We start from the raw sequence: 70,880 nt of genomic DNA, 5'->3' as shown, positions 1-70,880 counted from the left end.
CCAAGGCTTAAATGTGTAATTACTTTAATATATATATATATATATATATATATATTGTAGGCTGTGCAATGCTTGACTCCCTTAAGCTTTCTAATTGACCCTTGTAACGAGTGTTGGGCCAGTGACTCTCAAACCAGATGGTTTTAGAGCACTAGATGTAAAAACATCCCTAAGGGCTTAATTACTCAAGTCAAAAAGGCTACAAAGTCAAACTAGCCAAACAATCAACCAACTTGAAATTCTCATCTTTTACGCAAACATTCAATCCTTAGGGAGGCAAAAGGCCCCGTTACTCAATGAGAACTCAAATTGATGATATTATTCTTATGCCATATTAATTTATTATTATTATTATTAAGACAAGGTTTCATCAACAAGTCATCCTACAAATCTCAAGACACATACTCAAATCACATTTCATACCTCACAGATCCTATGCTAAAGTGCTTGTGATAAACAATTCAAACATGTGAAGTCTCTCTAATCCAACTAATGAGTCAAAAGATTTCAGATTTTAATGACATGCAGCATTCAACATGTTAAACAAATCAATGATATGCAAACCGTAGTAAGATGTAATCATGCTTAACTAACAACAAATTTTTGTTTTTTTGTTTTTTGTTTTTTGTTTTTTGTTTTTTTTTTTTTTGTTTTTTTGAAAATGAAAGCAGTCAAATTAAAATATCAACAAAAACAATCAACAATAACAGACAGAAATGTCTACCCCACCCCCAACTAAAATGACACATTGTCCCCAATGTGACTAGAAATACAATACCAAACTGGGCGATGCAAGTTGGGCACACTGTAAGAGAATGCTCCCCCAAACTTGAACTGCAGACACTGTCATGAAAATCACAACTAAAGTGAAAGAAACAAGATCAAATGGTAAGGAAAAACAATGAGGGTTGCCTCCCACAAGCGCTAAGTTTTCAATCTTCAGCCAGACTGTCCAAAAGGGTCGTCTCAACTTCCGGGCTCTGTAACTCCAAAAATGGCTTCAGTCTTTGTCCGTTCACCTTGAAAGTATTGCCATTCTTTGGATCCTCAATCTCAATGGCCCCATGAGAAAAACTGATCGAACAATAAATGGCCTGTCCATTGAGATCAGAGCTTCCCTGGAAACAGATGCAAACGTGAATTGTAAAGAAGAACTTTTTGACCAGGTTCAAAAGATCGTCTCAATATGTTTTGGTCATGAGTCTTCTTCATCCTTGCTTTGTACCACCTTGCACAATTATATGCATCATTCCTCAGCTCTTCCAATTCATTGAGTTGAGCTTCCTCTGTGAGCCAGCCTTCGTGAGATCGAAATTCAGTCGCTTGATGGCCCAGTAGGCTCTGTGCTCCAACTCCACCGGTAGATGACATGCTTTTTCGTATACGATACAGTAGGGTGACATGCCAATCGGGGTCTTGAAAGCTGCCCAGTACGCCCACAATGCATCAGTCAAACGAAGCGACCAATCTTTCCTTGACGGGTTTACCGTCTTCTCCAAAATCCTCTTGATCTCTAGGATTGAAATCTCCACTTGACCACTCGTCTGAGGGTGATATGGAGTGGCAACCTTGTGTGTCACGCAATACTTCTTCATCAGCTGCTCGAAAATCCGGTTGCAGAAATGCTTCCCACCATCACTAATAATTGCTCGAGGAGTACCAAAACGAGCAAATATAATGTCTTTTAAAAATTGAACCACAACTCTGTGGTCATTGGTCTTGCAAGCAACGGCCTTCACCCATTTGGACACGTAGTCCACTGTAACAAGAATGTACAAATAGCCGAAGGAGTTTGGGAAAGGTCCCATGAAATCAATGCCCCACACATCAAAGATCTCAAGAATAAGAATGGGGTTGAGAGGCATCATATTTCGGCGTGAAATACTCCCTAACTTCTGACAGCGCTCACACGAGACACAATAAGTGTGAGCATCTTGGAAGATGGTCAGCCAATAAAATCCGCACTACAAAATCTTTGCAGCGGTCTTCTTTGCACTAAAATGGCCTCCACAAGCATGATCATGACAAAAGTAGATGACATTGGATTGGTCAGGCTCAATGATGCATCTCCTAATGATCTGATCAGGACAATACTTGAACAGTTAAGGATCGTCCCAGAAAAAGTACTTCACCATGGCCATAAACTTGGACTTATCCTGCCGCCCCCAATGCAAAGTCATTTGATTAGTGATAAGATAGTTTACTATATCAGCAAACCAAGGTGAATGAGTGTGAGCAATGTGCATTAACTGCTCATCAAGGAAGGTCTCAGAGATGGGGGTGGCCTCCTCAGTGAAATCCACGGTAATCCTCGAAAGATGATCGGCCACCACATTTTTAGAACCCTTTTTGTCCCGAATCTCAATGTCAAACTCTTGCAACAACAAAATCCACCGAATGAGGTGAGATTTAGCATCCTTTTTGGAGAAAAGATACTTCAATGCCTTGTGATCTGAGTAGATGATGACTTTCGATCCCACCAAGTAGGATCGAAACTTATCCAAAGCAAAAACGACTGCCAGCAACTCCTTCTCACTGGTCGAATAATTCAGTTGGGCATTGTTCAGAGTCCGACTTGCATAATAGATGACATGGGGGAGTTTATCAATGCGCTGCCCCAAAATAGCTCCAACAGCATAATCGGACGTGTCACACATGATCTCAAAAGGTGCACCCCGGTTGGGGGGCTGAATGATAGGTGTGGACGTCAAAATTGTCTTCAAGGCCCTAAATGCTTTCTTGCAATCCTCATCAAAAATAAATGGGGCCTCTTTCACCAACAACTTGCACAAGGGCCTGGCGATCTTGCTGAAATCCTGGATGAATCGCCGATAGAATCCTACATGGCCCAAAAGAGAGCGAACCTCTTTCACCGTACGTGGGGCTGGAAGGTTGGATATCAGATCCACCTTTGCCTTGTCAACCTCTATCCCCTGATGAGAAATAACGTGTCCAAGTACAATCCCTTGCTTCACTATAAACCTTGCGTCTGCAAAAGTCAGTTTTGAAAAATTTCGATCGATCGACCTCGACAAAAATTCGTTTGATCGAAATGACTTTCCAGAATTTCCTAATTCCATGTTTTTTTGCTTGAAATTTGCCATTTTTCTCTTAATATCCTACAAAACACAAAAACACAAAAACTGACCAAAACATTAGAAAATAACTAGGCCAAGGTCTAACTAGTGTAAATCAAGGGGCCCAAATATACAATATTTGGCACTCATCAAGAAGATATGAAGGAGTCCACCCCCTAGGTTTTCTCTCTGTGGAACCCCACGAGGTGAGTGTTTTAGTCTCCTGCCGATTAACCCGACTGAGAGTTTTAATCTATTTGATTTCCTTTGCTTGGCTGAACCATCATTTGAACTTCGACTTGTTCATGATGGTGGACTCTATTGAAACACTATGGAAAGATGACTCTAACGGAAGGGGAGAAGGTGGGCATCACCATCTCCGAAGATGGGCATCACCATCTCCGAAGATGAAACTTCTGATTTGCGTTTGAAGAGTGGGAGATGTCTCATTGGGCGCCTTATGTCCGATCGACGAATCCCAAAAGAAGCATTTTGGATAGTGTTGCCTTCAAAGAAATTCACGACAACTTGTGGCTTATTGAATTCTCAAATGAGAATGACAAAAATAGGGTCAAGGAAGGACGTTTGTAGCTATTCACCGTCCTTGTTCTAAAGGAGGTGGAGGATAGTATTCCCCCAACACAGATGGATTTTACCCAGTCTCTATTTTGGGTACAAGTTCATAATATGCCCGTCATCTGCATGAACTGTGAGGTGGGGCAAAGGATTAGGGCAACTATGGGGATGGTGGAGGAGGTAGACATCACCAGAGATGGGGTTGGATGGGGACGTTGCTTCTAGCTTTGGGTCAACATTGATATGACAAAACCAATCGACAGGGGCCGAGCCCTTCACTTGAACGGGAAATCCATTTGGGTGACATTCAAGTATGAAAAACTGCCACAATTTTATTATGCATGCGGTCAAATTTATCATGCGAGTACCAGTTGCAAAGGCAGCACAGGGTTCCGGCTTAATGAGGAGGTTCCAGCAAAACAATAGGGAGTTTGGTTATGGGCTGATGATCTCCGGTACCAAAAGGGTGGACCACCAACATCCAGTTTGGTACAAACAGAGTTCTCACAAGACGAAGATGCTAAAACAAATTCTGGCCAAAGCACAGGGGTCGGCCGGAACGTCCACTTGACCGGCGATACAATAAGGAAATCCTTGATCCTACAATCACGGACCTTCCCAAATCAATTACAAAGGAAGGGAAATTGACACCGGTTACAACCTTGGAGGAGTTATTAAGGAAGCTGTTAGGAGAGCCAACAGAATCATATCTGCCAAATTCTATGGATTTCAATGTGTACGGTAATTATTCCGCTACTGAAAACAAGGGGATATCCAAAAAAAAGTCAGAATGCGAGGTGGCAGCCGATACTAGGTTTTTAGTGCTCTAGATTTTAAGACATAAAATATAACGACTTAAAATAGAAATTTAAGACCTAATAATAAGACAAAAGAATATATGAATATTTATAAGAATAAATATTCATTATTAGTTGATATGAATATTTATAGGATTGAATAATCATTTATATTTGAGCCACAGTTATAGTTCTAACTGATTAAATAAACCAATTGGACCTTAAAATTATAGGAGATTAGAAATAGGATAACATGCGAGGGCGATCGATCCCCATAAATGAGCGATCGATCGACCTGGCAAACGACCCCCACGAGCCGACGCTTGATCGACACAGCGCTTGATTGCCAATTCCTTCTAATCAATCGCCATAGTTCTGTAGAAACAAAATTACACAGGTTAGTTTCCTTAAGTTAGAAATTAACTATTAGTTATCAGATATTATTGCTTGTGATGACTCACTGGACAGCTTGCTACCCACGTTGAAGCCTCTCAGCCCCTGATCTATTTTTGAGTAATCTCACCCATTCAAGGTTTCTATAAATAAGAGATGCAGCCCTTTGGTTTCACGCATCTCCTCTTCTCTCAATTCTTTCTGTTTCCCTCTCTGTTCTAGCAAGCAGAAACTCCCCAGCACTTTCTCTTGCTCTTTCTTTCTCTCTTTTAGATTACAGCTGCATAACCAAACTCTCAAACTCCCTGTCTTTATCTCAAATAGCAAGCCCTCTCCCTCTCTTGTGTTCTCTCGACAACAAGGGAGTTCTAGCAAATCATTTCCTCTCAAAACCAAAGCAAAGCTGTAGAAAATTCTTCAAAAGAATATTTTGTCTCTCCTTCAACAGTATGGGTTTTAGTTCATTTATTTCTTAAAAAGAAGAAACAAAGCAACTTGATCTTTCTTGCTCACACCCTTTGTTCTTTCACAGCCCAGCAATACGTTTAACCCACTTAATAGGAAGGAGCCGAAACTCCTCTCTGTCTCACTATCTCAGTAGAACATAAAATGAAAAAGAAAAGATCCTTTTCTCTCTTGGCCGGCCCCAGTAGATACACTTGGGATCCTCTTAAAAATATCCTAATCTTTATTTAAGTGATATTTTTGGTAAGTTGCTTGAGCCTTGATTTATATGATCTATATGTTATTCGATTATTTAATGTTTTAATATGGTGTTTAAACAAGATTTTTAAAGTGGTGTATTTGATTTATAAAACACGTCGTTATAATGCCCGAGTAAAAATGGGATATCTTACAAAAGCGTTGTTACGCTACCCAAAATTATAAAATATGTTTTTAGGCATTAGATATATTAATGTCGTTATTCTGTCCAATAAAATTATAAAGATATATATGAATATTTGTGCCGTTCATTTATTTTTAAAGTACTATGCCCACTAGTTATGTTAATGGGATCACCATGTCTGTTTTATACACATAACTATTATAACGGTTATGGCATCCGCTTTATTTGATAACAAAATGTACATAGCTATTGTAATTTTATATTCTATATAAAATATACACAAAGTTGTTATGATGCCTATTTTGCTTAAATGGTATTTAAAGCATTAATTAATAAATGTCGTAATAATGCACACATGAAATATGCGGTAATATAATTGACCTATTTTATTTGTCGTGATAATATTCAAGCGATAATAGGAAATTATATTTAGAAGTCATTGGTGGTAAAAGAGTTTAAATAAGTTTTAGTAAATTATGATGATTCATTGTTGCATGTAAATAACTATGCAGTCATCATTTTTGTGGGATCTCTCTTTGAAGTAGAAAACTGTAAGTATTAAAATACTTATTGAGAATGATATTGGATTTCATAATATGGTAATTTATGCTTTACTTAATCATATGCATATTTATTTAAAAGTATGCAAGTAAGTATTTCTAAAATACTTACTGAGAGTGATACTGGTTTTCAAAATATTGTGATTTATGCTTTATTTAATTATATGCGATTTGTTTGAAACATTGCATATTTTACTATTATGAGTTATGAATATATTAGTAAGATCGACCGAAGGTTTAACTCCCAAGGCAAAGACTGGGGGTTAGAGGCCCACGGCACCAATGAATGTTAAGACCGGAGAGGGTTAAAGGCATACGGCATTTATAAATGATAAGATCGTATTATGAGTTAGAGTCTCACGACATCTATAAATAAGATGGTGCATATGAATCTGTCAATTCATCATATTGTTGCATTATGTATTGTTAAATAAATCAGTATTTCATTATATTATTAAACGCAGTAGACTCACTTGATTACAGTATGGTATTGTGGTGATAACCACAATCACATATATGTTTATGCAGGACAGGAGAAAGGTCAAGACGATTAGGAGCTTTATACCGAACCTGATATTTATGAATGAGACTTTTAAGTATTTATTTAATATGTAATATTGTATATGTTAGTTTGTACTAGGTTAAAACAATGGTTACGTATTATTAGTGCCGCATGTGACACATATGTTAATGCTTTGTGTGTATTTATTATGTAAGAACATGTTGGTCATATTTATTTATAATGAGGTATTTCAGTAAGCTCTGATGTGTTATATTCCCAAGTCTTTGAGAAAAAATATATTTCGCTGCCAAATTTCAACAAGGTCTACGATTCCCATCAAGGGAATGATTAAAACGGTCGGTCTGGAAGAATATGATGATGGGTCGGATACAATGTCTGCCACTAACCAAAATGAAACTAGGAATGATTAATGGCCTTGATAGCCTAGAAGATTTGGAATCGGAGGAATAGACTAATTTTTGGGGGGATTGTTCTGCCCCCCAACTATTTGGTGAAAAGTACCTGAGAATCCTTGGAAGAATTCAGGAAAACCCCAAGCCCAAAGTGAGCCATTTCAACCCGACCCTTCGCTCCAGGCTACCCAATGGTCTAAGCCTCCCCCCGGTTGGGTAAAGCTAAATTGGGACGCAGTGGTGGATCGGCAGAACAGAATGATAGGTGTGGGCCTTGTCACCTGGGGTCACACCGGCTAGGTACGAGGCTCCAAATGCATCTTCCTTCTGTATGTTGCTGATCCAGTCCCGACGATCATGACAGAGGGCGATGCTCAGAAAATAGTCTCAGCCCTACGGAAGACGGAGAACAAACCCATTACATACGGGAGTATAATTGATGATGCCAGAGATCTATAAAAGTCATTCCAAGCTTTGACAATGACTCAAGTATGGCGGGAAGGTAATCATGCAGCTCACCAACTGGCAAGAATGGCTGTCTCTCAGCACCTATTTCAAACTTTGGTGGAATCTTATCCTTAGTTTATTTCTTAAACTATTCGTACTGAACAATGTATTTCCAGCTGATCTATAATATCATAAGCATTTTTCAAAAAGAAATATCAGGAAGTCTTTTTTGCACTCCTCATTCTTTTCCTTTCATATTAGATCCATTATCATATCCTTGTCCTCGTATATCATTAATATCCAGTTCAAGATTTTTAATTACATTGATAATTTCATTAACAACACATTTTCCAGTAGTATAATCAACTTTTACAAATTTTATAAGATGTTCATCTATTTTGATCGGATTTGTTGAAATATCAACACATCTTAATATGAGAGACATTTGTTCTTGATGACTTGCATCAAGGGTTCAATCAAGCATAATTGAAAAACATTTTGCATCTTTAATTTTTGTAATAATATTATTTTTAATTGCATTTGCTAACAAATGTATCAATTCATTTTGTATATTATGTCCAAGATAATGATTATAAATTTCACCATCTTTAATACGCCGAATATGTTCTTGCATTACTGGATCAAATTTTAGTATCATTTCAATTAGACTTAAAAAATTTCCATTATTTTCTTGGTAAATCTTTTCATTTTTTCCTCTAAATGCCAAATTATTTTTACCAAGATTCTATCCTACCACAATGATTCTCAAGAGAAAGTCATATTCTTCTCCCTGGTTTTCTCTTTTCGGAAAAGGGTTGAAGCTTTTCTTCATCTAGCCCCCACTGGGTCTAGAGTTTTAATCAGAATATCCCGTTTCTTTGTCTTTGAGTGTTCTCTTATCACTCGACTTCTTGTTGTTGGGATCCTGTTCCCTTTTCGTGTCTCTTTGTTTTTGCCAGTGTTTGTTTTTTTTTCTCTTCTATGGATGTTCTATCGTCCATATGGGGTAAATTCACCCTATTAGAGAGGGAAGATGTTGAAGTGCAAATAGGTGAGAGTAGTGTTGATCCTTTATCCAATAGAGGTCAATCCTGTTTAGTTGGAAAATTGTTATCTGATTGTGTGGTGCCCAAGAAGTTTATCAGGGTTCATATGCTGTGTGCATGGAAGATCCAGGGGTCGGTTTCTTTCAAGGTTTTGAGGGAAAACCTCTTTTTGTTCAAGTTTGAACATGAGTGGGATAAAATCCACCTTTTGGAAGGAAGGCCATGGTTGTTTGATGGCAACTTGGTTGCAATTGCGGAGTTTGATGGATTTACACCCCTTTCTCAGATGGAGTTTGAGAAGGCTGCTTTTTGGGTACGAATGTATAACCTACCTTTAGTCTGCATGGGTGAGGCTATAGGGTATCAAATCGGATCCACGATGGGAGTGGTGGAAGAAGTGGAAGTTAAGGATGGGGATGCAGCATGGGGGGAAATACCTCCGAGTCCGTATTGTCATCGACCTCTCTAAACCCCTAGATAGGGGACGCAAGGTCAATATCAAGAATAAATCCACATGGGTAGCTTTTAAGTACGAGACGGTCCCTAACTTTTAATACCAATGTGGTGTGGTTCGCCATGGGAGGAATGGCTGTGAAGTCCAAGGCAATGGTGACATGCAAGAGGACTCCCCTTTTGGTCCTTGGCTAAAGGTTCTCCCTGTTTACTGGAAAAGGCGAGGTGATGACGAGTTTAGGGGGACTTGGTGTGTTGGTCCAGATCAACATAAGTGGCGAGCTCGGAATGCAAGGAAATCCATGGCGGAATGAGGTGCAATGCCTGGCGATGGAGCAGGCTCATGCAGCCCAAACCCTAAGTCTCCTTTGCATGAGAAGCAGAATCCATATATGGAATGTCCTAACTTTTCGGAAACGGACACTCAGGGGCTTGAATCACGGAGACAGAAGGGCAGCGAAGGTTTTGTGACCTCTATACAAAACTCTAAGCCGTTACGTTGACTTTCATCTGATAACGGTTTTGGGGAGAATTATGTCGATGCGGATTTGGTGGAAAGTGATGGTGAATACTCAAAACTTGTTTTGGAAAGAGTCATTACGTACTAAGGAGGGGGTCGATCCTGTCTTGCAGAAACTAAGTCAGATGATTCAAAAAAAACTCCAGCTGGCGGGATGCAAGAGGTGGATGCAGATAAACAACATGCAGGTGGTTTTCCCTCACGTTATGTGGGGAGCTGGGATGCAAAGTTAGGCCAGATGAGGCGGCAAAACATAGGGGATGGGCTGCATGAGGTCCAGTTGGACTGGGATCCTAAGGCCACGACCTATTTTCCAAAAGTTTTTTCTAGAAGCTATCCTTTGCAGAACTTGTGTCCACCAGGTTTCTCACTAAACCATATCCTGAACAGTGCAAAAGGATGAGGACCACTTCGCTTTTATGCAAGAGTCTTCTTCTGAAGCTCCCAGAATCTTCACGCGGGGTGCCACTCAATCTCGTCATGGTAGGGTCATCCTCAATCGTGGTAGAAGGGGGCTCGTAGTGGACATGTTCTTGTCCAATTGGAAGAGGCAGCGGCAGCAAGCCTTCACAACTCCCTGGGACAAAATGCTTGGAAAAGGAAGATAGTTGAGGGTAGCAAGCTTCGGTGGGCAAAAAAAGGACCGGAAGAATGAGTTCTCACATACATCTAGTCGGGGAACTTCGAGGGTGGCTATGGAACAGCCTCGTCGAGCATTATGATAGCCCTCAGTTGGAACTACCAGGGGCTTGGGAACCCCTGGACAGTTCGGTCCCTTCGCGGTGTGGTGAAGAACAAGCAGCCTACTTTGGTTTTCCTCACGGAAACCAAAGTGACTTTGAATAAGGTACGGTTTTTGCCCTCAAAACTTGGTTTGGAAAATATGTTCGTTGTGGATTGTCAGGGAAAAAGTGGAGGACTGGTTCTCCTCTGGAAGTCATCTATTTGTGTTCATATTCAGAATTACAGTGCCATCATATTAATGTTGTAGTAAAAAATTCTCCTGTGGTGTCCCCTTGGAAATTTTTAGGGTTCTACGGGCATCTTGATGTTACTAAATGACCGCAAACTTGGGCTTTGCTTAGACATTTGGTTTCTTTGATCCCAGTTCCCTATCTCTGCCTAAGGGATTTTAATGAGATTCTGTCGTTAGGGAAAAAATCCAGTTGCACTTACCGTCCAAGAAGTCAGATGGAAGCATTTCAAAGAGCCCTGGATGATCGTAATTTACTGGACCTGGGTTATTCGGGACCAAAATTTACATGATGTAATGATTGTATGGGATCGGGTATTACTAGGGAACGGTTGGATCGAGCTGTTGCTAACTATGAATGGTGTTAGAGCTTTGATGTTGTCAATGTTGAGGTTCTGCCTCGAGATTGCTCAAAACACCACCTTTTCCTTGTCTCTTTTTGCCACCATAAGAAAACAGTTTGGCAAGGCAGAAGACAGTTTCGATACGAAGCCAACTGGGAAAAACGAAAGAATTATGGAGCGATGATCAAACAGGTCTGGCGGGTACGTGAGTCCCCTGAAGCAGCATGGACGAAAATGAGAAACAATCTCAAGGGGTGTCAAAGGATGCTGTAGCGATGGGTCAGGAAATGAAGGAATCTGGAGGACCAAATTAAGATAAAAGAGTTGGAACTTCAGGGCCTTCAGATGCAGGAACACGATTTTGATGTGGAGAAAGAGATTCAAGTAAAAGCCGATATTCATTCCTTCCTTGAACAAGAGGAGGTGAAGTGGAAGCAGCGTGCAAAAGGAAAATTGGATGAAGTTTGGACCAAATTTTTTCATGCCAATGCAAATCAAAAAAACAGCCGTCATCGCATTGATAATATCCTAGACCAGGAGGGGAGGGAATGTTCCTATTAAGAGGAGATTGAAGGGGCCTTCATCAATTATTTTCAATCTTTGTTCAAGGCAGGGGACAATCTGAAGGCAGATACCAGTATGGGTGCTATTCAAAGAAAGGTCACGCAGGCTATGAACTCTAAATTGTTGGCAGAATTCGTTGTGGAAGACATTGGCACAGCTTTAGCTCAAATGGCTGCCCTCAAGGCTCCGGGACCTGATGGATTCACTGCAAGCTTATACCAACAGAATTGGGCCACCATTCATAAGGAGGTTTGCAATGCTATTTTATATTTTTTTCAACAAGGGTATCCGGGATCCTAAGATTAATATGAATAATATTGTTTTGATTCCTAAGCACACTTCCCCTAATAGTGTCACAGATTTTAGGCCTATTAGTTTATGTAATGTCATCTATAAACTTATTTCTAAAGTATTGGCTAATTGGCTCAATGAAGTGTTGCCAAGAATTATTTCACCTTCGTAAAGTGCTTTTATCCCCTGGCGATTGATCACTGATAATGTCATAGTTGCTTTTGAGACTATGCATACTATGCAGACCCGGATGTGGAGCAAGGTTGGGTACATGGGGCTGAAGCTCGATATGAGCAAAGCCAACGACTGGGTGGAATGGGCCTTTTTGGAAGTTGTTATGAGGAGATTAGGCTTTGATGATTGATGGATACACCTGGTGATGGTTTGTGTCCGAACTGTTTCATATTCAGTGGTGGTCAATGGCTATCCGGTGGGCAGCTTTCAACCTTTTAGGGGGATTCGACACGGGGACCCAATCTCCCCCTACCTTTTTTTTGATTTGTGCTTAAGCCCTTAGCTCCTTGATCACTCATGCAGTTGATTCGGGAGTTATCATTGGGGATCCTACTTCCCCAAGGGGTCCTAGGCTCAGTCACCTGTTTTTTGCCAATGATAGTTTGCTTTTTTGCAAAGCAAACTCGGTTGAATGGAGATGGTTAATGAGGATTCTAGGAGTCTATGAAGTTGGGTCGGGACAACAATTGAATCTCCAAAAGACATCCATTTTTTTCAGCCGCAACACAAGTGCAGCCAAAAAATTGGAGATTCTGAACTTATCGGGTTTTACAGAAGTTCAATGAATAGACAATTATTTTGGTTTGCCCTCTTACATCGGCAAATCCAAAGTACAGTCTTTCAACAGCATCAAAGAACGGGTCCAGCAGCATCTAAATAATTGGAAAGCCAAATTCCACTCACAGACTGGAATCGAAGTCTTACTCAAGGTTGTTGTGGAAGCAATTCCAACATACAGTATGAGTGTCTTTCTACTTCCTGTTTCTTTGTGTAGAGAGTTGCAGGGTATAATGCAGCGTTTCTAGTGGGGGCATATGGCTAAGGAGACTAATGTACACTAGATAAGTTGGGAGAAGATGTGAAGGTCAAAAGTCATAGGGGGCTCGGGTTTCGGGACCTAATTATGTTCAATAAAGCCCTACTAACCAAGCAAGGGTGGAGGTTGTTACAGAACCAGAATTCCCTTACTAATAAGATTCTCAAAGCCAAGTATTTCCAACAGGGTTCTTTTTTGTCTGCTAAGTTAGGGTCTCGTCCTTCCTTTGTGTGGAGAAGTTTACTGTCGGCCAGAGACTTATTACAAGAACAAGAAGGTTTGATGTGGAGAGTAGGAGATGGGACAAGTATTCAAATATGGAAGGATAGGTGGCTGCCTACACTTACTTCTTATTCCGTGCAATCCCTGCCTAGGGTGATACCTGATGACTCTACAGTGTCTATGCTTATTGATCCCGATCTGCAGGGTTGGAGTTCCAATCTTATCCATTCTATTTTCAATAGAGAAGAAGGTGAGGTTATTGTAGCTGTTCCCTTGAGCCCCACCTTTCCTCTGGATCGGCTTGCATGGAATGGCACATCAAATGGGATCTTCTCTGTCCAAAGTGCCTATCACATGGGAATGGAAATTCAAGAGTGCAGTCAAGGAAGAACATCCCAGGAAGGTAGTGGTCATAGAGTTTAGTCCTTCATCTGGAGTCTAGAGGTCCCAAATCCAGCCAAGCTTTTTATGTGGCGTGCATGCAATGACTTACTCCCCACAAGGAGTAATCTGGCCTGACGGAAAATTGTGGAAGACAGTGTTTGCCCTTGCTATTTGAGAGATGTAGAATCGGGTCTGCATGCAATATGAAGTTGTCCAGCTGCTCAAGATGTTTGGGGAGGAGGTTCGGTGCTATTTCAAAAATGTGAGTTTATGGGAGACAGTTTCTTGCAGGTGGTGGATTACTGCATGGACTAGTTCACAAAGGAAGATATGGGGCTCATGACTGTTATTTCTCGTCGTATATGGTTGAGAAGGAATAAATTCATCTTTGAGAATAATTTTACTCATCCTCAAGTGGTTTATAAGGAAGCCATGGATTCACTTGTTGAGTTTCGCAAGTACAATTCAAAGGAGGAGGAGAGTGTGAATAGCAATGAGGTGTCCCTTATCCATAGACCGACAATAGGATGGAAACCACCACCTATTGGTGTTGTTAAGGTCATTTGGGATGCATCATTGAACGTAAGGGAGCATTACATAGGCATTGGGATAGTGGCCAGGGATCATTATGGGAATGTTTTGGGTGCACGGGCAGTCACAAAAATTGCAGTGTGTGCACCTAAAGTTGCTGAAGCTATGGCAGCCCTTGAAGCAGTGATGTTTTGTAAGGAAGTAGGCTTTTTTTAAGTGCTCCTAGAAGGGGATGCTAAGCAAGTAGTAATTGAAGTAAATGCTGCAGGCCCAAATCTGTCAGCAGCTGGGCAATTTGTTACAGGGATTCAAGAAGAATTACAAGGCTTAAGGCATGCTACAATGGTTTATGTGGGTAGAGAGTCTAATAATGTAGCCCATGTTTTATTCAAGGAGGCCTCTTCCAAGGTAATAGATATGGTATGGCTGGAAGATATACCTAGCTTTATATTGCAAGATGTACTTAGGGACCGTTTGTGTCCCTAGATCCTTTTTTGGGATCAATTTTTCTCTCAATGAAAGAATTTCCACGTTGTTCAAAAAAAAAAATCTCAATAATACTATTTTTCAATGATCTTTCTCTTTGTTCATTTGTTCTTGGACATTTTTATCAATTGTTTAATTTTTTGATAATCACATTTCTAAATCAACCCAAGAATTCATGTTAGTAATATGTTCATTGGTCGTTTCATGACTTTTAAGCTTAGCACTAAGATTTTTCCAGTCATATTAGTTCATTCATTAGCTAGTTGACTTATACTTTGAATTAAACAACTAACAACAAAAACAAAACATTTTATCTAAATCTTTTGAATAGACTAGCAATTTTCTATCATGCTTCTCCCCATTTGATAATTTTCGTATATAAAATGTACTAGAAAAATGTCTAGAGTTCTCAACTTTAGGAAAATTTATATGGTTGTCTCTTATTGAACCATTTTCTATTAATAAATCTCTTGATTTTGCATCAATATAGTTCCACTGATCTGAATCATAAATATTTGTAACAATAGAATCAAATACATCATTAATGTTTTTATTTTCTTCTAAATTTTCCTAACTTCTTAATCAATAATTGGTGTATTACATATTTGAACATCATTATCATTATTTATACTATCATCTTTTTGTTGTATTATTTCATTATCTTCTAACTCTTTTTTATGAATTTCTTTTTCATTTATGTCTTTTGAACTAAATTATCATTTATATTGTGTTTATTGCTAAAAATTTAGAGCTCCTTTTTGAGATTCCATTAATAGCATTTGAAAAACACATGCTTTAAGAACACATGTCACTTTATTAGACTGGTTTATGTCTGAATAGAACACATGCGTTGTGTATATATTGAAGCAACGCATGTAAGAGAGAAAAAAAAAACCCCCATATCTTATGCAATGACATTAATGCATTTCTTAATACTTTTTTATTATAATTTGAGGTCTTAATTAAAGAATATTGACGGTAATTAAGGCCTTAATGTTTCTTAATTGGGGGCCTTAGGAGGCCGCCTAATATGCATAAGGCTCCAACCAGCCCTAAGTGTAGATCACTAGTAATACCATATATTATTATCATAATGCATCACCAAGCTTTTCTACATTAATTGATATCCTGATAAGGACCATTTTACATAATGTTGCATGTGATTTTTAAATTTTTTATAAAGTACTACTCACCACTTGATGACATTTTTCCTGTGTATTTTACTCATTAAGTTGATGATCTTGGATGCCCTTGCTAGGATAGTCGTTGAGGAGTTGGATCTTGGGTTGTTGAATTACTTGTGATTCGACCATTCCGATGATTTTAGTGATAAGTTCATAGGGAGTTTGTGGGTGTGGTACAATGTGTTTTGTCGCACCAACCATTGACGACTTAGTTATCCTTTTTATTTTGATGTTCCCATGACTGCTAGATTTGGGTTTTAATATTTTAATATTTGACTTAGTAATCGGCCTTTGACCGAAATAATCGATGATTTTTCTATGTTAAGTTATGTTATGATACTTTATTTTTTGCTCTGTTTATTATGTGATGTGGTGTAGAAATAACTCTTGTAATATATGTGATGTGGTGTAGAAAGATTGGCAAATTCTGACTTGGGCAGTAGGTGACAAATGCTGACGGATCCACTTTCTTTTTTTCTTCTACTTCTTCTTTTATTTTTTATTTTTTATTTTTTTTTAAAAAAAAAAGGGGCCAACAATAGGCCAAAAAAAAAAAAAAAAAAAAAGAGGTCAACTATGGACAATGAACAAAAAAGAAGAAAAAATTGATGATTCCACTTAGGTTGTATTCGGTAGGCGCTATGGCCAAGAAGAAGAAGAAGAAGAAGAAAAAAAAAAAGAAAAAGATGAGCTCAATGAGGCAGGTATCGGTAGGCCCTGTGTGCCAAAAACCGACTAGGAGCCGACTAAAGGCCAAGTAAAAAACATGAGCGCACTTGGGCGGTTATCAAGTCGACTTACTTGAAACTAACACACGTGTAGCGTGTGAGTTGGCCCAATTGGGCGGTTAAAGGATTGGCTGATTTGAATCCGCCTCAAGCAAGGCTGACTGAGGCCAAGTATTAAAAATGGGCCGACTGCGAGCCAAGAACCAAAAAGGGCCGATTGTGGGCCTAACTGAAAACAAAATGAGTGAGCCCCACTTGGACTATTATCAAGTTAGCACACCGAACCAGACTTGTGCAGGGCGCGCATGACGTGATCAGCTCTTTTTTTTTTTTTTTTCCTTCTTTCTTCTTTTTTTTTTTTCTTTCTTTTTTGGAACCCGTTAGATGGGTTCCATTCTTGTGCATGCAGGAGCACTCTAAGCTTGTGAGCTTGGCTGAAGGATATGATCTAGTGTGGGTCAGTATATCAATACATCAAAAAGAGAGTAGGACCTCAAGACTGTGATCCAGTGCGGGAGGACCGTGGAGCTGCGGGCTGTGATCAAGTGTGACGCACGTGGAAAGAAATCCTAGGGTGCGATCTGGGCAGTTGGATGACGCTTGGCTGAACGGGCAGACGGTGAGCTGGATCTGGGTTCGGTGCGGCTGGAGGCGGCGACTGTCAGGCCAAAGCCGGTGCTGAGCAACTGGCCGTGAGCAGCGGCGGCGTAGAAGCCGGAGAACGGCGACGGGATGGAAGGCATGCTGGCCGTGGACTGATCGGCATGGATTGGATGGCTTGGCCAAGCTCACAAGCTTAGCGTGCTCCGTGGTGGTGGCCGGTGGCTCGGGTGCGAGTGGTGCAATGGTGCAAGGCTGGATCTGTTGGCTTCCGGTGTGGGCTCCTTGCAATCGGTGGCCGATGGGTGCTTTTCTCTCTCTCTCTTTTTTTTTTTCACAAAAGAATTAACCCAGAAATAGATTGGGGTTGAAAACAGACAAACACTGGAATCCACAGGAAAAACTGTGAAAAACTGCATGCATAGGAAAAATAAAATAAAAGAAAACACCGGAGTCTAACAAAAAGTGGTTTCCGATACGGTGTTTAAATTTTTGTATAAATCTAAAATAGAATAAAACTAAAAGTAAGAGAGAGAAAAGAGATAGAATTTATGTGGGTCGATGTTCACAAGAAAAGCCAAAATGATTATATTGTGCTTAGGGATGTAATCGAGTCGAGCTGAGTCGAGTTTAAAGATTTCAAGATTGGCTCGTTTATGAGTCGAGCTTAAATAGTCGAACTCGAATTCGAGCCAAGCTATAAATTGCATGTTTAAGCTTGGTTCATTTAAAACTCGAGCGAACTCAAGCTCAAGTTCAAGTTCGTTGAAAATGACATTCGAGCCAAGCCAGGTTACTCGATAAGCTCGGCTCAACTAAAGCTCGAAGTAGACTATTAAATTTTTCAATGAGTGATCAAAGCAGAATTCAAGCCCAAGTTTATGAACACCCTCTATGCATTTATTAATAATATAAATATATAATATGTAACTATATAAGGCATATTATAAAAAATAGTACATAACTATAATTTATAAGTAACAAATTAACAATATGTTATTATATATAACTAGATAGTATAAATTATGGTATATGTATAATGTGAACAAATAGTAAGTTTAATATATTCTGTGTGTGTGTGTGCGCGCACGCGCCCGCGCGCGTGCTAACTATTTAATATTGTTATATACTAATTAATAACTTAATATGTTAATTTAACATACTAAATATTGTTATCAAAGTATTATAATTAATATGTAATACTACATATTATACTATATTTACTATTTTTACTAATATATATACGTGAAAGATATGAACGAGCTAACAAGTCGGGCAAGCGATCCGTCGATCTTTAAACGAGCTGAGCTTGCGAGCCCCTATCGAGTTTTGTCAAGCGAGTCTGGTATGTATCACTTATTAATCGAGTGGGTTTCTATAGTAATGATCGAGTTTCTACAGTATCGAACTCGAGTTTGGATCGGGCTTAACCAACCAGGTATCAAACGAATTGTCGAACGGACTGGTTTATTTACATCCCTAATTGTGCTCAATAATTTGATTGTTTACGATACATAAGTCTCTAATTATAGTTGAATAAGTCGACCTATACAAGTAAACCTAAATTGACTTAGAAAAGAAAACACAAATCAACCTAAACTAAGAAATATAAATCAATAATATTATATTCAGAATATATTCTAACAAGTATTTTGGGTTGAAAAACGTACGTAAAAGTGTCTAATTTAACACGCGGTGGTAGTATAGGGTCCCGGATGTCACTTTTTAAAGTTTAGATATGTAAATAAAAATGTGGTGGTAATGCAGGAGGGTAAAGTATATTTTTTCTAGAAAAATAGAGTTATTTGTCTGCATATATATATATACTCTACGTAAGAGGAGAAATGGCACTAAGCTGAATAGATGATAATGATTTATAAGCAGGTTGTCCCACATTGGCCAAGGAGCGAAAGATGGATGAGTTTACAAGCACCGTACCACGGGTCCTCTTCTAATGGTTCTGTAATTGCATGCATGGATGAGTTATCTTTGGAGGTCTTTCTTATAAACCATTTCTCATAATTAGCACTAGTATCAATTTTCCCCTTTACCCAATTCCCTTGCTATTGCATAGGGACAATAAGAAAAGAAAGTTCTTAGAATGTCTGAATTACACTCCTTCGCAATTGGGCTAATTTAATTACATGCAACAAGATAGAAGACGAAATGATGTGGAAAGCTTCCAATTGCTGGAACTCTGGACGCTGTCGCTGTTGGAAATTTAAATCATGATCATTCCAATATTGGAGGGTGAGAATTGAGAAAAGTTCAAAAGGCCCCAAATTTCAAGGGCTGATCATGTTTTTTTTTTTTTTTCCTGGCTCATGTTTTTCCGAGTCTTGTTTTGGAATTAATATCGATCTGTTTACTCGTTGCGTACAAACACGTAAATCAAGTCACAACTAATCATGTGCTCAAAGTCAATTAATTGGAAGATATAAAACTTCCTCGTAGCTTCTTGGTGTGTGTTAATTTGGTATAAACTTTAACCCAAGAAGCATGGAAAAGTACAGAGAAAGGAAAATTTAAAGAGAAATGAAGGGAAAAAAAAAATATATATTAATAATAATTGTAGTGGTTAATCTAAAAATAGTAAATGAGTGCAATTATATCCCTCTCTAACCAGCTTCGTATTAACTAATTAACTAGATGATTATGATTTCAACTAATCCATATTCACAGGAATATATATTACTGAATATTGGCCAATTATAGTTATTTTCATAGGCCAAGTCCATTAATAAAGGGAAAGTCAAGCCATATTGAAAAGTAGAAAGTCCACCTCCATTGTACAAAATGGACCGGCAGCCACGCTTCGTCGTAGCATCTAAACGGTGCCTGGTCGCGCCTTCGGTTCACCGTCAAGGACGACGCGTCTAATTAATTGGTTCTAGAGGAGCTGTTGCTCATCATTTTTGCCTGATCACTCTATATATATTCTGTGTGGAAACCTTCACATTGTCATCAAAGGCATATATACAATACAACACGCAGAGGCATACAATTACTAAAATTGAGAGAATGGACAAGTTCATCATCAGTGTTGTGATTGTTTTGTCTGCAATGCTTTTACAATGCTCGGAAGCACAAACAGTGCATGTGGTGGGAGATGGCATGGGTTGGACTGTTCCACAAGCTGGTGCTGCGGCATATCAGACTTGGGCTAACAACAACAAGTTCCTGGTTGGTGATATTTTAAGTAAGATTTCTCTCTCCCTCTTTTCCTTCTATATATTAAGAAAATCATCATTAATTATATATCCTCGATCCTCATTCATATATATATATATATATGCTGATATGCATGTATTAATTTGATGTTAACATATATAACTCCTGTCTTTCAGCGTTCAACTTCGCCACAGGGGAGCACGACGTCCTCCAAGTACCAAAAGAATCCTTCGACTCCTGCAGCTCAGCCAATCCTATTGGTGACACCATCACCACTGGCCCTGTTAACATTACTCTTTCTAACGCTGGCAACCACTACTACATCTGCACCGTCGGGCAGCACTGCCAGTTTGGCCAGAAGTTAGCCATTACCGTCTCCGGCTCTCCTACGCCCACTACCTCACCCTCCCCTCAAACTATTCCTCCCTCCCCTCAAACTACTACTCCTACCACGCCTTCTCCCTCCTCAGGGACCCCTGCTCCTTGCACTCCAACTCCTACTTCGTCCCCCGCTGCATCTCCCAAGGCCGGTGGACCCACTGGTCAGACGCCGACCCCGCCCGACTCTTCATCATCTGGTGTCTTTGCTAGTTTCTTCGTCTCCTTGTTGCCCATTGCCGCGGCTTTCCTTTTCTAAAGAATTAAGAACGCTACTCGAGAGATTTTATACATTTTGGGTAATGCCATATATAGGGGTTTTTTTTTTTTTTGTTGGTCGAATTTACTTCTGTACCAAGACTGTGATGTATTATTTTATTTGAGCATATGATCAATAAAGGGATTCCAACTTCTTCTTCTCTTTATTTTTTTTTTTTTCATTTTCTTTTTATATATATATAACGAATAAGAATTTTATATGCATGTCCACATACAGATAAATTCCGAATGCTTGAATAGTGGAAATCAAACTAAGAAAGGAAAAGAGTGTTTATATATCACAACAGGAAAAATGGTCTTTAGCGACGACTATTTTTTTGTTTTTTTTCATGGACAAATACAAAGGCAGAGAAAAGGCGAGGTGTTATGATTACTAATTTGATTTAGTACACAAAGAACGGAGAAAAATGGAAATACTTCCCATATTGAGATGGGAGACAACCCATCAAATTAAGTTGCATGTGAAAACATTGGCATTATGGTGGATCTTGTAGACTATCCAAGAAGAAATCTTACTAATCAATCGGTGAGCATCTCTAATAATTTATTAGGATATATCTACCACCATTAAGAATCAAGTTAGCCCGCCCCTGATAACTGAGGGGGCCCATATGAGCCCAATATGAACCCTAGTAAACCGGACGCACTGTCACATTCCCCTTCGCAACACCGTTTGAACGCCTTAGCAAATAGTACGTTCTGCATATCCTCTGGAACGTTCCGTTCAAACAAATAAACTCTCGTTTGAACGCCAACTCATTTTCTAAGTGTTTTAACTTAACTACTAGATTATTAAGTGGCCTAATTATTTCTGGGTGTTACATAAACTGCCCAGATCTTCGACTTTCCTGGTTTATCGCATGATCGCTTCAAATTCTCACACCAAGTGAATGTGCGACCCTTTTGCTTGATGAAGACAATCTTCACCTCCATACGATTTGGAACCTCTTTATAATCAAATATTCATTCCACTTCGTGCAACCAATCAATCCTTCGGCTTGCCCAGTTCCAGAAAATTCTGGAAGCTCAACTCTGAAGCATAAGTCTCCATATCACCCATCCCAACCACATTATTCCCGACCCAGAACAAGCTTGTGATATGAGTTCGACAATAGTGCCAAAAAATACTAATGACAGTAGTGTAGAGTCAACTTGCAGTAGAGTTACGCTAACAAATGTAGATGAGAGTTGCATTTTTAAGTAGAAGACAAGGTATTCCTGAGAATATCACCTATGAAGGGGGTGATCAAGTTTGAAAAGGATTGGAATTTCATCATTCGATGCGTAGGACCCGTCGATGTAAAGACCAAGAAAATAAATAAGGAGTTTAACAATTAATAAATGGTGTTTATAAATAGATGGGATTAATAATTAGATTCTAAGTGATATTGATATTGTTTAAATTAAATAAGTCGAGGATGAATAATAGAAATAGAATAATAAAGGATCCTAGGGAACAATTAAATATAGGATTGAATATTGATTGATAAAAGATAGAACAAAAATTAGATGGGGGCAAAATTACAATTTTGAAAATATAGTGGGTAGGATTGGGTAAGACCAAGGTTTGGTCTTATCCACAGCCACGTGTGTGGCTGTGGATTATTTGGGAGAAAGATTTCAAGCCCCACGCATCAGCCCCCTTCGTTTCTTTCTTCATTTCTCTTCTATTCTTTCTTCTTCCTTGTTCTTCTATTCGAACGAGGTAGAGACATTGAGAGTGAGAGAGACTGAGAGATGATGAGAGAGTGAGTTGAGAGCTGAGAGATGAAACCGAGAGATTGAGGGAGATCGGAGGAAGGAGAGACCCGATCGTGGAGGACCCGACCAGTGGGTCGACGGCGGCGGTTCCAGTGGTGATTCCGGCGAAGCAAAGCCGAAATCCGACGGCTTGAAGGCCGATTCCTGGCGGGCCATGTGTTTTCTGGCCAAACCTCGAAGACCCATGACCCATAACCGTGCTACCCGTAACCCGAGAGGACCCGAACCCCCATCTTCGGTGGCTGGTCCTTCATGCACGATTTTCCGGTGACTTTTCCGGCGGCCTAGGATGCTGTTCTGGTGGTTTTTAAACTCAAAAGCTATAGGTATTTCCTAGAGATTTTTACAGGAGTTATATCTAATTGTTGGTTTATTATTGAATAAGAAAATAGGAATTGAATGTTTTGTTTTGGTGATTTTAGAACATCCTGGTTACTGATTTTAGGTTGAGATAATTGTTGTGGTTTGATCTTGGCCGGTTGACTGTGTAGACGTGTGGGTTGTGTGTTGGCAGTGGCCATTTGGGTGTTGGTGTTCTTGATCGGCCAGTGTGTGGTGTGTGTGTGGAGATGGAGTATGGGATTTTTATGTGTGATGTGTGCTGGCCGTGTAGTGTTTTGAGCAGTGTTTTAGATTGATGTTGGTTGATTGAAGCTATATGTTGATTTTGGTTTGTGATGATTTTGGAAGCTAGAATTATTTTAGATTGGTATGTGTTAAGTGTAATGACCTTGGGTTGAGTATTGAGACCAAATCTATGATGTTAGCCATGAGGTGTTGTTGGCCTTGATTGGGTATTTGAATATTTGTCTCTGTGATGTTCACTGTACGGGTATACTAGTTGTGTGTGTATTGTGATGTGGTAGCCATATTTTTGGGCCAGGTGTTTATGTTGGTCGAAAGCTTGGAGAAGATTTTATGGTTTAATGTTAAGGTTCATTTTTGTGGGTTCGGTTATGTAGATCTTTAGATATGAAATTCTGTAATTTTAGGTATTGGCTGAAAGGTTAAAGGGCTATGCTTTTGGGAATTAAAATAAGAAATGTAAAGCATATTTACTAGGTTGAGTGTTATTTCCTTTTGGAGTCTTTGGATTTTGGTTAAGTTGTGTTTTAAGAGCTTGGTGTTTTAATTGAAAGGGTATTGAGTTTGGTCGGAAGTTTAGGTTTTTGTTGAACCCATTGGTTGTAGGTCTTCTATTTTTGGGGTGTTGTCATTATGGCCAAGCATAGCTATTTGGGAGTAATTGTGGTATTCTTTCAGTAAACAAGGTTGGATATTATGGATAATGAATTCTATAATGATAATTATTATAATGATCTTTAAAAGATAATGATATCTAATTATATAAATAGAATTAGGATTTGTGATTGACGATATTAACACTTTGTGTATATGTATATATTTATTGCAGATGATGAGTTGAGAGATTGTACAAAAAGGACTGTGAGTATTTCTTACTCACTGAGGATGATACGTGTGGTTTAGTCTTTAATGACTAGTGATCTCTGCTTTATTTGATTGTATGCTATTTGATGTTTGACATTTATTATGTGTAACATGTTTTGGTTGGTTATGTATATGATGTTGTTGGCATGATTATATGATGGTGTGATGTGAGTCTGTTAATAAAAAGACTGAGGTTTATGTACCAAGGCATCAAATTATTGATAAGACTGACGGATGAACCAAAGGTTGAAGGATAAATAGAGAAAAACAGTTATAGAGGTAAAGCCCAGTATTAGCGAAGAAGATAGCGCTAATGATATGTTAACAAGAGATATGGTTTTGAGTATGTGAATAGTTAATGTAAAGGGATAAGCATAATTGTAGGTGGAAATGATTGTGTATGTGAATATATATGTCATCATTTGAGTGCATCGTATATGGTTATATAAATCAGTGTGTCACTATGGTTGAGGACCGTTGACTCACTCGACTACAGCATGAGATTGTGGTGTTAACCACAATCGCATGCGAGTTTTGCAGGAACGAAGATAGGAGCTGCTAGGTTGATTAAGGACGAGACCTTTAGTTTGTAAATTTTATATACAATGATTCCGTAATGTTCGTGCCGCATGTGGTACGCTTATTATTATTTAAATGTATTTTATTATATTAGATCAAATGGTTATTATTTTATATATTGAGTTTACTCAGTCAGCTCTGATGTATTATTGTAAAAGAAAGATATATTCCGTTGTTAATTTATACTCTGATGACGTTGTTGTGGATGTCGTAAAGATACGTGAAAACCGAAATTTTCACTTACGTTTTTTTTTTAAAAACGGGTCGTTACAGTCGAGATCACCAAAAGAGAAGGCCCAGTGGCATATCAAATTGTCTTGTCGTCGAATCTAGCAGGGATGCACGATATATTCCATATATTGATGCTAGGGAAATACATTGCCAACCCGGACCACGTCATGTGTATATCTTTTAAGGTCCACATGACGTTAGGGTACTTCCCTGTAGATTCAAGAGGTTTGTCCTATAAGGAAGTACCCTAACGTCATGTAGACCTTAAAGGGTAGGTGTTGCGCATGAAAAGGATTCAGATAGTGGCAGAACTATGGAGTTAAGGAAGCCTTTTGGAAGGCAAAGCAAGGCTTGTAGAGAGGATACCAACATACAGTTATTTGAATAAACATATGATCAGGGCCAAGATACCCACAAACCCCGACTACGAATGGAACTCTCTTTTCTTCAAGTGGATGAGGTTATGGGTTGAGTACGATGATGATTGGTATAGCATGGCTAACATTGACTACGAAGTCCTAGACGATCTACCTGACAACCGTCCACACTTTTATGCGGATGCAGGCCTAGAACAGCTGGAAGATTAATCCTTGGACATATTTTTCCAGATGCACGAAGACGATGGAGTTGTGATATGAATGCTAAAAAATGGATTGATGATGAGTTATTCTTACTTCCCCTTTCTATGGATTTTGAGATTTGAAATTTTGAAGACGAAATTTTTTTAAGGGGAAGAAATTAAATACCCCGATCTAAATTAGGGTTAAGAAATCCTTAATTATGACTTAAAATTTAATAAGGAGTAAGATTTTGCATGAAAAATAGGAAAAATGGGCATAATTCGATACTTGGACCATTTTTGGGCCTGAGTGATTGATCACCAACATGAGGCGATCGATCAGCCTAAGATGATCGATCACCCCAATAGTAGTGATCAATCTGTGTCAACTAGTCTGCGATTTGAATATGTCCAAGACTTGCAAATGCGATGGTTAGGCTCTTAAACACCCTTAGGCCAACCCTTGCAACCATTTTGTTGGCTAGGATTCCCAAAGTGCTAAGCACAAAGAGAGAGAGAGAGAGAGAGAGAGAGAGAGAGAGAGTAGAAGAGGTGACTTTGTGGTGTTTTTTGGGAGGTCAAGGTCCCATTTTGTCTTTCCCATAGTTGGTTGTCTGTGAATAAATTTTGTTTTTAAGTGTTTTAAGCATGGTTTGAAAAGAACGGTTTAAGCTTTTTATTGAAAAAACTTCAATTTAGGTTGATTGTTGTTTTAATATAACTTAATAATTTTTAACTCGAGTGTAGGCTCTATGAGAGGTGGGTAAGGATTGTCCATCGAAGCTTTTGAATGGTTGTTAATCGAATTGTCCATCAAAACTTTTTGGATTTGATGCAGATATAAAGGTTACGGATTTAGGTGTTTAAAGGAGTTATGAGAGTTAAAGGGGTGATCTTTTTAAGTCTTAAGGCCTTTAGAAGCCTCTCCAGAGATAAGAATGAGTTTTATCGGAGGTTTAAAATGATGAATAATGTCCTAATCAATCATTGTTCATCAGGAACAAGCAACGAATAGTGCTGATCAATCACTACTCGAGCAGTGATTGATTGATGCTCAGTGGCCGATCATCCTAATAGGGGCGATTTGTTATTAAAATAGAATTCTACAACAGCGAAAAGACATTGGCATGATTCACAAGCACATATCCAATGAAACTCTTAAAATTATCTTTGTTGTAGCTTATCTTAGAGTAGTCGTAGTTTAATTAAATAAGTGAAAAATAGATGACTTCTAATTTAACCGTGTGGGTGTGCAACATGTAACAAAATAATGTAAATGCGGAATTTAAATAACACAATTATTTTGTTAACGAAGTGAAAACTCAATTAAGAGAAAACCCACTCCGTGGCAGTCAAACCTGAGAAATCCACTATCAGAAGACAAAGTTAGTACATAAATAGTAACACTCACATACCCGATGCAGCGATCGTATCTAGTACTCTGACATGTAACCCAACGTGAACGCCTTTCAACCAAGTCTCCTACTTGAAGGGCTCTTCTATGGATTCCTTTACTGTAAGGCTCCTCCCTAAGATAGACTTCAATTGACGAGCAGAGGAACAACACAACTGCAACGGCTTGAGAGCAAGCGGATCAGCACAACATCTCTTAAAATATAATCTCTAAGCACTAAAGAATTCAATACCAAATTTTGTAAATAATGCATGCCTAGGTGCCTCTATTTATAGGTTGTAGAAGACCTAAATCGACTCTAATTCAGTTTTCTCTAGGCGGCAAGCTGAGGTTGTCCGGACGGTGAATTGTGCAACCGACTTTCCATAAAGCGTTGAAATTCTTTCCAGAATAAGGCTACATTCGGACGGTGTTGCCCTAGAATCCGAACTGTTGCACTTCAGCTGCACACAATTTTCATAATAAGGACTGGCGTCCGAACAGTGTTGCCTTGACGTCCGGATGGTTGTTATTCTTCTTCACGTTTTGCCTTATCAAGGATATCGTTTAGACAGTTGCAGCTGTCTTCCCATATCTGTGTCTTCGAAGGAAATCCTTTTACTTGTCAAACACTGACTGGTGTCCAGACGATATTGCCATGTCATTCAAACGGATGCACTTGAACGTTGGATTCTTTTGGAACTCTGAAGACCGTCCGGATGTGTTGCTGAGACGTCCGGACGGATATAAGCTTGAACAGTAGACACTGATGGGCGTCCGGACACATGACTAGGCCATCCAGACGGAAGCTTGGGATCCAATTTTTCTAACTTGGAAACTGCACAGAATCTTCTTTGAACTTTGAGAAGCACATTTCTAAAACGAAGACTCTGAATATAAACGATATCCTTGATCAAATGGCAACATTACATAAAAGTGATTTTGTTTACCAGAATGCAGCCAATCAAAAACTAACAATAAGGATAGTTATAGTTATCCTTCTCAATTAGAGTGTTTTAGTTATTTGTAGCACTATGGTGCAAAAATAATTTAGTGGTAGGTTTATCTCCAAGTTAGAGTAGAAGTTTATGTCCAAGTCTTTTAGTTTTATTCAGTTTGATTCATGTAATCCCATATTTAAATGGTGATAAATTAATAAAGAGAAATCAGAATTAATAAAAATCTTGTTGGATGAAGTCTCATGCCCTCAGCATTCACAAATAGTGTCACTCCAATCCATACCATCACCGCTGGAAAACCAAGCAACCAAAACCAAAAGGCTTCAAACAGCACCGCTTGACACCAATGGAGCACAACTTTCCATGACCAAAACGACGCAAATCCAGCTACCCCAATATGATGTGCTACCACTTTGGGCTATTTTTTTATGCAAGGAACCGACGAATCCATCATCATGGAGCCACATCGATTGTGAAGCAACTCGGGTTATAGATCCTTTAACCTAGCAACCACCATGTACCACTTCCTACATAGATGCCACTGGTGGAGGAGAGGTATAATCCACCGAGTGAATGCCCGCCTAGGAATCGAATGAAAGACAATTTTCAGATTTTGTCCTTGAGAACAATGACACTTCCAGGGATGAATGAATGTTATGAAAATAGAATTCTACAGCAGCTAAAAGACGTTGACATGACTCACAAGCACATATCCAATGACACTCAAAGTTATCTTTATTGTAGCTTATCTTAGAGTAGTCATGGTTTAATTAAATAAGGATAGTTATAGTTATCCTTCTCAGTCAAAGTGTTTTAGTTATTTGTAGCACTATGGTCCATAAATTATTTAGTGTTAGGATCTATAATACCCCGAATAATTAATAACTTTTTTATGAAAGAATAAAATGACCTTACCCCAATTTTTATTGGTTTCAAATATTGCAAATTCCCTAATAAGTAAAATGCTATTCAAAAATAAAAAGAATGTGTTGGTACAGTTTCCGGTATGGTGTGAATCTGCACGTTCATTTGATGTTCTTCACGCTTCTAAATAACTCTGCAAAACAACAAAACCTAGGGACCCTTCCGGGGGTCCCGCTCCGATGCCTAAATTAGCTTATGTAAGAAAAATAATACTCTATGCATAAAAACTGAGTCCCTGTTTATACCTGGGGTATGGGCCTATTTATAGGCATAGAGGTGGAGTCAAACCTGGATTAGGACTCCTGCTCCTTGTTGATCTAGAACTGCTGTCCGAGTTCTAATTGGACTTCAATCCTTTACTAGACTTCTAATTGGATATCTTCTTAGACTTCCAATCTGATATCTTCTTAGACTTCTGATCTGATATCTTCTTAGACTTCTGATCTGATATCCTCTTAGACTTCTGATATGATCATTATTCTTATCTGTTTGGACCTATTTGACTTTTGAATGTCCTCTTTGGATCGGGTTGAGTGGGATTTATCCCCAACAGTTACCCCCCAATTCCATTATCCGAAGCTTGCTTGAATAATGGGAATTCCATGTCTAAGGAAACCCGATCTTTGTCTCCTTCTGAAAACCTGCTAACCTGCAAAACCTGAGGGTTAAATCTTACCCCCCATTACTTTCTTGTTTTTCCTTAGGGTTTTCTCCCTGTCTCTTGGAATGGCTAACTCCTGAAAAACCTGCAAAAACCGAGGGTTAAATCCGACCCCCCTTTCTTCTTGGTCTCGGCTAAGACTGATCCGAGACTCTCGGCTAGGACTGATCCGAGAGTTTTCTTCTTGGTCTCGGCTAGGACTGATCCGAGACTCTCGGCTAGGACTGATCCGAGAGTTTTCTTCTTGCTCTCGGCTAGGACTGATCCGAGAGGCTCCTTCTCGGCTAGGACTGGTCCGAGAAGTTTCTTCTTGCTCTCGGCTAGGACTAATCCGAGAGGCTCCTTCTCGGCTAGGACTGGTCCAAGAAGTTTCTTCTTGCTCTCGGCTAGGACTGATCCGAGAGGCTCCTTCTCGGCTAGGACTGGTCCGAGAAGTTTCTTCTTGCTCTCGGCTAGGACTGATCCGAGAGGCTCCTTCTCGGCTAGGACTGATCCGAGAAGTTTCTTCTTGCTCTCGGCTAGGACTGATCCGAGAGGCTCCTTCTCGGCTAGGACTGATCCGAGAAGTTTCTTCTTGCTCTTGGCTAAGACTGATCCGAGAGGCTCCTTCTCGGCTAGGACTGATCCGAGAAGTTTCTTCTTGCTCTCGGCTAGGATTGATTCGAGAGGCTCCTTCTCGGCTAGGACTGATCCGAGAAGTTTCTTCTTGCACTCGGCTAGGACTGATCCGAGCGGCTTTACCTACAAAATAAGCTATATCGACGGGTTCCCGGTCCCTAGACCGGGAACACTCCGATGCTTAAGTCAGCTTTATTCATTTATTCTGAAAATACTTATTCCCAAAATCTGGGGAATTTTTCTGTCCAGTCTGAATTAAAAATAAAAGTCTATTTCTTTGCAAATATAAATGCTGAAAAATAAAAGCAAGCCCGAAATTCCCGAGAGTCCTTTTTATGGGATCACGGGCAGATACTGTTGTTGCCTCGGCTCTCTATGCTGTGGGCTTCTGCTTCTTCGGTCCTCTCTTCTTTCTATGTCATCTCGGGGATCATTCTCTTGATGCCTCTCGCCTAGTTGAGGACGGTCTCGGGGATAGTAATCCTGTGGCTGCTGATCTCGGGGCTGATAGTCCTGATGATTCCGAGGCCTGTTATTTCCTTGCTGGTTCCGTTTTTTTCCCAAGAACGGAACTAGCTTGCCATTCTTTATGAATTCTTCTATTAACAACCTTAGGGTTACGCACCCCTCGGTGTAATGACCTGCTTGTTTATGGAAATCACAATACTTCCCTGCATTCCTATAAGGAGGATTACCTGGTATCTTTTGCGGTTCCCGAAACGCCGGATCTCTCTTGATCTCCATGAGGACTTCTGATATCTCGGCGTTGAGAGGTGTAAAGTTGTAATCTTTGAACTTCTTTACCTGCCTCTGCTCTTCCCCGTTAGCTTTTCTGAATTCTTTCCTTTTCTTTTCTGGGGCTGTCTCTCGGGGTAGTCTAGAACTGGCCATAGACTTCAGCGTCTCTTCCTGGTTAATGAATTCTTCTACCTTATCCATGAGGCCCTGCAAGGTATTCGGTTGCTTCCGGATCAACTTTTTCATCAAAGGCTCCTCGGGTGAAATTCCCTGATAAATGGCAGCAAAGATCATATCCTCGGTCGGATCTTCGACCGTAGCCTTCTCTCGGTTGAACCGAGCCATAAACTCCTTAAGACTCTCATTGCCCTGCTGGTGCAATGATAGCAAATATCCCAAAGGCTTCTTCCTTGTCCGGAAAGCCAAGAACTCCGTTAGGAATATCTTGGACAATTCCTTGAACTGATTAACGGAATTCGGGGGCAGCTTCCTGAACCAATCTCGGGCATTTCCCGAAAGAGTAAGAGGGAAGGCCCGACATGCTACTTCATCGAGTGTCCCGTGAAGGTCTAGATGAGCTTCGAAATTCTCTAGGTGATCCAAGGGATCTCTGTCTCCTGCATAACTTAGAATTTGGGGTATCTTAAACTTATTGGGAAGCTGATAGTCTGCCACCCGTCTGGTGAAGGGTGAGTCTGTACCCATTAGGAGCTTGTCCACCATTACGGATCTGCTTTTGTCCTTTCTTTCCATCTCCATGTACGTGCACCTTCTCTCCAGCTCAGCAATAACTCTGCTCAGATCTCCTTGGCGGTCATCCTCCCTCAGAGGATTAGTGTTGCTATTGTGATCTTCTTCCTCTCACTCATCCCTGTTCATCTTGGGATTGGGCTGTTCCGGCCTCCTGCGCAGCAACTCGGCATTCCGCTGTGTTAAGGATTCAATCTGGCTTCCAACGCTGCTATGCGATCTTGATCTCCACCCCCCGGGGGAGGGTTCGGTGGAGGCTGCTGATTATTCTGAATACCTGGCTCCATTCGGACTATGGGCTCTCGGTTGGTCTGGCTTCCGGAACGTGTGTTCATCACCATGCTGGATCTTATTTTTCTTTTATGAGGAACGAATAATCGTTTCCCACAGACGGCGCCAAACTGTTGGTACAGTTTCCGGTATGGTGTGAATCTGCACGTTCCTTTGATGTTCTTCACGCTTCTAAATAACTCTGTAAAACAACAAAACCTAGGGACCCTTCCGGGGGTCCCGCTCCGATGCCTAAATTAGCTTATGTAAGAAAAATAATACTCTATGCATAAAAACTGAGTCCCTGTTTATACTTGGGGTATGGGCCTATTTATAGGCATAGAGGTGGAGTCAAACCTGGATTAGGACTCCTGCTCCTTGTTGATCTAGAACTGCTGTCCGAGTTCTAATTGGACTTCAATCCTTTACTAGACTTCTAATTGGATATCTTCTTAGACTTCCAATCTGATATCTTCTTAGACTTCTGATCTGATATCTTCTTAGACTTCTGATCTGATATCCTCTTAGACTTCTGATATGATCATTATTCTTATCTGATCATTATTCTTATCTATTTGGACCTATTTGACTTTTGAATCTTCTCTTTAGATCGGGTTGAGTGGGATTTATCCCCAACAGAATGTATGTCATTATTTTAAAACGTGCAACACATGATCGTTCAAAGTTTCCTTGGAACAATCACTAGAGGATATTCGAAGTACACTTAGAATGATCGCTAGAGAACGTTTTAAAGATATAAAACTTCGTCGTAGCTTCTTGGTGTGTGTTAATTTCGTATAAACTTTAACCCAAGAAGCATGGAAAAGTACAGATAAAGGGAAATTTAAAGAGAAATGAAGGAAATAAAATATATATTAATAATAATTCTAGAGGATAGTCTAAAAATAGTGAATGAGTGCAATCATATCCCTGTCTGACCAACTTCGTATTAACTAACTAAATGATTATGCTTTCAACTAATCTATATTCACAAGAATATTATTGGCCAACCAGCAAAGAAATTTGTGCTTTTATCCTGCAAGTTAATAAATAAATAATATAAAATAAAAAAAAAATAATAAAAAAAAAAAAACTACATGCAGCACATGATTTTATAGTTATTTTAATAGACCAAGTCCATTAATAAAGGGAAAGTCAAGCCCGATTGAAAAGTAGGAAGTCCACCTCCATTGTACAAAATGGACCGGCACCCACCCACGCGGCCAGGCTACGTCGTAGCATCTAAACGGTGCCTGGTCGCGTCTTCCGTTCACCGTCAAGGACGCGTCTAATTAATTGGTTCTAGAGGAGCTGTGGCTCATCATTTTTGCCTGATCACTCTATATATATTCTGTGTGGAAACCTTCACATTGTCATCAAAGGCATATATACAATACAACGTAACACGCAGAGGCGCCATACAATTACTACAATTGAGAGAATGGACAAGTTCATCATCAGTGTTGTGATTGTTTTGTCTGCAATGCTTTTACAATGCTCAGAAGCACAAACAGTGCATGTGGTGGGAGATGGCATGGGTTGGACTGTTCCACAAGCTGGTGCTGCGGCATATCAGACTTGGGCTAACAACAACAAGTTCCTGGTTGGTGATATTTTAAGTAAGATTTCTCTCTCCCTCTTTTCCTTCTATATATTAAGAAAATCATCATTAATTATATATCCTCGATCCTCATTCATATATATATATATATATGCTGATATGCATGTATTAATTTGATGTTAACATATATAACTCCTGTCTTTCAGCGTTCAACTTCGCCACAGGGGAGCACGACGTCCTCCAAGTACCAAAAGAATCCTTCGACTCCTGCAGCTCAGCCAATCCTATTGGTGACACCATCACCACTGGCCCTGTTAACATTACTCTTTCTAACGCTGGCAACCACTACTACATCTGCACCGTCGGCCAGCACTGCCAGTTTGGCCAGAAGTTAGCCATTACCGTCTCCGGCTCTCCTACGCCCACTACCTCACCCTCCCCTCAAACTACTACCCCTACCACGCCTTCTCCCTCCTCAGGGACCCCTGCTCCTTGCACTCCAACTCCTACTTCGTCCCCCGCTGCATCTCCCAAGGCCGGCGGACCCACTGGTCAGACGCCGACCCCGCCCGACTCTTCATCATCTGGTGTCTTTGCTAGTTTCTTCGTCTCCTTGTTGCCCATTGCCGCGGCTTTCCTTTTCTAAAGAATTAAGAACGCTACTCGAGAGAGTTTATACATTTTGGGTAATGCCATATATAAGGGGTTTTTTTTTTTTGTTGGTCGAATTTACTTCTGTACCAAGACTGTGATGTATTATTTTATTTGAGCATATGATCAATAAAGGGATTCCAACTTCTTTATTTATTTTTTTATTTTTTTATTTTTAATATATATATATATATATATATATATATAACGAATAAGAATTCTATATGCTTGTCCACATACAGATAAATTCCAAATGCTTGAATCATGCAAAAATACAAAGATGGAATCAGAAAATATTTTGGGTAAGGGTCAAGCCCCGAAGATATGAATTACAAATATACTTTACTTAAAAAAAAAAAAATAATTAATTAGTTAAATGAAAGATGATTTCATGTTGCTCATGTTGTGAAGATACTATTCACGGAGATTGAAACCCAAGTACTCCAATAGTAAAGTGCACGACTCAGCCAATAGCTCTTCGTCTTTATCTTCTTCTTCTTCTTCTAATTCTTTTTCTTCTTCCTTTTTGTCTATGCCCCTCTCTCCTTCTCTCTCCCTCATTTCCACGCAGTTGATATGATGTTTGCGTTTTGTTGTCCATAAGTTAATTGGTTGAGCTATGGCAATAAGAGTGAAAATTTTGTTGAATTTGTAATTGAAAAAATTTACTCTTTGTTGGTCATTGAAATGGGATTGCAAATGGAAATGTGAACGGAAAAGCTTTTGCAATTCTTGGGAGGATCCTGATTGCAAATGGTTCACTTACAGTTTCTTTTCTGATTCCTTTTATTTCATCCAGTGGCGGAGACAAGGGGGGGCGAGAGGGGGCACTCGCCCCCCCTCAACTCTCAAGTGCCCCATCACCTTCTAAAAGTTTTCCTTATCCCTTGCAAAATTAATTTTTCTGCAAGTGTCTGTGCCCCCCCCCCCCCCCCCCCCCCCCGGTCTTCAACAACTCTTTTAGTTATAAAGCATTCGTGTACATGGAAACTGTATGGAGAGAGAGTATGTAGATACTACGAATAAAGACAAAAAGAAAGATGGGTTTTGCAGAAAACACTTTGTCAAACCCAGCCAAAAATAAGAAATGAACACTACCATTACCCAGGGCCGGCTTGACCACTAGGCCACTTAGGCAACCGCCTAAGGCCCCGCTGAAAAAAAAAAAAAAAGGCCCCCAAAATAAGCCCCCAGTGAAAAAAGCCCCCAAAATATGAAAAAATTAAGACAAATTTGTTGAAAAAAAAAAATCCAATTATAGTACACGATAATTTTGCTAAAGAAAGGAAAAAAAAAAAATGCATTAATTCTTCTTTGAGAATTGAGAGACTCTAAACCTCATGGGAAAGTCAACTGTAATCCCATAAACACAAGATTTTGTCATAGAAAAACCAACCGTCAAATGCCTAGGAACACAAAAATTTTGTAAAAAAAAAAAAGAAAAAAGAAGCAAAAATAAAAATAAAACATTGTATTATCCCTCCAGTTGAGACTATAAAACTCCCGTATAGAAAAATCAATAGAAGAAGCAAATATGACTTTCTATTCGTTTTGGAAAAAAAAAAATACAAAACAATCTCTCTCAGCAAATTACCAAAAATTTCCTCCGGCAGCCGAGAAGTAGGAGCTAGGAGGCATAGGACCACTGCTCCATTCGGCAATCTCGCACCCAGTTAAAGTGAGGTATTGAACACCATTGAGCTCTGCTGTTTTTTTTTTTTTAACATCTCTTCACTTTGTTTTCGATCCTGTGAAGAGCTTGATTTTTTTGATAGTGGGTTGTTTCATTTCAAACAAAATGTGTGGACGTCGTGTCATGGTCAGAGATAAGGTGAAAAAGTGTGGCTGTTTCATAACCACATCTTTTATTTGTTTTTCAAGGAGACTTCAGTAAATTTTTTTTTAAACGAAAAAGGAAAAGCCGGAAAGGAGTTAGTTTAATTACAATTGTATTTTTCAACAAAAACTTATATTAATAAACTAATGTTAGGCATATGGAACTATGAAATATGCTAGTTTGTTATTTTGTCTGTATAAATTAATTACTAATTATTAAAAAAATGTCTTATGTAGGTTAAAAGTATTGCATAATTTTATTATAGAGTAAAACGTCTTTGATAAACTAGGTTCTATTTTATTATTCTTTTATGTCATCTTTTTATTTTTAATATTTTTAATCATAAATGTATGCTAGAAATATGCATTAGTTATGAAAAGCTTTAAATATACCAGGTTCTATTTTTATTTGTTTTTTTAATTTCGCCCCTCCTAAACTCAAATTCTGGCTCCGCCACTGATTTCGTCCATTTATATATTTTATATTAATTTCCCGGTGTACTGTAAGTGACTTGTCTTTATCAAGTCCTTACTGTGGGCCCTCAGCTTTTGACTTATTTTTTCTTTGCACACTCGTTTGTCCTTGAGTTGGAAAGCTTCTTCAAAAAGTTAGCTTCCTCTAGAAGCTCTGTTAAAACAAAGGAGGCTTTTGTTGGTAAAAAAGAATAGGACATTTCGAACACGACGGACAATGTGGTGCTGGTGTGCAAAAGAAGACATATCCGATCTTGAAGAGCAGAGTACGAACAAGGCAGTTTCAGCCTTGAAGAAGAGAGACCCAACAGCAGTTTCGGCAGCACCCATTGGGAGAGAGATAAGGGTGTGTTGGGCTGTTTGCTTCATCTCCTTATTTTCAGAGATAGCTTACCAATTATGGTTACGGTACATTTGTAGTCCAACTTACCAAAACGAGAAATCCTTTGTTCTTGATGTTTTCATTTGAATTCTATATCGTAACATTTTTTAGCCATTTTGTTTCTTTATTTCTCTATATTGTGCTGGTGGAAGCAATCGATCAAAACCCGTGTTGAAGCATTCCTTATAGATTTTTTTTTTAAGAAATTTGGGGGGGCCATGGCCCATACCTCCCCCGCCCCCCCTCCCTTTGTCCCTGTATAGGATTTGCTTTTACACAGATTACATAACGTGTGGCATAAAATATGGGGTGTTTATTACACAGATGGCATAACGTATGTGATTGCTTTATTGCATAACGGTGCTGCTTTGCTTTATTGCTTTGTTTTTCCTCTTATGTTGAGCCATTCGATTATGTGGCTCTAGAGTAGGATCGATGAAGACAGCATTACTGTCATCAATAACATCCACCAGCAAGCTAATGGGGGAGGGCTCAACCATTAGCTTGGATTTGAGTAGCTGAAACCGAGCCATGGATACGCCTTTGTTAAAGATATTTGGAAGTTAATCGTTGGTTGAGATGAATTTGATTAGGATGTAACGATTAAGACCTTTTTCCCTAACAAAGTGATAGTCAAGCTCAATGTGTATGGTTCTTGCATGATAGACTGGATTGGAAGCAAGTGGTAGAACACTAATGTTGTCACACCAGAGCATGAGGGCACAAGAGAGAACAATGCCCAATTCTTTGAATAACATTCTCAACCAGAAGATTTTTGCAGTGGCAATGGCCATAGCTCGATATTCAAATTCAATGGAGGAACGTGAGACGACTGCTTACTTTTTGGCACTCCCAAGCAGTTTCTAGGATAAATGTCAAAACCTTATGTGGATCGACGGTCAACAAGATTGCCAGCCCAATCCAAGTTACAAAATGCTTGAAGATGTAAGGAACTCAAAAGAGCAGCAGGGTAGATCAAACCATGATCAAGGGTAGCTTTAAAATAGCGAAGGACTCCTTTGGCTAGTGTCTGGTGAGTAGTAGTAGGATCTTGCATGTGTTGACACAATTGATTCACAGAGGAGGATATCTCAGGTCTTGTCAATGTACAATATAGAAGAGCACCCACTACATTGTAATACTCGCATGGATCAAAAAGAGAATCTCCATCAAGGTGGGATAACTGGGTACCAGTAGGAAATGGAGATGGAGCTGGCTTGGCTCCTAACATTCTTACTCGGTGAAGAAGATTAGTGATGTATTTAGTTTGACTGAGATGCCAGCTGAGGACCTGTGAACCTTTATGCCTAAAACGTAACTCAGGGTGCCAAGATCTTTAAGTGGAAATTGCTGCTGCAACTTGTGAATGAGAGAGTCATTAACTAAAATGTGAGAATCTGTCATAATTATGTCATCAACATAAATAAGAAGAAAAATGGTGACTCTCTTATGTTCATAAAATAAAGAGTGAGGTGTCCACTAAGAAGGCAATAAAGCCTAATTCGAGTAAGGAAGTGGAGAGACAGTGAAACCATTGTCGAGGAGTTTGTTTAAGACCATAAATTGCTTTGTGGAGCTTGCATACATAGTCTGGATGTGCTGCATCTTGGAAACCCTGATGTTACTCCATGTAAACTGTTTCCATCAATGAGCCATGGAGAAAAGCATTGGACACATCCAATTGCTTAAGTGGCCACTGGTAGTGGACTGCCAATGCAAGGACAATCCAAACTGTGGATTGTTTTATAACAAGGCTGAAAGTATCAGTATAATCAATACCATATTGTTGCTCAAAGCCTTTAGCTACCAATCTAGCCTTGAATCTGTCGAGGGAGCCATCTGCTTTCCTTTTGATATTGAAAACCCATTTATTAAGGATTATATTATGGTGTGCTAGTCTGGGACACAATGCCCAAGTTCTATTAGAGATGAGTGTTGAAAATTCTTGAGTAATAGCATCTAGCCACTGAGGATCTGTTGCTACCTTAGTGTAGCTAGATGGTTCTTGCAGATTTAGGGAAAATGGAAAGATGGATGGTGGGTGTTTGGAAGTATAATAAAGGTGAAAATCAGGAAATTGTTTGGGATGTAAAGAACCTGTGTAGGAACGAGTGGACATAGGATGAGATGGAGGGGGTACTGAGGTGGTGGATATGATTTCTGAAGTGGTGGCATCAGGTTCTATTCCAATTTCTGTATGTAAAACAGGGGAATGGGTAGTGGAAGAATGAGATGGAAATGGTAGAGGTGAAGTATGACTTTCGGGTTCATGTGCAGTGTTGTTGGAGGCAGTAGTAATACTTTAGGTATGTGTGGCAACATCATGATCATTAATAAAAGGAACAGTGAGGCTTACCGGTATGATGAAAGGGACATCATTCGAGGCATTGATTCTAGTAGGCAAGTGTAAAATTGCATCATCCTTTGTTGGGAAAGATCTTTTATCAAAGACCATATGTCTAGATAGAAACACTTTGCCAAATTGTGGTTCTATGGATCGATATTCTGCATGGCTCTAACCTAAGAAAATATAATGGTTAGATCTATATTCAAGTTTGTTAGCAGTATAGGGATGAAGAAAAGGGAAACATTTGCATCCAAAAACTCTTAGAATAGTATAATCATGGGGTTTATCAAAAAGCTTTTCAGAATGTGACTTTTGGTTGAGCACCAAAGTGGCAAGTCTATTAACTATATAAACAGCTGTGAAGAAAGTATCAACCCACTAATGATTTGATAACCTAGAGTGAGCAAGCATAGTCATACCAATCTCAAGAATATGTCAAAGTTTTCTCTTTGCCACACCATTTTATTGAGATGTGTGTGGGCAAGATTTCTATGAAGAATTCCGTGTTGAGAAAGGAAAGATTAAAATTGAAATGAAGTGAATTCCCCACCCCCATCAGATTGTAATTTCTTAATGTGAAAAGAGAATTGATTTTCAACGAGTTTTTTGAACTTCACAAAGGTGGCAAATGTAGGAGATAAAACCAAGTGTAACATGAGAAATCGTCTATAAATATGACATAGTATTTGCACCCACTAAGATATGGGACAGGAGATGTCCAAAGATCACTGTGGATTAGTTCTAATGGTTGAGAATTGTTTCGATTAGAGGTATTAAAAGGCAATCTTTTCCTCTTACTCAATTGACAAGAATCACAGAAAAACTCTTTATTAGAATGATCAATTAAGAGGTAGATGAAAGTTTATGAGTAAAAGAGATACAATTACAGGAGAAGTGTGTCCCAATCGAAAATGCCAAGTGGATGGAGTAGTTCTTAACCCTAAACCAGCAATAAAACTACATTTATTTTTTCTTAATCCTAGACCAAGATGTAAACTCCTTTTATTTAAGGAAAGGAAAGTCTTCTGAAACTGTATTGGATATAGTTCATTTTCACTCCTGCCTGCTAGAAGAATGGCTCAGGTCTTGATGTCCTTCACAAAGAAATGAGTGGAGGTTAGCTTAAAGTAGTAGTAATTATTAAGATAGAATTTTTGGATAAATAGAAGATTGGCAAATACTTTTGGACATGTTGATCCACCCAAGAAGGAACTGATCTTTTCTATCCCAAATGGCAAAATCAGGATTGACAATTTGTTTTCCCTCCTCATCAGTGATAATGGATGGTGGGCATGGTTTTGAACCATCTGCAATTCCCAACATTTCATGGATTTTTAAGATAGGAATCACAGTAGAAAGCCAAGGGAGATATGTGGTGGTACTGTCAAGTTTGAGAAAATTAAATTGTGCCAAGTTAGGCAGTTAAGACATAGTGTTAGAGAATGCTATTTCGATCAAGGAATAAATTAAACAAGTCTTTGGAACTAGAAAGGAACAATTTTTTGGAACCTAGAAATGAAGAAGGTCCTTGGAACCAGAAAATAAACAATTCTTTGAAACTAGGAAATGAAGAAGGCGATGGCCTAATAAAGCTCTGATACCATAAAAATACAGAGGAATATTTGAATATTTTCTTCAATACATTCAGCTGAAATGCCAAGGGCATTATATATAGTTTTTCTTTACATAACATATAGGATTTGCTTTTACACAAATTACATAACATGTGGCATAACATATGGGGTGTTTATTACACAGATGGCATAACGTATAAGATTGCTTTATTGCATAACGGTGTTGCTTTGCTTTATTGCTTTGTTTTTCCTATTATGCTAAGCTGTAGGATTTTGTGGCTCTAGAGTAGGATCTGTGATGACAGCATTACTGTCATCACTAACATAATGGAATTCAAACTAATAAATAAAAAGAGTGTTTATATATCACTACAGGAAAAAGGTCTTTAGCAGCGATTATGTTTTTTGTCTTTTTCCTGGACAAATACAAAGGCAGAAAAAGGGCGAGGTGTTGTGATTCCTAATCGGATTTGGCACACAGAGAAGGGAGAAAAATGGAAATACTTTCTGTATTAAGATAGGAGACAGCCCATCTAATTAAATTGCTTGTGAAAGCGTTGACATTAGGGTGGATCTTGTGGACTATCCACGAAGAAATCTTACTAATCAATCGGTGAGCATCTCTAATAATTTATTAGGATATATTTGCCACCTCCAAAAGGCCGACCAACGTCTCTCCCTACCATTAAGAATCAAGTCAGCCCGCCCATGATAACTGAGGGGGCCCATATCGGCCCAATATGAAGCCTAGCGAGCGGGACACTCTGTCACATTCCCCTTCTCAACACTGTTCAAATGCCTTAGCGAATGTTACATTCTACATCTCTTCTGGAACGTTCCATTCAAACATATAAAATCTTGTTTGAACACCAACTCATTTTCTAAGTTTTTTAACTTAACTGCTAGATTATTAGGCACCCTAATTATTTCTAGGTGTTATATAAACTGCCCAAGTACTACGCCACGAACTACTCGATCTTGGACAAGTCGTTCCGAGCAACCAACTGGTAGAACTCTTCAGTTAAATCATCAATAGATCTCGCACCTAGTCTTAGCATATGAAGCCATTGAAAAAATGTCTGTGTGTATCCAAAGGGTAAAAAGTGCCCTTTCATCTTCTTCCAGTAGCAGATCTGCAGCTTTCCTTGTTTATTGCGTGATCGCTTCAAATTCTCCCACCAAGCAAATGCGCGACCCTTTTGCTTGATGAAGACAATCTTCACCGCCATACCTGGAACCTCCTTATAATCAAATACTCACTCCACTTCATGCAACCAATCAATCCTTCAGCTTGCACAATTCCAGAAAATTCTGGAGGCTCAACTCTAAAGCCTAAGTCTCCATATCGCTCATCCCAACCACGTTGTTCCTAACCCAGAACAAGCTTGTGATATGAGTTCGACAATAGTGCCAGAAAATACTGATGACAGCAGTGCAGAGTCAACAATAGAGTTACGCCGACAAGCGCAGATGAGAGTTGCATTTTTAAGTAAGAGACAAGGTAACCCTGAGAATATCACCTATGAAGGGGGTGATCAAGTTTGAAAAGGATGGCAAGTTCAGCATTCGATGCGTAGGACCCGTCAAGATCACCAAGAGAGTAGGTCAAGTGGCATATCAAGTTGTCTTGCCACCGAATCTAGCAGGGATGCACGATATATTCCACATATCGATGCTAGGGAAGTACATTGCCAACCCAGACCACATCATCAAATATGAACCTCTGTAGATTCAAGAGGTTTGTCTTATAAGGAAGTACCCTAACGTAATGTGGACCACAAGAGATAGGTGTTATGCATGAAAAGGATTCTGATAATGGCAGAACTATGGACTTGAGGAAGCCTTTTGGAAGGCAGAGCAAGTCTTGCGGAGAGGATACCTATGTACAGTTATTGAATAAACATATGATCAGGGACAAGATACCCATAGATCCCAACTACGAATGGAACTATCTTTTCTTGAAGTGGATGATGTTATGGGTCGAGTACGACGATGATTGGTATACCATGGCTAACATTGACTATGAAGTCCTAGTCGACTCCTAGACGATCTACCTGACGACCTTTGACACTTTTATGCGAACGGAGACCTAAAACAAGCTGGAAGGTGAATCCTTGGTCATATTTTTGCAGATGTACGAAGACCACAAAGTTGTAGTATGAATACTAAAAAATGGATTGGAAGAGATTACCCAAGAGTTAATTGAGCACGGACCTTAAGGCACACCTAATGATGAGGTATTCTTACTTCCCCTTTTTATGAATTTGGAGATCTGAAATTTCGATGACTGAATTTTTTTAAAAGGAAGAAATGAAATACCGTGATCTAAATTAGGGTTAAGAAATCCTTAATCATGACTTAAAATTTAATATGGAGCAAGATTTGGCATTAAAAAAAAGAAAAATTTGCCTAATTCGACACTTGGGCCATTTTTTTGGCCTGAGTGATTGATCACCAATATGAGGTGATTTATCAGCCTAGGATGATCAAACACCCCAACAGTAGTGATCAATCATCCCTTTTTTAATGATCGATCGGTGTCAACTAGTCTGTAATTTGAATATGTCCAAGACTTGCAGATCTGATGGTTAGGCTCTATAAACACCCTTAGGCCAACCCTTGCAACCATTTTTGTCAGCTAGGATTTCCAGAGTGCTAAGCAGAGAGAGAGAGAGAGAGAGTAAAATAGGTGACTTTGTGGTGGTTTTTGGGAGATCAAGGTCCCACGAGGTAAGAATCCTTGTTCTAGCCATCTCTTGTTATTACTGTCTTTCCCGTAGTTGGATGTGTGTGTATAAAGTTTGTTTTAAGTGTTTTAAGCAAGGTTTGAGAAGAAAGGTTTAAGCATTTTATTGAAAAAACTTCAATTTAGGTTGATTGTTGTTTTAATACGACTAAATAAGTTTTAATCCAACTATAAGCTCTATGAGAGGTGAATAAGGATTGTCCATCAAAGCTTTTGAATGGTTGTTAATCGGACTGTCCACCAAAACTTTTTGGATTTGATGCATATATAAAGGTTACTGATTTCGGTATTTAAAGGTGTTATGAGAGTTAAAGGGGTGATCTTTTTTAGTCTTAAGGCCTCTAGAAGCCTCACCAGAGCTAAAAATGAGTTTTATTGAAGATTTAAAATGATGAACAATGTCATGATCAATCACTGTTCATCAGGAACAAACACCGAATAGTGTTGATCAATCACTACTTGAGCAGTGATTGATCGATGCTTTAGTGATCGATCATCCTAATAGGGGTGATCTATTATGAAAAAAGAATTCTACAACAGCCAAAAGACGTTGGCATAACTCACAAGCACGTATCCAATGAAACTCATAAAGTTATCTTTATTGTAGCTTATCTTAGAGTAATCGTAATTTAATTAAATAAGGATAGTTATAGTTATCATTCTCAGTCAGGGACCCCTACTCCTTGTGCTCCAACTCCTGCATTGTCCCCTGCTGCATCTCCCAAGCCCAAGGGACCCACCAGCCAGACGGCGTCGCCGACCAACTCTTCATCATCTGGTGTCTTTGCTAGTTTCTTCGTCTCCTTGTTGCCCACTGCCATAACTTTCCTTTTCTAAGGAATTAAGAAGACTACTCGAGGGATTTTATATATAGTCTATACATTTTGTGTACTAATTAAGACTGTGATGTATTATACTGTTTGAACATATGATCGATCAATAAAGGCATTCAAACTTTTTTGGGTACTAATCCAGTCAAAGTTTTAAGCTTGAAAAGTCATCATAGACTTTAAAAGGGTTAAAACTTGATCAAAAAGTTCCTAAATTTCTGGAACATCTTTAAAACACCTATAAAAGCTTAATGATAATTTTTTCTCAACATTATCAATGAGTTCTATAAATGAATTTAAGAGATGTAAATTCCCGAGTGTTATACACAGTCTCATTCATAGTCTCGTACAAACAAGGAATGGAAGAATCAATTATAATTTGGTAGTGCTACTCTTTCACAATGTAGTTTGCAGTATGGTACAAATTAAACAATCTAAGTTAAAAAAGAATTGAAGATGGATAATATTGCTCGTCTGCAGACTTGTTCGCTAGGAGGTTCAAACGAATGCCTTACAAATTGTCTAATTCCATTGCTCGTATGCATCACATACGAACAAGAGGTACCTTAAAGAGATTTAAAGGTTGGTAATGTTGCTCGCCGGCCTTCAAGCTCATTCGCAGAGAGGTTCAAACGAGATACGTTTTGAAGATCAAGTATATTTGCAATGCTGGTCATTTGCAATCTCGTTTGCAGTGGCTTTTGCAATCACATACGGACAAGTACTTATAGAACTACTCATCTACAAGCTTGTCTACAGTCCTGTTCAAGGGCGGTGCTGCACTAGTAAACTGGTTTTTCACTTAAAAATTGATGTAACCCTAAGCTCATATTAACAAGGTATGACTAGGTCCGAACGCCAACTTGAAATTTGGATTAAATTTATTTCCATCTTGGAGCTCAAGACTTTGAAGTCTATTTAAGGTATATTGATGCACGATTTTTAGAAGATCAAGATGCCATAGTGCATTGTGCTAAGAGATGATTTCTTTGTTCATGAGCATTCATGATCAACCTCTCTTAAATTTTGTGTAATTTAATCTTTGTTTCTAAGCATTAATGATAAACCTCTCTTAAAGTTTCTTTGGTTAAACCACAAAAAGCCTTCAGCCTTCAGCGTTTCAGGATTGCAAAAGGAAGCTCGGTAGAAGACTTGCCTAGACGTTTTGGAGCTAGTGCGGTGGGAGAAAGCCGATCGTTTTCTTGATACAAGGGAGTGTCTGTTAAAAAGGTTTTGTAAGTGTGAACTTCTTGTATTTAGTTGTTCTATCTATTTAGCAGATGAGTTTCCTGGGTCTGGCTGCCATCGAGTGCTTTTACTTTTGAAGAGTTTTTAATGAGTGCAAAATATTGCATATTTAAACCCTCTTAATTTACATTAGTTAATTCTTTAGCTATGTCTTAATTTAATGTTTTCTGTTAGATTTGTGTTATTAATGTTTTGTAGGTTGCTAAAGGAAAACAACAGCTTTAGGGTAAAAAATGCAAAGTCTAGAAGAAAGCACACTTTGAGAAGACCTAGTTGTTGTGGTTATGGTTAACCAAATCAATGAGGCTTAAATCGGAATTTCTCTAATTGGAGTCAAAATCAGATTAAATTAAATTTCAGATTTTGTACATGTCTTAGTATTTTGATCATAACTTTCAACTCACGTATCAAATTAAGATGAAACTAGCCGCTTTGGAAAGCTAACTCAAACTACTAATAATCATTGTGAAATAGAATTTTCCTAATACGGACGTTTGTTATGTCAAAAGTGTCCCGCAATATAAGAACTCAAATCTGGACGAATCCTATTCTGATTTGTACTAAGATTGCTTCATAATTTGACTAGGAGATTGAAGTACGATTTTTCTGGGATCTCTAAGGCTTCTAGGGTTTGTTTGCCTCCTATAAATAGACCCCTAAGTTTCAAGAAAGAGGAAAAGACTACAGAGTACAAAATTTCAGAGGAGAAAGAAGAGAGTTTAGGATTTTCCTAACTTTTGGATCTCAAATTTGGAGTTTTCAATTTGTAAGCATCTCAATTTCCATGGTTTCAATTATTATTGTTTTATCTTTAAATTCCATGAGAGGCTAAACCCTCAACTGAGATTGAGGATGAAACCTCACTTATGATTAGCAACATTGTTCTCATGTGATGTAATATTTTCTAATTTAATGATTTGATTTTCCAATTGTTTTATTTCAACTCAATTTTGTAAAATGATTATTAGATATTTTTTGTGATTCAATGATACATTTGATAATTTACGATAATTTCATAAAATTGATTATGTTTGATTTTCTTTGTTTAAAAAATTGGATATCCCTTGTGATTTATTCGACGGATACAATTGATGTTTTGATTTAAATTGGATATTTTACTGTGAGTTACGGATACACTTGATGATTTAATTTAAATTGAATTTCTTTTGTGATTTGTGTAAAGAATTAATACATGGGATTGTTTTGATTAATTATTTGAAGCAAAAGTTAAAACATACTTAAGATTTTATTGTGAGAACTTTGAGAAATATTATTGATCATGGGAATATGTTGCTATGAATTTGTGAGTGCAGATTCCGACACCTTAGCGCTTCTTTACTTGATTAAATTCACTTTAAATTTGTTTATGCTTTTGATCTTTTTATTCACAAAAATAATCTCTCAATTTTTGGAATTAGGTTAGGATTTGATTAATTTAGACATAAATTTTGTTTACAAAAACACAATTCCTGTGGGATCGACCTCGCACTTGCAATCCTTTAACTACAAACGATTCGTGTATTTGTAAATACAATTAAAATTTACAACAGTTTTTCAAAAAGTTTCCATTTCGTCACCAAATTCTTGTGTTGATTGTGTTTATGGCTTTCATATTATTTAGTGATTTTTTGTGTGATGAATGACTTTAAAATTAGCTATATCATGCATTAATTTTGTAAACATCTATTGAACCTCCCTTCTAGATGTTGTTATAAGTCATGGGGCTAATTTTCAAAACATAATGGATTAGTAGAAGTTGTGGTTGCTATTCAATCAATCCATGGTGCCCGATCGATAGACCGGTTGACCACCAGTACGACCGATGGCGGCTTGGGTTTATTCTATGCATGGGAGGTTTTTTTTTTTTTTTTTTTTTGGCTTGTTTTGAAGACTATTTTAATCATTTTATGTTTTCAGCCTAGGGTTGTGTGTTTAGCCTATTTAACTAAAGGCATATTTTGGCTTTGTTTAGGCTTATACTTTGTTGTTTGAAATTAAGATTTAATAAAAATTCCTAGAGTGGTTTTCATCATACCCAAACCTTGAGTATTCTCTAGAATCAATCTAGTATTGATAGCTTTATTCCTGGTATTCTAAGTTAATCAACAAGTTTTTTTTTATTTACAAGATCTAATTTTCCGTCACGCCTCCCTCCATCAGTTGGTATCAATGCTATCTATCTATCTATCACGCTTTCTTTGATCAATTGTGCTTTGCTCAAATATGAAAAATGGCACCAGCAATTTTCGGTAAACAACTATTTCATGAGGAATTAGTGTTAATACAAGAAGAGAATGAATTGGCTATACATACAACAACACTGTTACAACAATTTGAATGAATTCAAGAACATGAAGTTCCCCCTGCTGCTTGAGCATCAAAAGGAATAACGGGAATGATTTTACAAATTCAGTAGCAGAGCTGCAGCACAGCTCGTTAAAACCAGTATGTATGATGATCCAATTTCCTGTAAAGCCAAAATATTATCAAATGAAGTGACAGAAACTTAACCAAAACAAAGAACAATGAGGGAAACAAACTCTGATTCATTGCACGCGATAACAGAAACACGACAATTGGTGCAAATGCACTAGTGAAACAAAACTACGAACTCATTTGATAATGCTTTTTAGGACAGCTCTTTGCTTTTTAGCAAATTAGCTTAAAACACAAAACACTAAAAACTACTTTTACCTTTATATCACGTCATCTCGTCCTTGATTGATCATTAATGCAGGAAATTATCTTATTTTACTTTTCAATTTATGTGTGATATGGCCCTAGAGTCCTAGACAGAATGGAATGATCAAAGAAGATTCATATTGCTGAGGTTAATTAGTCTTCCTGAATTAAATTTGATCCCATGTCACATATTGTCAAAGAAAGAATTTCAGCAGACTAATCAAGCAAATTAGAGTGATAACATCATGAGGAGGAAATCCATACCTTGAAAGAGAGAAGAGATGAGAAAGCTGAAGAAGGCACAAGCCCAGTGAATCCAATATCATATGCAATGCTTCCATCAGCTTTAAACAATCCAAAGTTCCTCTCTGAGGTTGGTCCAAACTTCAAATTCTCATTGAACAAAGCAAAAATATAAGCCTTCACAGAAATCTTTGGCCTAAAAGGGGTCCCCTTCTTTTTTGCCAGCCGTTTGCGCAGATTATAATTGTAAGTCCTTGCATTCTTCAAGTTGGCACCAGCCTCATTGTCATCTCCCTTGGAAGCCCAGCCAGTTTCAGAAACTATGACCTCCATCTTGCTAAACCCTGCCTTTTCCAGAGCAGCATAAGCCGCATCAACCTGTGCATCAAACATGTTGTCGTAGTGTAATTTAGTCTTTGCATCATAGATTCCAGGGTTTGATTGGAAGAGCGCATATCTGATGTCAATATGATCAGGATCACTCTTGTATGCCAGGAATGGATAAGCATTTATGTGAAATGGAGACCCAATCTGCGAAAAGAACTGAAGAAGTGGCTTCATGAATGGAAGAACATCATCCCTGAAAGTACAGGAAGATGGTGGGAAGGAGGTGGCAAACACAGCCTCTGAATGAGGGCTTTGGACCTGAATAACGCGCGTCAAATCCAACCTATCAAGGGCGCTGTAAATGTTCTTTGCTGCAGGCAGCAACACCTCCCAGAAATCCACACCAAGAATCCCCAACACCTCATTCCCAATTGAAATCCCACGTATAGAAGTTCCAGGGAGGAATGGCTGAACATTGTCTTTTATCCAATTCATGGCACGATCCTCGCCTAAACTAATATCTTTCAGAATTTCATTGGGAATGCAAACTACTATCTCAATACCAGATTTGTTGAAGGCTTTGAGGACTTCTACATTAGTATCATAGATTCTAACGTTTTTTATCTTTGCAGCTTTCAAAAGCGTCACCACACTTTCAGGTGGAGGTAAGTTGTCTGCTACTCTTCCGTAGTTTACTCCATATGTCCCCGTGAATGCTTCCGCAGTCAAAGCCGCTGAACACAAGGGTACATATATATGTTAGAATATAAATTAAATGATTAAATTCATCCATTTCTATATGCTTAAACTTTTGTAAATAAATTGTGATTTAACAATATGAAGTGCCATTAGCCATTGTTTCACCATGATAATAGAATAACGTTACATATAAACAGGAACAGAGCAATTTGTTAATAGTTCAAGAAATACATACTTATTCCTTGATAAGCCAATAGAATTCATCCTATATATAGCTCATTGGGCATTTCGTGCAACTTTAAACTTGCCATAGTATTGAACAGAAAGTTGAAAGCTTATAAAAGAGAGAGAGATATATGCATACCGTTGAGAGAGACTATAAAGAAGAGAAGAAAGCAGAGAAATGAACGAGGGAAATCCATGCGCTTGGTGGAGATATTAACAACGAAAGAGCATTCCATTTGTAGAAATGATGTGGGTATGGCGTTGCATTTTGTAATTCAAAGACGTTAACCTCAAGGATAAAGACACCATAAATTATACAGTGGATGATTCAATGCTTTTCCTTCAGGCATGCCATAGAAGAAAGATTCCAAAAGGTACGAAAGAAAATGAGAGAAGAAGATTCTTAGCCTTGGTCTAAAGATGATGAAAAAATATATGCATGGCATGTCTTTGGATGGGATTAGAATAGATTCTTCCTTTACTCTCACTTTTTTTAGTTATCTCTTTCTCAAAGCACACCTTTTTCACTTTCTATATATTCCCCGTTCCTTGTGGCTGTATATCTTGGGTTTTGGAGGCAGAGTAAGTTAATATACCTTTCGTGGTTAAAGAGGGGTTTGAAACTTGTGGAGATGGTGGTGGCAGGCAGAGGAAACCACCACCTTACGCTGCTTGGGCTGTGGGCAACTGCTGTCCAATGTTCAAACTCCAAAAAGTCATGTTGGAAAAACATGTTTTGGACATTCTAGCAAACTGACAAAATCGTGAATTCAAAAAACTATTTCAATTGAATCTATGGAAATTTTCTAAATAAGTTTACAATTATGATACTATTAAAATAAACTATCAAAAAAAATTTACAAAAGCCCTATTAATCTAGCCTATATATATATATATATACATCAACATAGAAATTACAACAAGAAATAACAAAAGGTTGGGCAACCCAACAAAAAGCAACAAAATAATCTCTTCAGGTAAACAAAAAATAAAAGGAAATGCATCAAATGAATTACGCAATCCTATAAATTCTTGTCACGAATAACAAGAAAATTGCCGGCCAATTAAAACGGTTTGACAAGGCGCACCAGAAGTGACACAATCAAAAGGCACAAACCTAGAAAGGTCCAATAACCCATATCGTAACCCAACAAAGAAAGGGAAATGCTAAAGATGAGTCTCTCATCCTCCCTTCATCACCCTCTTTTCCTTAAAAAAATTGATTTTAAGGAAAAAGTTGTCTCTGATGTGACATCAGAGACAACTTTTTAATAAAAATTAATTTTTTTATTATCAAAGGGGGATGAAGGGAGGATGAGAGACTCATGTGTAAAAGGACTCACAAAGAAACAACTATAGCAATACACCCAAAGGGAAACCACCACAACAAAGAAAACTAATCATTTTGAGTACGATGTATACATAACCTACACTTTGTAGTAGTTACTAATTATTCGAAACGTTAGGAGTGTATAAAGAATAATGATGCTCTTCACACTTATTTATTATACCAGCTGGCATAACGTATTTTAAATGAATTTTCAAATCAATCACTTAAAACACGACACGTCAATCAGTCTAAAATGTGATGTGGGCCAATTTTACCAGTTTTTTGTTAGACCCGTTTTATTTTAAAAAATTATATCTTCTGATTCCGACATCGAATTGAGACCAACTTGATGGCGTTGGAAAGCTTATTCAGAGGGATACAATTTTATATTTCATTAAAACTTCTTAATTCCAACATTTACTAGGCAAAAATTGTCATATTGTATTATTCATACTGAAATGTGTTTTCATTTCATTTTTTTTTTTTTTTTTTTTTTAAGGGTTTCAAATTTAGGCTTTATATAAGCCTATTGAGATGACTTTAACCTCCATCTTATGTATTTTGATCAGCTTATCAATATGAAACACTTGATGAGTGATTTTTTATCTTTTTTGCCTCAATTTCTTGATAAAATCTCGGTTTAAGAAGAGTTATTATTCTATTGTTATTTGCTATTACAAACCTACTCCGCCACCTTACATTAAAATGCGTATGATAAATTAGTTTAAAGAATAGAATTACTCACAGGAAATGTGAGCATCTTTTCCTACTGGTTTCGTTCGTTTGCTGTTCACGTTTATCTTGATCAGACTATAATGCAAATTAGATCTCTCCCCAAACACCAGTAATAGGGCCTTCTTACCACAAGATTCACGCAGCCCCAAGCATACAAAGTTAAAACCACTAACCATAAAGGTCAAGGAACATGTCTTACAGTCTATAATGCAACATATAATCCAAGTTCCTCCAGATCGTACCAAAAGCTGCAGAATCTAAGGCCTATTCTAACATCATACAGCTCCATTCCACTACATACAATAATCAACTCTAGCATCAACAACACTAAAATTACAGTCATCCGAGGGATCCCAATTTTCCGAAGACAGAAAGAAAAGAAAAAAGGAGGATGGGAGTGTAACAAAAGGACTAACGGGCAAGCTAGGAAGGTAGTACAGTACATTCAGCAGCTCACAGGGGCGGGTGACGGTTGCTGGGGGGTATCAGCTGGCCCCACTTGGTTAACCTTACCATTTTCCGTCACTTCCCCGTCATTTTTCTTGACTTTCTCCTCAGCATCAACATTAGATTTTCCATCCTTCTCTGATAAAACTTGTTTATCTTTGATCTCTCCCTTGGATGCTGCTGCGAGTCCATTGGGATTTTCTTGCTTTGCTTTCCCATTTGCTTCTCCAGCAAGCTTTTCACTTTTAGTTGCCTCAGTAGCCACAGCTCCTTCAGCTAGCTTTTCATCTGCTGCTACTGCAACATCCTGCTGTTTAACATGTTCCTCAATTTGGGTTTTATCAGCATCCGGAGCTTCTGCAGAAGCATTAGTACTCTTGTTTTCCTCGGCATCACTCTGGTTTTTCTCATCTTTACTAACATCTGCACTCTTTTGGTCAGTTTCTTCCTGTTTTTTATCTCCATTCTCGACCGGAGTTTCCTTGGAAACATCTTTCTCCTTCCCAGCTTCCGCATCTTCTTTCCCAGCTACCTCAGCATCTTGCATTTGAATTTCCTTGGTACCTTCAGCTTCTTCAGGAGCAGCTTCCTCTTCTTTGTTGTCCTTCTTTGTCCCCAGCGATTTTCGGCTACGTTTCTTCAGAGGCTCATTCTCTGATGGTGGAGTCGCCTTGACCTTCTCACTGATTCTTGCAGATCTCCTAGGAGTCTCACCAGTACCCCAATCAAACTCTGATATTGCAGGATTACCAGGGTTTGATTTTAGGTACTGCTCCAATTGTCTTTTGTTATTAATCTCCTCCCCAGTGGGAGCAATGAACATGACCTCATTCTTCCTAGGTGTTCCTCCTTTCTTGGGGAAGAACTGCAGAGAAACAGAAAGCAGGCTTATGTCAAGTGTTATACAACAAGAATTATGAGTTATAAACGTAATAAATTGAACTTCTCCTCATACATCCAATCATAAAAATGGCATTGTACAATAGGATTCAAGAAGCGTGTCTTACTTTAGATTGAAACATAGATATTTAAGAGAGAGAGAAAATATGGGCGGGGGGACAAAAAGTATATTGCAACACAATAAATGAATTCTCAGCTATCTTTGTGTAGAGTAATTTTAATGTCTTCACCGCTATCCCTGCATACCTCTATTGTACTATCAGGATCAGTCTTTTGTCAATTTTTCTTTCAGTCATTACATGAAATTGTCTAGAGATGCCATCAGTCAATAATTTATCAACTATATGAATTTGGCTGTCTTGGGATGAAACCAGATAATGCAATGGCATAATGTAGTAAGATTCAAACATGAATAATAAAAAGAACAATAAAGACATCATAATTAAAACATCTGATGCTTCTAGGGAGCAAAGAAACCCCATCAGTACCAACTTAACTCGAACATTGTAATCAACTAAAGACAGCATGACCTAACATCTTAACCAGAATAGTCATGAATTGATTGGATATTACAACAATACATGCACAAAATAAACTGCTTGTTCTTTTAGACATGTTTGGCTTTATGAATTATTGTTTAATTTTAACTAATCAAAATTCAAAAACGTAAGTAGCAAACGATGAAAATGTTTGACATGGGAGTTTTAATTAAAGAGTCAATGTATTAGTACTGTGACACCCCAGAAAGTTTGTTATGGATTGCCAACATTGAGTGGGTTGATCATAAAGGTTCTCATGGGTGCTAAGTGCTAAGTCCCACATTAGTTCCTTACTAAATGAGACTGGGGTTTATAAATGATTCTAAGGAGCTCCAATTGCAACTTGACTAGTCCTTTTGGAGTAGTAGCACAAATGTGGCTAATACTTTTCCTAGATTGCTACAAATGGTATAAGAGTAACCCAGTAACACCATATGGCGTTGGGCACTGCATGACATGGACATTAACTCTCACATCATGGATTTGAGTGGAGAATATTGTGACACCCCAGAAAGTTAATCCCACATTAGGAAGATTAATTGCTCACATTGAATGGGTAAATTATAAAGGTACTCATAGGTGCTAAGTGCTAAGTCTCACATAAGTGAGACTGGGTTTTATAAGTGATTCTAGGAAGTTTCAATTGTAATCTGGCTAGTCTTTTTGGTGATACAAAGATGTGGCTAGTGCTTTCCTTAGATCCTACAAGTACCCACTTTTCAAGCAAAACAACCAAGGCCCTATGTTATTGTCAGACCCTAACTTCTTGAAGCTTAACTAAATAAACCTAGAAAATATCTAACTTGTTCAAGACCATGCAACATTCTCCTGGGTTAAAACTACAAAATCACATGGTAAGACTACCATCATTTCTAGAGGAAAACGTGCAAGTTATGAAACTTTTCTAACCCACAAAGAAAGATTAACCGTTGGACTGAATAAACTTGGTTTGTTAAACCATAACTTTTTTATGGAATACTTGCCAATATTAACTTTAGAGGTTCTCCATCTACTGAAATACAAATTTGACAAGAGTGAAAGACTTCCCAGTTCAATATAATTAACTTTTATAGTCAGACAAAAGGAATTCTCCTGAATAGACATCTCTAAGATTTGTTTCTGATCTCCTGAATACACTTATTCTTTTCTCTCTCGATCCGAAACAAACCTTGGCTTGACCATCTGAGACCAGGTAAAGATTTAGTTACACATATTTTAGATAAGACACTAACTTATTCTTTCACCATGGCCACCATCTCTGCATTCTAAATATTCCACACTGTATGTGGGACAACTTTGTTCATATAGAATTCCAAAGGGAGTTCTGAAACCAACTAGTGGAGTGTCTGTACTATTAAGATAAATTAAATTAAGAATTAAATCTTGATGATCATTTATAATGCAGTGAAAAAAGGCATAAATGACGGCAAAGTCATTTGATACAGAACTTATGTTTATACAAAGTTTCCCTTTAGATTCTAAGAAATTAATTTTGCATATGCATCCAGTTCAATGACTCTACACACCAAGCAGGAGAAAAACATTTCTAAGGCAGAGTAAACTGAAAAGAAAAAAATCAACAATAAGAACATCATCCATAAAAATGAGTCTACTCTTTTAAGTACCAAAAAAAAAAACAGCTTGACAATGTAAGAGAATCAATATTCCTTTGCAAACTAGACAAAAAGAGAGCAACAAGCTCTCAACTAGTGCAGCTGAAGGATGAATAGTTCATTTAAATCCCTGAGCATTAAATTTCCACCACTCTGGGCATCTCTTCATTTCCCATGACTAATGTTATGGTGTTCCCCAAACCCCACCCCACAACGAAGAAAATAAATAAAACAAAAAATAAAAACTCTCATAAACCAAAGCCCAGCAGTATTAGTTCCCTAGATAAAGCCTGATTTGCCAGTAAACTCTATTAAGGGCCAAACCATACCAAAAACTAGAGGCAAACATGTCTCTTTGCATCATCCAACTTAATATAATTATGGTGTCGTCCTCATTCTAAAGCTAACATGCTCGAGAAACAAGAGAAATTGAGATACAAACTAGTTACTGGGAACAATATCAACCTCTGTAAAGGGCACTGCTGTCATCAAACAACATCATGCACCACCACTAGGAACAATGCTAGCAACTGGGGAACAATGTCAACGTTCTATAAATGCAAAAAGCAACTATAAGTTGTCCCTACAAAGTGAACATGCTAGGAAAACACCAAAAACATGGGAAAATAATTGAGAACAAATTAGAAAAGAACCATAACACATCAAAGTTACCAGTAACATTTAATGCTCCGCCAAAAGAATATTTTCATTTAGTTTCGTGCCCTTGCGTAAAAAAGACAATTTTCTAACCAATATATTGCACAGGCTTCTCTCTATCACTGTAGATACTAAAGTTGCGCATGGAAACCAAAACCTATTTGGCATAAGTAATTCAAAAAAGATCTCAAGCAAAAGGTCAAAGAATTATAAGAACCAGCAGCACTGGAAAACATATAAATTGAAATCCATATATCACAAGGCATTAAGGCAAGCAGACCAAAGCCTATTTTGGCTTTGGGGAAAAATAAAAGTTCTCAATATTTGGTTTTCAACTAAGACATCACAAAGTATAAGATCAAATCTAGGTATATGCTTCTGACTCCAGATTATTGTACTTGAATGAGTTTAAAACCTGTTTACTAATAAGAACCCCAAGTTCAATATTTGAGGAAAATATAGTGATGACCAGCATTTGATTACAGCAAATCCTACTGAGCAGCATACAATAATTTCTTCTGAGTAGATCCCCCTTTCATATAAGGTAGTACATCTCAGTAATACCATTCGACCACCAGTTTACACAGACCCAAATTGAGCTTTACAGTATATAAATAGGAGCATCACCCATTGCTCTTAGTCCAAAATTCCTAAGAAGCAATTAGGATCATATGGACCATAGCTAGGTCAGCATTGGTTTCAAGTTAGAGCAACCTAAAGTCCAAAAGACTAAAACTTAGTCCACTAATGATGGTCCCTGCATCCGGATCCTATAGAGAAAAGGGAATCTTAGAAACAGGCAAGTTACTCAGGTATCCTCTTTAATCCTGTGTTCCCTTGTATTGTCACTTCAGTGCCCCTCAAAGGGTCAATGAGAATTGAACATATAGGCATCTATAATTCAAAAACACAAGAAATGTCTCCATCAATAAAGAGAAAATTATGTGTGTATAAGAAAGGGAAATGATAGCCCTTTTGAATTTCCACTCAAATGATTTAGCTGCCAATTTGACAAATTTCCCAAAGATATTTACTGAAACTAATTAAAAATGAACATTAAGTTTCTTTAATGTTTGTAAAAATCAATTGGAGCAGAGAATTGAACATTTTAGAGAGTTTGCATGTAGTCAAACTACCTAATTAATAAGATTTAAAACTAGAATACAGAAATAGGTTGACTCCAACGGATTTACCAAAACATAAAAAGTAAAGAGTTAATGAAGCCAAAAATCATAACGATCATAAACAAAAGGAGAAACCCAAATTGAACAAAATCCTGGGCAATTTAGTACATGTATGAACTTTCATAAATGCATGCAGCAACATTACCAGAGGCAATGAAACTTTCAGCCTTCCTATTTTAAGTTAAAGAAAGCAAAAAAAAAAAAAAAATTCAGATCCCCAAAAAACCAAACAACTTTTCATGCTTGTACTATATTTGCTGCATTTTAAGAAGTATATCACAGCCTGTCCTTCCAAAAAATTACTAGTCACCAAATTCAATTTCAGTTTTCCTCACTAAGGCTAAGAAATCCTTTTGTTTTTTTCCTGAGCCTCTCAAAGCTGATTACTACATAGAAACACAAGTATCAGCAACCACAAAAAGCAGCATAGTACACAAAGTCTATAAGTCAAAGCATACCAAGATTAGACCAACAAAGACATCACTTAAGCCAAAAGGTGAGACTCACGAAACAAAGCCCGGCACAAACTTAGCTAATTCAATTTCTAAATGATGGAGGCAGAAATTAAGCAAACAAAGACAAAATTCTCTGCTCAGACATTTTCTGGAAGGGAATAGAAATTTCAAATGAACTCCTTCTAACATTTTCTTCTGCTCTGAAACCCAATTTTTCAGTCCAAAAATTGTTTTTTTACACTATTACAAACCAAATAAATTACTAGTCAGCCAGAGAAAGGAGCAACATTTAAAATCTTTTTTCAAAAAAAAAAAAAGAAAAGAACAAAAATCGACAATTTTGCCAGAAAACCCTAAACACAAAATCATTCCCACGACACAAAATTCATCCAAAAACCCTAGCTTACCTAAAAAAGAAAAGGCTACTCAACCTACCAAATTCCACCACATAATTTTACCAAAAAGCAAAATTCCACCCCCTAAAACAGGACACTAGCCTAAAATTAGCAAATTCCAGATACCAAACATAAAATTTCAAGAAAGCTCAAAACTGAAACAACAAAGTACAAGTATTTCTATCTCTAGAGAGAGAGAGAGAGAGACCAGTTTCTTCCAAGCAGAGGGAGCTGGAAGCTCCACTGAAAGAACTTCCTCCTGGGCTCCACTTTGTGCTTCCTTCTCCATTTTCACCTGCAACACAAAACCCTCTCACGAACAATACCAAAGCTCCTCTCTCTCTCTTTGTGTGTGTGTGTGTGTGGTAAGAAGAGAGTCACAAAAACCGTTGGGAGTGTGTTAGATAGCTCCTCTCTCTCTCTCTCTCTTTCTCAAACCGTCACGTTAGTACAACGACAGAACTGATAAACTCACCCAGAAGGTACCAACACTTTTGGTAGATTTTTCTATGATGGAACAAGATTTAAACGCGACCGACCAATCAAAAGGTTGGTATTGGTCCGTTAAAGCTGATTTTCGCCTCGTACTAACCAACTTTTGTTTCAAATGCCCTATTTTTTTATTGTGCAACGTGTCCAAATCGTAGAGTGGAATTAAAGATTTTCATAAATCCCCCAATTGCACCCTATGGTCCACGATGCCCAATGTCCACTCTTGATTTGGGGAATTAATCCACGCCCATACGCGGCGCGTGAAGTCAACCATTAATGTTCTTAAAAATCTTTTCATTCTTTTTTTTTTTTTTTTCTCTTTCTTTTTACATGTGAAAAATATTTTGTACAATAATTTGCTAAAAATCGGTTACATGTAAGAAGGATTGAAGAGGAGTTCACACGATGCACTTTCATAATAAAATATATATATTTTTTGGACCGCCTTATTTTGTCAAAGAAGCGTAATAATATAGACAAAAATTTCTTAAAAACTTAATGATAAGAAACTCTTACAAATTAGTATTTAAAAGTAATATGAGTCTTTTAGGTATGCAAGTACATAATTTCTTGATAATGCTATTAAAACAAGACAGAAATTTCTTACAAATCAACCTCTAAAAGTGGCGTGTTTTTTATTATGTGAGAATAACTTTTTTTAACAGCATGTACTTTTCGCATATATTTTTAATAGCTTAAAAGATCGGTTTGTAAGAACTTTTTGCAAAACAATTTATACAAAATTTATGTAAAAAAAAATGAATTTGAGAATATATTTTTCACATATCAAGAAATAGATGTAATTTATAGAGGTTAGAATTTATGCCCTAATAATATTGGAAAATAATAGAAAAAAAAAATTTGGGAAAATCGAAATTTTGACTGTGCACGCGCTTACGTAGAAGAGAGGGGGCAGTGGCAGTCCATGGATGACGCTCGCTCACGTGGTAAAGGAGGGCCACCTGTCGCACGTACGTGAAAGGTTTCGGATAACGCATTTGTTAAGTGGATTGGAACATGGAGTTGAGGTCCGAAACGAGACCGTCTTCACCGCAGTTATGTTAACGGTTAATTTACTTGTAGTGTCCATCCATATCCCTAGCAACCTAGGTCGCTTGGTATCTATTCGAGTAAATGAGTAATACTCGACATCATCACCTTTTTAAAGTAAAATTAAGTTAAATACCTTTTTACTTCATGTAATTTTAAAATTTTTTTTTTGTTCTTTCAGTTTTTTTTTTTTATAATGAATGGTATTTATGCTAGGAGAAAAAATTAAGATCGTACCTCCGTTTATTTTTCGGTCCAAAACTGACAGATTTCTACGTCAGAGACATGTGGCACCATTAAAATTGCGACACGTGTCTACCATATTTTTTTTATATTTTTTTAATTTTGAGGCTTTTAAAAAAAAAAAAAAAAAAATGTAGGGGTGGCTTAGCTACTTCTTTTGGCCACATGGGAGTGGTTCAGCCACCAGTAAAGGCCAAAATGGGGTGGCCGAAACCACTTACATTTGGCTTGTGGTGGCTATTTGGCATGGGGTGGTTCCGACCCCCAAGAGCCAAAATATATATATATATTTTTTTTTTCACTTTGGACCTTAAGGGTGGCCGAACCAACCCAGGCCAAATGGGGATGGCCGAGCCACCCCCATTTTAGTCCTTAGAGGTGGCTGAACCACTCTCATTGCCCTTGAGGGTGTTTCGGCCACCCTCATGTGGCCCAAAGCCACCCCTAAATTTTTTTTTTTTATTTTTTAGAAAAAAAAAAAAAAAAAAAAAAAAAAAAAAAGAAAAGAGGGGGGGCTTCAAAATTTATTTTTTAAAAAAAAAAAATTAAATCTACGTGTCGCAATTTTAATGGTGTCACATGTCACTGATGTGAAAATTCGTCAATTTTAAACGGAAAAATGAATACAAGTATCATCTCCGTCTTTTCCCATAGCACAGGTACCTATGAAGAAAATAAAAACTAATGGTGCAAAAATAAAGGTTTTAAATCACAAGGGGTGTAAGGTATTTTTTTTTTTTTTTTAATTGAGGCGAAGGTAAAGGTGTAAGGTATTTAACCCTAAATCTTAATCATTATTTTCAAATCTAATGATTTAGATTTTGTCATATTCAGCATTTATTGGTTTTAAAAACATGAAGAAAAAAAATGCTAAATATTGATGTGATAAATATGATAAATACTGAGTTGTTAAAAGTGATACAGATATGAAAATAATAGTTGAAAAAAAAAAAAAAAAAAAAAAAAAAAAAAAAAAAAACACCCCTACTCATGACAATACCTTATAAACTTTATAAAGTGGTAGTAAAAATTAGTTATTGAGTTTTTATTATTATTATTTTACAAGTGCGGATGTAATTGTTAATTTTTATTCTTAATGGTTGTAAAAAATTATTGGAGAGAATTACCTTCATTTAATATATTTAAATACTTTTAGAAAAAAAAAAAAATTGATTGTTTGTTTTATTAGAATGAAATCTCGGCATTAAAAAAATTCTCTGTTTCTCTAAAAGTTGTTCCTTCCTTTTCCCTACACCTGATAAAAAGGGCAAAAATGAGAATATAATATATAAATAGAAGTGGGTAATAATATTTAAAGCTATGCGCGCCCACATTAACAAGAGGACGCCGTGATCTAACAACGATTGCAACTCATATAATCACACAGTAGGTCCCATTATAGAGAATATACTTTGTGTTCATAGAATCTCTTTTGAGTTTTAAGAAATTATATAATACTCTTTAATTTCTTTTTTTTTTTTTTTTTTTTTTTTGAACACTGAATGAACTTCATTAACTGAAAGAACCATTACAACTTAGAGACCAAGCAGTCTCTAAGAGAAGCAGACGAGATGAACAAAGGCAAAACCTCAATCCAACAACAGGAAAAACACATAGAGGCAGCCTTTCTAGCTAACAAATAGGCAACTACATTAGCTTCTCTACAATAGTGAGACCAATTACAAACAGAGAAACAAGAAACTTTTTGTTTAATTTCCAACAGAAAATGCCCAACACGATCTTGCTGTCCATCTTCATTGCAAATCCCTTTAATGACCCGTAGGGAGTCCCCTTCACAAACAATATTAGCAAGGCCTAATTCAAGGCAAAAATCAAGAGCAAAGAGAGCAGCCATGGCCTCTGCTAATCTGCTAATAAAGAGTCTGCCAGCATTTTCTGAGCACTACATTTAGCCCCCATAACAATACCTTCCTCATTCCTTATCACACAACCCAGGCCAATCACCCCCTCCTTTATATTTACTGAAGCATCCCAATTCACCTTCCAAAAACCCATATCAGGAAGTTTCCACACTTTTCCTCCAGTTAAGTCTTGACCAACAAGGGTCCTTAACACAGATTCCTTCCTGTTAAAAGTGCTAAAATCATCAATCAATCTAGAGGCTTCCTTAAATACCACCATAGGAGCAGAGAACTGCTCCTCAAATATAAGTCGGTTTCTTCTCAGCCAAATTTTATGAAACACAGCCACTGCAAGGCTCAACAAGTCATCATTAAGTTTATCAAATAAATATGAAACAAGTTCAAACATATCAGAAAAAACAGAAGGGCACTTCTAAAATAAAATAGGGCCATAACTCCATACATCTTGAGCCCCAGGACAGTTCCATAAAGCATGGACAATAGACTCTTCTACTAAATTACAACAAGGGCAAAGAGAGTTATCAACCACACTTTTTTTCAATAAAGTCTGCCTGGAAGGTAAACAATTTTGACAAGCTCTCCACATAAAAATTTTCAAATAATTTGGAGCTTTAATAGCCCAGAGACACTTCCAGAAGACATTTCTATTAGAATTGTATGAGCATTCCCCTTTTTTACTTTGCAACAAATCCCAACCCAAGTGATAAGCACTCCTAACTGAAAACACACTATTTGAAGTACCATCCCAAATAATTTTATCTGGAGGCAAAGAAGGGCACAAAGGGATATTCTTAATCCTATTGGCAATATAAGCAGGAAAAGAATTGTCAATAAGAGAACCCTTCCACCCCTTAGTAGAAATATCAATAAGATCCGAGACCTTTGCATCAGGAGATAAAACAGAGCCAAAAGAATAACACATCGGACCCATTTTTGGCAACCATCTATCACCCCATATTTTAATAGAATTACCATCCCCAATTCTCCAAGTAATACCATGGGAAATAAGGTCTCTTGCAGCTAAAAAACTTCTCCATATAAAAGAAGGTCTTTTTCCAAGAGCAGAGGCTAGAAAAGGATGAATTTGGGAAGTATTTGGCTTCAATAATCTGTGAAATCAGAGAATTCGGGTGTTGCATCAACCTCCAACACTGTTTTGTCAAAAGGGCTTTATTAAACATCAACAAATCCCTAAAGCCAAGCCCTCCAGCAGATTTCGCTCTTCCCATCCTAACCCAACTCATCCAATGGATTTTTGAACCATTATTAAAGTGCCCCCACCAAAAGGACTGCATTAACTGATTCAACTCCTTACAAAGACTGGCAGGAAAAAGGAAAACACTCATAGCATAAGAGGGAGTAGCCTGCACCACAGCCTTTAACAAAACTTCCTTACCCGCCAAAGTTAGTAACTTAGACTTCCAATTATTCAATTTCCTAATAACCTTTTCTTTGATCTCCTTAAAAGCCAGATTCCTATTTTTACCCACCAAAGTAGGCAGACCCAAGTAAGAGTCATAGCTGTTAGCCTCCCCAAGGCCGAAAGAAGCCTTAATCTCTTCTCTTCTAGACTGACAAGTGTTTCTACTGAAAAAAACAGTAGTCTTGGCCAAATTAATTCTCTGGCCAGAACTAATTCTCTGGCCAGAACCTCTTTCATAAGTCTCTATGAGATTCAACAGCCTTCTCCATTCAACTTTATTAGCCTTACAAAAAACAAGGCTGTCATCAGCAAAAAACAAATGAGTAATCTTAGGGCCCTTTTTAGAAGTGGGAACACCCGAAATACAACCTCTCATCTGTACATTATGAAGGAGAGTACTAAAGACTTCAGCACAAATGATAAAGAGATAAGGAGAGATAGGATCTCCTTGTCTCAAACCCCTTGAAGGAAAGATTTTTCCCACCACATTTCCATTAACTACCACCGAATAATTAACAGTTGTAACACAAGCCATAATCATCCTAACCCAAACAGGAGCAAAACCCAACTTAAACATAACAGCCTCCAAAAACGACCACTCAACCCTATCATAAGCTTTACTCATATCAAGCTTCACCCCCATATACCCAGATCTGCCCCACAGTCTAGTTTGCATAGTATGCAGAGTCTCATAGGCAGCAATGATATTATCAGAGATTAACCTACCCGAAATAAAAGCACTTTGTGAACCAGAGATAATACAGGGCAGAATTCTTTTCAGCCTATTAGCAAGAATCTTGGACAAGATTTTGTAAGTTACATTACAAAGGCTAATAGGCCGAAAGTCATTAACCGAAATGGGGTTTTTAGTTTTTGGAACAAGGGCAATAACAGTAGCATTTATAGAGGCATTCAAATTACAATTGTCAAAAAAATACGAAATAGCATCACATACCTCTTGGTGCAAAATTTCCCAATTTTGCTGAAAGAAACAAGCAGGAAAACCGTCTGGTCCTGGAGCTTTAAGAGGATCCATTTGATTAAGGGCAGTTTGAATTTCCTCCAAGGTCACTGGAGCAAGTTGATAAGCGTTGAATGTTTACATTCAAAGCCCCTTAATTTACATATGTTAAACCCTAGTTTGTGTTGTTAAATAACGTGTTAGTATGTTTTAGTGTTTCATCTCTTTTTTAGGTCTTAATTGAAAAACAAGAAAAAATCAACAAGTTAAGCCTAATGAAGATATGTGAAGTTCAAGTGTTTCTGCCTAGAAGAGAAAAAATCGATCAAGTATATTCGATCGATCGACATTTCCTTGAGAAAATAAATCGATCGATCTACATTCGATCTATCGAAATCTCCGAGGCAAAATAAGTCGATCGATCGACTTCGGATATTTCAGAAAGATCTACAGATGTCGGCAGCTTTTTGTGTGGCTCAAATTCATCCTCAAGTTGTGCGGTTCTAATCAAAAGTTGTCACCATCATTTTGTGCGGCTGAGAGTGATTGTTTGAGTTTGGTTTTTCGTACCAAATCCTCCATAAATAGAGGATGGACGTGTGGGTTAAAAGATAGTTAGTTTTAGTTGATAAATTTTATTTGGAGCTTTTGTGCATTCAAGTGATGCACTCTTTTCTTCATGTTTTCCAGAGAGCTAGTTTCAAGGTATGTTTATGCTGTAATTTAGTCTAAACTCGTTTTTATAGTAAAGTGAAGTTGGAGTTTGAGTTATTCAAGTGTTCTTTATAATTTCCTTATATTTCCAGCACTTCTTTCTTCTTCTTCCTTTTACTTTTGTGTTATTTTATGTTGAAAACAATTCTGGAATCCTTAGATTCCAGAGCCCATAGCTTGTTCTTTAATGTTCTACTTAGAATTTCTTTTCTTTAAAGCTTGTTTTTGAGTATCTTTTTAGTTGTTAAAGTAGATTCAATAATTAAAGTTAGTAGTTTTTACATCTTATTAGTGTGGGTTGTAGTTTTTATATCCTCTAGAGTAATGGGTTCTTCTTCTTCTATAAGAGAATTCCATAACTCCATGAGTAGCTAATTTAGTTGTAGGGTGTTGATGAACTCTCTCTAAGGGCCATGGGGTAGATTGTGTTGTTCTTGAATTTCTATACAAGTGTAATGATTACATAACCTAAGGATGGTTGTGTAATGGTGCTTATGACATAATTTATGTGAATTTGATAAACTCATGCTAGGGAACACATATCTCTCCACACTCTTTCTAGTTTAATTATTGCTTAAATGTTTTTCCATTCTAGTGTAAGTTTAGGTGGAGATTATGTGTTGAACTAAGATGATTTATGCTTTTTCCATGAATGTGTATGCTTATTAATAGACCTTATAATCCATACTAGGGAGCATGAATCATTCAATCCTAGATATAGGTTGAATGACTTTTGTATGAATAGATGGTTTATCATTGTCTTTAACTAAAGTAATTTCATATTGAGGTCGTCGTGTGATTGACAATCATTACGCGCTCGTATTGCATTTGTGAAAGAAATCCGAGAGGAATACAATATACCATGTGCTTAAGGATTGAGTGAAATCAATGCCCTACACTTTCCTTATTCTTAGACTTTTCATTATTACTTGTTTAGCTTAGTGTTAGAACAAAACAAATCATCTTTTTCATAATTAAATTAGGTAACGTTTTAGGTACTTCATAACTTGAACAACCTTCCAATCCTTGTGGTACGATACCCTCCTTAGTACTATACTACAAAGTCCCGTACTATTGCGAGTGGTTAAAAATATTAAAATCCACGTAGTTGTGAAAACCGATTAAGTGTAAAACCAAATTCCTATTTTTAAATCATCGGTTGGATCGCTACCACAAGTAGACTTTGATTCATTTCAGAAGAGACTTTTGGAGTAATTGCATTGATACAAGGGCCAATCTCCTCAACTGCTTCCGCCTTATACAACCATTGAAAATATCTAACAAAAGCTCCTTCAATACCTTCTTGGGAATACCATCTCTTCCCATCCAAGTCAACAATCTCTTTCACCGAATTTCTACATTTCTTTTGAGATGCACATGCATGAAAATACTTGGTATTTCTATCCCCAAACTTTAGCCAATTTTCCTTGGCCCTTTGCCTCCATTTAAGCTCTTGAACTTCCAATAATCGGTCCAGATTTTCCTTTAACAAATTTTCCTTCTCAATATTTCTAGGATCCCCTTCCTGTTGCACCATATTTAATTCTTCCTCCACCTGCTTTATAGCCAGACATTCCTTGTCATCAAAAATTCTAGCCCAACATTTATAATTCATTCTACAATTATCCAACCTATTCTTTAGGTTCACCCACTTATCATCACCAAAACTTCTATTCTTCACCTTTCAAACTCTGCGCACCATGTTTTTATGATCCGCATGTTTTATCCATCCAGCTTCAAACAGAAATCTCCTATTCTTTTTCCATGGTATACTACTGGAGCTATCAAAGGAGATAACTAAAGGGCTATGGTCAGAGCAATATCTAGGCATAACTTCCACATCAACCAAGTTAAAAACCCTACTCCACTCCATATTGGCAACAGCCCCATCCAAACGCTCCAAAGTGAGATCCCTACCATCTCTTCCATTAGACCACGTAAATTTCTGCCCTTTGTATCCCGAATCCCACAGATAACAATCACTCAAGGTATTATGAAACAACATCATCTGCCTCCTAGATCTACTAGACTGACTAGATTTCTCCCCTAAAGACAGAATTTCATTGAAATCACCACAGACTAACCAGGGAGAAGGATGTAAATCAGCCAGAGATCTAAGCAACGACCAGGATTCTTGCCTTTTCATAGGATTCGGGTTTCCATAGAAACCAGTAAATTTCCAACTAAAACCAGGATTAGTAAATTTAATGATAGCATTCACATGTTGTTGGCTAAAATTCTGGATTTCCAAATCAAGATCAGACCCCCATAACAACATCAATCCACCACTACGCCCCTTACAATTAACACAAAACATGTTCTGAAATCCAAGCTTAATTCTCAGAAAATCAACCCTCCTCTGAATAACTTTAGTTTCCATCAAGAAAACTAAAGTGGGTCTCTTCATCTTCACCAAATGGCAAAGACTTCGAACTGTCCGGGGGTTCCCAAGCCCCCGACAGTTCCAACTTAAAACAATCATTGCAACCGGCGGGGCTGCTCCACAGCCACCGCCGAAACATTTTTTGCTTTCTTAGCATGCCCAAAATCTTCAAAACCCCCGGAGGAAGAGAAAAAGGAGCTGGACTCTTCATCAGCAAGATTAACCTCATCTCTCAAAAGCGCTTGACTTCTAGCTCTTTTCTTCCAATTTGTCCTACCACCCTTCCAGCTAAGGATCACCTGCTCCCTCTCCTCTGATAACTCCAGATTTAAGTTATGAACCGCCTGAACATCAGCTGCACCCGGTAGAGAAGTTCCACTTTCCACAGGATTATTTCGAAAATTTTTTAACGAAATGAAATTCTCCACATACTTATCAATATTGCCCACAATTTTCTCTCATTCCATACAACCTTTTGCCGAATTCCAGTGCCCAAGAAATTTAGTCTGAGCAATGTCCTTTTTCTCCCCAGAAATCAGACTTTTATCAGGGGCAATACTGGAAACTTCTAATCTATTAACAGGACAAGACTGGACCAAGGCCTTCTCACTCATCCTACTCTCCAGATGGCTGGTCTTTAGTCGTTTATCAGACTGTTCAACATACTGTTGAACCTCCAGCTCTTTTCGACTTGCAATATCCTCCACACACCTCACCCCATGGTCAACTTTTCGCCCATGACTTCTGACACTAAGAACAGCCTTTTCCACACTAGTCATTTCAATCTCCTTCCCTCTTGCATCTTCTCCCAATGAAAGGACACGTTCCTCTTCCAAACCACGAGAATTGACCATAGACCCTGATCCCTCTTGGTCCGAAAGATCCCCACCATACACCTGCTCTCCCAAAATCAGACCATTGGGATTTGGAATGATGCCACCCGAGTTCAAAACACCATGCGAGGAAGAGCAGCCCCCCTTCTCAGCAACACCGCCTATCTTCCCCAACCCATTTCCACCATTGTGCACAGACAAAACACAATCCTTTTGGTCTTTTTTCTTGCCACTATACTCTTTACTCTTCCCAACTTGATCCGATTTACCCCCTCTTCGATTAGGGTAAGAAACCCTAAGCCACTGACCATAAGGGTAATCCGTTTCATTTCCAGGATTAGTCCGGTTCTGCACACCGAAACATCCACCCTTCCCATGCCTGATCACACCACAATGGAAGCAAAATCTCGGAAGTCGTTCATATTTAAAAGCAATCCACATAGACTGCTCCTTAAGATGCAACATTCGACCCCTTGCTAATGGCTTTGAGACATCCACCATTACTCTGACCCTCAAAAACTTACCCCATCCCGCTTCCCCTTCAGATACATCCACTTCTTCCACATGACCCACTGAACTACCAATTTTATGCCCAATCTCCTTCCCCATACAGGCCAAAGGAAGATTGTACATTCGGATCCAAAAAGCAGCTCTGTCAAAATTCATCTTAGACGGGGGAGTTGTTCCATCAAAATTAACAATCGACACCAAATAACCATCAAACAACCAAGGCCTTCCTTCTAAAACCCTTGCTTTATCCCATTCATTATCAAATTCAACAATAAATAAATTTTCCCCAAGAGATGAAAAGGAAATGTTACCTTCTTGCCTCCAAACACGCGACAAAGGCCCCTTATAAGAGTCTTTAGGAATCACCCGATCTGCAAGAATTTTTCCAACAGCACAAACTTTCCCTTTTACCATCAATGGATCAAGCTCCTCCGCATCGACTGAAACCCCCAAACTTTCTTCCTCCATCAAAGAAAACTTACCCCACAGATTTGCTAACATATCCGCCATAGAAAGATTATAGACAGGAAGACAGAAACAAGACCAGAGAAAGAAACGAAGCTCACAACTGTTGAGAAGACAGTCAGAGAACACCACTTCACCTCTAGACAGTTCTAGAGAGAAGAACATACAAACTATCATACTTGATATAATACTCTTTAATTGCCCATAGAATATTACAGTAGGAGAAACTCTAGAGAAAATAAAATTAATTAATGAAAAAGATAAAATTGCTCTATTTAGAGTGTAAAAGGTTAAGTTTGACAATAAAGATGAGGAACAATAACTAGAAGGTTTTTTAAAAAATAAAATTTGGAGTCTAGTCAATAAAGCCAAGGATCTAATTTTTTTTTTTTGTAATTATCTTTTCATGTCATCAACTACCAAAAAATGTGCAATGCCTCCACAAACTACTAACTCGACTAAAATAAAGCATCCCACAAGTGTTGGGAGTATAATGCGCAATGCCCTTTATACTATTGAAAGCTTGGGATCTAGACTTTCCCAAAAGTGTTGGGAGCCCAAGATATTTCTCACATCTAAGTGTGACTTGGAAACCAGATAACTGTGAAATTTCTTGTCATTGGGCTGGACTCGTATTTTTACTAAAAAGGATTGAAGTTTTGGTGGTGTTAAGCTTCTGACTAGATGCATTTTCATACTTCTTAACTAGCCTCATCAATCTTCTCCATTCCACAAAATTTGCCTTGCAAAAAAGTAGACTGTCATTGGCAAAGAATAAATGACTAAGTCTGGGACCCTGTTTTGAAATTGGACTGGTGATACAACTCGACATCTCAGCACAGCCTAGAAGGTCAGTGCCTCAGTGCACATGATGAAAAGATAAGGGGATAGAGGATCCCTTTGCCTAATGTTATATTCGTAACATCAATCTGCACATCCAATTGTCCAGAATTAAGGAAACTAAGTACAACCTTACATACCTCCTCACCAACCGTCGCCCATTTTTGTTGATAAAAACAGGCCACAAAACCATCTAGCCCCGGTGCTTTCATTGGCTGCATCTGATTCAGCGCATGGTCGATCTCTTCCACAATGAATTTAGACAGAAGCTACAAATTCATCTCTGAACTGACTTTTCTTTCAATTACAAGAATACAACCACCAATGTTATTCGCCTCATCTGTGGTGATTAAGTGCAGATAGTAATGGACAAAAGTACTAGCAATATCTTCATATGTGTTACATATTCTACCATTTTCATCTAGAATTTGTGCAGCCGAATTACATCATTTCCTCTGATTAGTTGAAGCATGAAAATATTTTGTGTTACGATCACCAAATTTAAGCCATTTCTCCTTTGCTCGCTGCTTCCATTTTTAGTCCTTCTGTTCCATCAGGACATGCAGCTCATCCTTAAGTTGCCTTATGCCTACTACATTTGTTGGCCCATCCTTCTATTGTTTCTCAGCCAGCTATTTCGACATTTGTTTCACTGTTTCCGCCATGATATTCACTGTTTTTCGAACCCATCTCTGTAAGGATTGTTGGCATCTTTTTAGCTTCCCCTGAACAACTCCCCACATATTCCCCTGCCTTGAAAGTTCCTTCCAAGATGTTTTAACAACCACTTTGTAGTTTGCATGCATGGCCAAACTTGCCTTGATTAAAAAGTTGATGCATTTCTTCCATCTGTTACCCCCTAGTTGGAAAAATGAAATTAAAAGTGGATTATGATCTGAACTCCGACCTGCTAGCGCAAGTACATCTACCTCACCATAGAGCTCACACCACTCCTTGTTAGCCACTGCCCGATCTAGTTGTTCCTTGGTAAAACCATGATTTATACACCCATTATTCCAAGCAAATTTTGGACCCTGAAAACCCAAATCACTTAGATGGCTATCCTCCAAAGCATTCTTGAATTCTTCCATATGACCATTAAGCTTAGCAGCCCCTCCTATTTTTTTTCGATACATATATTATCTCATTAAAATCACCAACGCAAAGCCATGGAAGTGGGTTGAACCAAGCCATAGAGGGTAACAAAGCCTAAGCCTCCTTTCTTCTTGCTATTTCTAGATGCCCATAAAACCCTGTAAATTTCCATTCCACACCATCCATTTCCAATTTAATT

General features: G+C 38.0%; 6 protein-coding genes and 2 long non-coding RNA genes across 9 annotated transcripts; 4 read left to right on the top strand and 4 right to left on the bottom strand.

Moving 5' to 3' along the window:
- The first annotated feature begins 16,739 nt into the window (after positions 1 to 16,739).
- LOC133864888 (uncharacterized) lies at positions 16,740 to 19,288 on the top strand. The gene is made up of 2 exons (XR_009899575.1): positions 16,740 to 17,294; positions 18,874 to 19,288. It is a non-coding gene; the product is annotated as an uncharacterized LOC133864888 (long non-coding RNA).
- Positions 19,289 to 19,968: 680 nt separating this feature from the next.
- LOC133864862 (cucumber peeling cupredoxin-like) lies at positions 19,969 to 20,959 on the top strand. The gene is made up of 2 exons (XM_062301291.1): positions 19,969 to 20,188; positions 20,337 to 20,959. Exons 1-2 carry the CDS (start codon positions 20,011 to 20,013, stop codon positions 20,795 to 20,797), a joined length of 639 nt encoding a protein of 212 aa, XP_062157275.1. The 5' UTR covers positions 19,969 to 20,010; the 3' UTR covers positions 20,798 to 20,959.
- A 1,480-nt stretch (positions 20,960 to 22,439) lies between these two features.
- On the top strand, positions 22,440 to 24,741 carry LOC133864247 (uncharacterized). Of its 2 annotated transcripts, XR_009899472.1 has the most exons (3): positions 22,454 to 22,904; positions 23,993 to 24,024; positions 24,524 to 24,741. It is a non-coding gene; the product is annotated as an uncharacterized LOC133864247 (long non-coding RNA). The 2 variants fall into 2 exon arrangements; XR_009899471.1 differs by lacking the exon at positions 24,524 to 24,741 and having other exon boundaries at positions 22,440 to 22,904; positions 23,993 to 24,330.
- Positions 24,742 to 33,082: 8,341 nt separating this feature from the next.
- LOC133864632 (cucumber peeling cupredoxin-like) lies at positions 33,083 to 34,073 on the top strand. The gene is made up of 2 exons (XM_062301021.1): positions 33,083 to 33,328; positions 33,477 to 34,073. The coding sequence occupies exons 1-2, from the start codon at positions 33,151 to 33,153 to the stop codon at positions 33,914 to 33,916; spliced, it is 618 nt and encodes a 205-aa protein (XP_062157005.1). The 5' UTR covers positions 33,083 to 33,150; the 3' UTR covers positions 33,917 to 34,073.
- Positions 34,074 to 37,496: 3,423 nt separating this feature from the next.
- On the bottom strand, positions 37,497 to 37,844 carry LOC133863290 (uncharacterized mitochondrial protein AtMg00810-like). The gene has a single exon (XM_062299241.1). It carries the CDS (start codon positions 37,842 to 37,844, stop codon positions 37,497 to 37,499), a length of 348 nt encoding a protein of 115 aa, XP_062155225.1.
- Positions 37,845 to 47,601: 9,757 nt separating this feature from the next.
- LOC133864195 (glucan endo-1,3-beta-glucosidase 14-like) lies at positions 47,602 to 49,799 on the bottom strand. The gene is made up of 3 exons (XM_062300461.1): positions 49,674 to 49,799; positions 48,305 to 49,344; positions 47,602 to 47,825 (listed from the first exon to the last, which is right to left on the bottom strand). The coding sequence occupies exons 1-3, from the start codon at positions 49,768 to 49,770 to the stop codon at positions 47,760 to 47,762; spliced, it is 1,203 nt and encodes a 400-aa protein (XP_062156445.1). The 5' UTR covers positions 49,771 to 49,799; the 3' UTR covers positions 47,602 to 47,759.
- Positions 49,800 to 51,747: 1,948 nt separating this feature from the next.
- On the bottom strand, positions 51,748 to 58,207 carry LOC133863548 (methyl-CpG-binding domain-containing protein 11). The gene is made up of 2 exons (XM_062299534.1): positions 57,998 to 58,207; positions 51,748 to 52,911 (listed from the first exon to the last, which is right to left on the bottom strand). Exons 1-2 carry the CDS (start codon positions 58,076 to 58,078, stop codon positions 52,045 to 52,047), a joined length of 948 nt encoding a protein of 315 aa, XP_062155518.1. The 5' UTR covers positions 58,079 to 58,207; the 3' UTR covers positions 51,748 to 52,044.
- A 2,895-nt stretch (positions 58,208 to 61,102) lies between these two features.
- Positions 61,103 to 66,962, bottom strand: LOC133863289 (uncharacterized). Its single transcript, XM_062299240.1, has 6 exons — positions 66,255 to 66,962; positions 65,855 to 66,110; positions 62,430 to 63,951; positions 62,199 to 62,254; positions 61,503 to 61,784; positions 61,103 to 61,389 (listed from the first exon to the last, which is right to left on the bottom strand). The coding sequence occupies exons 1-6, from the start codon at positions 66,960 to 66,962 to the stop codon at positions 61,103 to 61,105; spliced, it is 3,111 nt and encodes a 1,036-aa protein (XP_062155224.1).
- Between the last annotated feature and the right edge of the window lie 3,918 nt (positions 66,963 to 70,880).

The sequence above is a fragment of the Alnus glutinosa genome, chromosome 3 (genome assembly GCF_958979055.1).
Source record: "Alnus glutinosa chromosome 3, dhAlnGlut1.1, whole genome shotgun sequence".
Lineage (NCBI taxonomy): Eukaryota > Viridiplantae > Streptophyta > Magnoliopsida > Fagales > Betulaceae > Alnus > Alnus glutinosa.
The sequence above is the reverse complement of the archived record's forward strand: the minus strand, read 5'-3'. Positions and strand labels throughout refer to the sequence as shown.

What these genes read in the sequence shown, in the direction of transcription:
- LOC133864862 (XM_062301291.1), top strand. Translation starts at nt 20,011, where the DNA reads ATGGACAAGTTCATCATCAGTGTTGTGATTGTTTTGTCTGCAATGCTT. An exon ending in CCTGGTTGGTGATATTTTAA is followed by an intron (nt 20,189 to 20,336) that starts GTAAGATTTCTC and finishes CCTGTCTTTCAG; the next exon opens with CGTTCAACTTCGCCACAGGG.
- LOC133864632 (XM_062301021.1), top strand. Translation starts at nt 33,151, where the DNA reads ATGGACAAGTTCATCATCAGTGTTGTGATTGTTTTGTCTGCAATGCTT. An exon ending in CCTGGTTGGTGATATTTTAA is followed by an intron (nt 33,329 to 33,476) that starts GTAAGATTTCTC and finishes CCTGTCTTTCAG; the next exon opens with CGTTCAACTTCGCCACAGGG.
- LOC133863290 (XM_062299241.1), bottom strand. Translation starts at nt 37,844, where the DNA reads ATGTTAGGAGCCAAGCCAGCTCCATCTCCATTTCCTACTGGTACCCAG.
- LOC133864195 (XM_062300461.1), bottom strand. Translation starts at nt 49,770, where the DNA reads ATGGAATGCTCTTTCGTTGTTAATATCTCCACCAAGCGCATGGATTTC. An exon ending in CTTTATAGTCTCTCTCAACG is followed by an intron (nt 49,345 to 49,673) that starts GTATGCATATAT and finishes CCTTGTGTTCAG; the next exon opens with CGGCTTTGACTGCGGAAGCA. An exon ending in CATCTCTTCTCTCTTTCAAG is followed by an intron (nt 47,826 to 48,304) that starts GTATGGATTTCC and finishes TTGGCTTTACAG; the next exon opens with GAAATTGGATCATCATACAT.
- LOC133863548 (XM_062299534.1), bottom strand. Translation starts at nt 58,078, where the DNA reads ATGGAGAAGGAAGCACAAAGTGGAGCCCAGGAGGAAGTTCTTTCAGTG. An exon ending in CCTCTGCTTGGAAGAAACTG is followed by an intron (nt 52,912 to 57,997) that starts GTCTCTCTCTCT and finishes GTTTCTCTGCAG; the next exon opens with TTCTTCCCCAAGAAAGGAGG.
- LOC133863289 (XM_062299240.1), bottom strand. Translation starts at nt 66,962, where the DNA reads ATGAAGAGACCCACTTTAGTTTTCTTGATGGAAACTAAAGTTATTCAG. An exon ending in ATGCGGATCATAAAAACATG is followed by an intron (nt 66,111 to 66,254) that starts GTGCGCAGAGTT and finishes GCTATAAAGCAG; the next exon opens with GTGGAGGAAGAATTAAATAT. An exon ending in AGATAAAATTATTTGGGATG is followed by an intron (nt 61,785 to 62,198) that starts GTACTTCAAATA and finishes TGAGCCTTGCAG; the next exon opens with TGGCTGTGTTTCATAAAATT.